Below are 72,089 nucleotides of genomic sequence, written 5' to 3' on the forward strand. Positions count from 1 at the left end.
ATGTTTGTATTGAAACTAAAAATAAGAACAAACCTACCTAATGGGTCCCTATGTACACACACCATGAAGATGTTAGGTGTACGAGTGATTTTACAAAAGAGGGTTGCACCACTCAAAACATTCATCATACCACCTATTTTAGGGACTTGGTGCCTAATAATACCTATTTTGGGCACCAACAAAGCACAAGGATTTAAGCTCTTGCAAACCAAACCCTCATCCAACAACTTCTTTACATGAGGAATAAACTCAAGCCCAAGAGGTGTGGCAATGCTAGCAAGTGCCTTTTTACAAAAGAGAAAATGTGGAGGTTGTCTAAGAGGGAAAGTTTCTTTAATGTTTATCTTTATTGTAAAATGAGTTTCCTTCTTAGCTAACCTCTTGGAGGAGACACTTACCTCCTTACACTTCTCTTTAACCACTAATGGTTGTCCATCTTCTTGGGGGTAGATTTCTTCACTAGATTCTTCCCTTTTTGCTTCTTCACTTTCACTAGAGGAAGGTGAAGTAGTAGCCTCATCTTGGCTACTATAAATGTCTTGGCCCCTCATAATCATGGTTTTTGTTGTGGGGCATTGAGAAGTAATGTGTCCTCTTCCAAGACATTTAAAGCACTTTATAGAGCTAGTTTTCTCTTGCATACTAGCCTTAGGGGCTTGCTTTTCTATTGCCTTCCCCTTATCATCTTTGGGCTTAGAAGATGTCACCCCTAAGATGCCTTGACCTTGGTCTTTCTTTGGATAAGAGTGAGAGCCATAAGGTTTTGAAGTAGACTTCTTTTTAAGTTGTTGCTCTACCCTTATTTCCCAATCTAAGTTAGCCTCTACATTGTCCTTCCCATGGAAGTATGGGAGGTTAATGTTAGCCTCTTGAGGCTTTCTTTCCTTTTCTCTTCTATAGGAGTGAGGTCTAAGATGTGACCTATGCCTTCCTTGTGAATGTATGTATACATGATTTTGATGATGTCAAAAGAAGAATCAAACAAGGCTCATTTTGCTTCAAGAATAATACAAGATTGTTTCAACAAACAAAGCCTTGATTCAAGATTTCTTCAAGATCAAGCCTTGCCGCAAAATGAAAAGATTTCAAGCCATCCAAGGCACATGTAATCGATTAACAAGGCACATGAAAGTGTGTTATCGATTACACATCGTATGTAATCGATTACTAGAGACTCTGAATGTTGGGAATTCAAATTTTAAATGAAGAGTCACAACTGTTCAAGAAAAATAACTGTGTAATCGATTACACTAATTATGTAATCGAATACCAGAGAGGATTTTCAAGGAATATCGCCAACAGTCACATCTTATCATTTGGATTTTGAATGGCCATCAAAGGCCTATATATATGTGTGACTTGGGACGAAATTACTGAGAGAGTTTTGCTTGACAAAAATGTCTTATCCTCTCAAAAGACAATGAGAGAGATTCCAAAAGAACTTCGTTGTCAAATGCTCTCTCAAAAGAAATCCTTGACCAAACACTTGCAAAATCTATAAGGATTCTTACATGATCTTCAATGTAATATTCTTCTCTTGAAGAGAGAATTCTTCTTCCATTCTTCTTACTCAATGAAATTGATTAAGGGACCGAGGGTCTCTTGAGTTGTAAGGATTCCTGAACACAAGGGATGGGTTGTCTCTGTGTGGTTCAGAAGTTGTAAATGGATTTTTACAAAGATAGTGGAAATCTCTAGTGGGTTGCTTGAGTACTGGACATAGGCATGGGTTGTGGCCGAACCAGTATAAAACTTTGTTTGCTTTCTCTCTTCATTTATCTCATTTATGTTATTGCAATCAATTTTGCCTTGCATGTTTAAAGAACATTATTAAATTGATTGTTGTTTCTTCTTCTGCATTCTAAGTGTATCCCTCTTAAGTTATTGAGGCCACAAGGTCTAACAAGTGGTATCAGAGCAGGATTCTTGTATAAAGTTTAAAAACTTCAAGAATAGATATGGCCTCATCCAAATTTCCATTTCCTGAGGGAAATTCTATCAATAGGCTCTTATGTTCAATGGTGAGGGTTATCATTATTAGAAAACCTGAATGCAGATCTTTATAGAAGCCATAGATCTTAAGATATGAGAAGCCATTGAATTTCATTCCTTTATTCCGACAATGGTAGAGAGAAATGCAACTATATAAAAAAAAACTAGAGAAGAAAGAAGATGATGATGAAAGAAGAAAGAAGAAGATTCCTCTTTAGCCCCAAAATGCTAAGTGCGATCAACTTGGGCACATGAGATTCAATTGTCCTGTGTTTAAAAGAAGAATGGAAAAATCTGACAAGATGAATTTCAAAGAGAAGAAAGAAAAGAAAGGATATATCACTTGGGAAGATAATGTTATAAATTATTCAAGTGATTCAGAGAAGAAAATCATAAGTCTGGGTATCATGATGAAAGCCTATGAAAATGGAGAAGAGCAAAGTTGATACATTGATAGCAATTTTTCCAAACACATGGCATGCATCAAAGTTTATTCACATTTCTCCCCAAGAAAAGTGAATATGCGATATATGGAGACAACAAACAAAGGCCACTTGATCAACAACCCTAACAAGTAATATCAAATGATAACAACAGGTCACTTGTCTTTGATTGATTACTTTTGATGCTTGTTTTCTACTTGAGTTTAGACTGTTCTTGATGATTGTGATTGAATTTGATTGACTATGTTTGATGATTGATTGATTGTATTTTTGATTGTGTGTTTGATTGTATTGTCTTTGATGTTTGTTCCTGATTGAGTTTTTGACTGTTTTTAAAGAATCTATTAAACTTTTCAAATTAGTTTCATGTTTTAAGAAAACTATTTCAAATTTAGAAAAGGAAATTTTGAAATTGAAATTTGAAATTTGAAATTAAAAATTGAAATTTAAAAAGTTAAATTTGAAAATTGAAAATTAAAATTTGAAATTCGAAATTAAAATTTGGAAGTTGGAAGTTGGAAGTAGAAGTTATTGGAAGTTGAAAGTTAAAAATGGAAGTTGGAAGTTGGAAGTGGAAGTTGGAAGTTGGAAATGAAAGTTATTGGAAGTTGAAAGTTGAAAATGCAGGTTGGAAGTTGGAAGGGGAAGTTACTAAAAGTTGAAGTTGGAAGTTGGAATTTAAAATTTAAAATTTGAAATTTGAAATTTGAATTTTTTAATAGAAATTATTGTGTATAGTTAGTTGATTGTTAATTTAATTAATTTGATTTGAAATATTTGATGATTGATTGTATTTGATTGTGTTTGATTGATGTGTTAGTGTACTTGTTTTTGCTTGATTAATATTGAATGATTGTTTTAATGCCTTTTGGTATCACTTGATTCTCATACATTGCGAAAAGTGGTAACATCTTTCTCCTCTCTATTCATGATTTGTTTTTTATGTTGACAAAGGGGGAGAGAAAGATAAAAGATAAAATAGTAAGAAAAATTATCTATTGTTTATGAGACAATTTGTTTACATATGAAAAATATGAAATCTTCAATTGTCTCATATAAGCAAACATTGAAAAACCAAGGGGGAGTAAACTATATGCAAATAGATATTTTTTCTTTGTTGTTGCTCCTAACCTACAGGTGGTTGTCATCATCAAAAAGGGGGAGAATGTGAATGTATGTATACATGATTTTGATGATGTCAAAAGAAGAATCAAACAAGGCTCATTTTGCTTCAAGATTAACACAAGATTGTTTCAACAAACAAAGCCTTGATTCAAGATTTCTTCAAGATCAAGCCTTGCCTCAAAATGAAAAGATTTCAAGTCATCCAAGGCACATGTAATCGATTACCAATACATGTAATCGATTACCAAGGCATATGAACGTGTGTAATCGATTACACATCATATGTAATCGATTACCAGAGACTCTGAATGTTGGGAATTCAAATTTTAAATGAAGAGTCACAACTGTTCAAGAAAAATAACCGTGTAATCGATTACACTAATTATGTAATCGATTACTAGAGAGGATTTTCAAGGAATATCGCCAACAGTCGCATCTTATCATTTGGATTTTGAATGGCCATCAAAGGCCTATATATATGTGTGACTTAGGACGAAATTACTGAGAGAGTTTTGCTTGACAAAAATGTCTTATCCTCTCAAAAGACAATGAGAGAGATTCCAAAGGAACTTCGTTGTCAAATGCTCTCTCAAAAGAAATCCTTGACCAAACACTTGCAAAATCTATAAGGATTCTTACATGATCTTCATTGTAATATTCTTCTCTTGAAGAGAGAATTCTTCTTCCATTCTTCTTACTCAATGAAATTGATTAAGGGACCGAGGGTCTCTTGAGTTGTAAGGATTCCTGAACACAAGGGATGGGTTGTCCCTGTGTGGTTCAGAAGTTGTAAATGGATTTTTACAAAGATAGTGGAAATCTCAAGTGGGTTGCTTGAGTACTGGACATAGGCATGGGTTGTGGCCGAACCAGTATAAAATTGTGTTTGCATTCTCTCTTCCCTTATCTCATTTATGTTATTGCAATCAATTTTGCCTTGCATGTTTAAAGAACATTATTAAATTGATTGTTGTTGCTTCTTCTGCATTCTAAGCCTATCCCTCTTAAGTTATTGAGGCCACAAGGTCTAACATTCCTTCGTAATAGTCACGAAGTTCTTCACTTAGGCTCTTGCAAGAGTTATGACTACTATAGGAGGCATGTTTTTCTCTTTTCATTTCTTTCATTATTTTTCTTCTTTCTTCCTCTCTTATTTTCTTTCTTTCATCTTGACTTATTTCTTCCACTCTTTTTTTTCCTTTTTCTTTTCTCTCTTGTTTTTCTTTCCATAACTTGAGGGAACTCAACTCATCTAAGATTCTAGATAAAGGGTCTTTATGACTAGTACCCTCACCATTAACACTAGATGAATGATGACTCATGTTGGTTCCTAAGTTGTGGTTCTTTCTTGTTGGAGGTTTGAAAACAAAAGGTGAAAGAAACTATGGTTGAAACTAGCCAAAATAAACACTAAAAGAGGTGTGAAAGATAAGGTAAAAAACTAATTGGTAAAAGGAAAGCTATCTAGGCGGTTTGACAATGGAAGGTAAAGGAAATAAGTTATGAAAGTAAGCAAGAAATGTAAACTAGGCGAATCCTAAGAGTGTTTGAATGACCACATTCAAGGTTCCCAACAAAACACTCACTATCCTAAGGAAAAATTGCCTAAAATTATTACACATAAATGGAAGTTTGGTAACCTATTGGAGGCTCCCAACACACTTCCAATGAAAGGCCTTTTCGTTACAAAACTTGAAAGCAATGAAGGTAAGTAAATTGAAAATTACAAAATTACAAAACGGTCCTCAATTTTGGTGGTTGTTCTCTCTTTGGTGATTCACTCAATTTGGAGTTCTTCTTAGTCCAATAGCTCTTATGGTGGTTGGCCCCTTTCTTCTTGACTCAAATTCTTCAAGGGATGGCACCAATCATCCTTCCAATTCCCTATATGGCAACCCACAAACAAGGAAACAAAGAGACAAGCAATAACCAAAGACCAAAAAAATGAAATGAAAGCTAAACCAATGGATTTTTAACAAGACAATTTTTCAAGGATTATTAAACAATTAAAGCAATGAAAAGGACATAGAAGCAAGCTAGGACTCAAAGAGAAACTTAGAATGGCTCTAGAGTAGAGTAAAAAAAACTATAAAAAAAAGAGACTCAACAAACCTCTAGCTTTGGCATTTGTTTTCACAGTAATTTTAAATTGAAATTTAGGAACTAAGATTGGTATAAGATAGGAACCAATTATAGAATAAATTTTGAGCCAAAACAACAAGCACACTTCCCTTTCACTTTTTTTTTCTGGATACTGATTTTTCTGCCAACTTGTGTGATTTTTCTTATTTTTTCCTTTTATCCAAACCACCTGGTTCTTTTTTTATAACTTTTTTTCAGATGTCTAGAAAATTCAGTAAAACTTTCAGCTCAAAATTCAAAGTAACCAATTCTCAGTAATTTTTACAAGTTTGTATGTCCAAGCTGCCAGCACCAGCGATTTTTTTTTTAAGCATGGTATATTGATTGCCTTGGGCTTACTTTCAACCTTCCTATGTATGTTGAACTCACTAGGATTGTTTACCACAGTTTTAGGAGTTCAATATTCACTTAGGATAAACATTTCAGCCAGCAATTCAATCACCAAAACTCAAATTCACAATAGACACAATCAAAAGGAAACCTAAAAGTTCAAGAAAAGGTTCACAATCAAAGACTCTCTAAGAATTTTGCATGAACATGTTAAGGACTAATTAACATGAAAGATTTGACTCAAATCAAATAATTGGCTACGAGAATTTCATACACTCATGAACAAATGAGTTAGACAAAGAAACAAGAAAAATAAAATTCAGCACAACATAAGAAATCTTATGTGACAAGTTTCATGACTAGACATGACTTCTATGACAAAACTACAACAGGTGAACAAGTCACTCTAGATTTTTGAGGTTTTCTTCTACTTTAATATTTTTGTAAGAATTTTATGTTTTAGGTTTCAGCCACAAAAAAATAGCAAGACAAAACTCAAAGGAACCTAAACTCAACACAACTCATGGTTCAAGAACATGAACAAGAAATTTGAACCATAGAAAATTAAATCTAGCTTCTATAGCTATTTTAATTGGTGGAAATTCTAAAGAATCATGTTAACAACATTTAGCACTAGACATGTGAGGAGATACATGGAGAAAAATGAAGAAACAACAATGGAAGAGAAGGTAAAGCAAAAAAATTAATGGAGGTTTAAGGAGCACCTACTTGAAGCTCTTGTGCTCTGATTACCACTTGATGGAAGCTTGCTTGTGGGGCTTCTATGGAGGCTGGATCTTTGAGCTTCAATGGGGTCCTTTAATGGTGATTTTCCACCATGGAGATGCAGCGGAAGACAAAGGAAAAGAGGTGAGAGGAGGCGCCATCCATTAAGGAATAAGTCATGGAAGAAGGAGCTTGGAGAGGATGCTTCAATGGAGGAAAAGAAAGAGGGAGAGAAAGAGAGAGGGGGGGCACGGAATTGAAGGAAGAAAAAGGGAGAGAAGTTGAACTTTGAGTTGTGTCTCACAAGACTCTCATTCATCAAAGTTACAACAAGTGTTACACATGTTTCTATTTATAGACTAGGTAGCTTCCTTGACAAGCTTTCTTGAGAAAACTTCGTTGAGAAGCTTCTTTGAGAAAACTTCCTTGAGAAGCTAGAGCTTAGCTACACACACCCCTCTCATAACTAAGCTCACCTCCTTGAGAAGCTTCCTTAAGAAGAGTCCTAAAGAAGTTAGAGCTTAGCTACACATACCTCTCTAATAGCTAAGCTCACCTGCTTGAGATGAGAAGCTAGAGCTTAGCTACACACCCCCTACAATAGCTAAGCTCACCCCCATGACAAAAAACATGAAAATACAAAAAAAAAGTCCTTACTACAAAGACTACTCAAAATGCCCCGAAATACAAGGCTAAAACCCTATACTACTAGAATGGCCAAAATACAAGGCCCAGAGGAAGGAAAAGCCTATTCTAATATTTACAAAGATAAGCGGGCTCATACTTAGGCCATGGGCTCGAAATCTACCCTAAGGCTCATGAGAACCCTAGGGCCTTCCCTTGGATCTCTAGCCCAATCAACTTGGAGTCTTCTACCCAATGCCCTTGCGGGGTAGGATTGCATCACTAATATGAAGTATGAACTATGAGCTTATTGTCATTTGTTTGCAAATTGGTGCATTTTGAGTATATTTACTTATTATCCATATTTTTTTTACGAAGTAGACTCTTACGAGTCTACAAGTTGACTCTACGAGTTGACTCGTAGAAACTCTCACGAGTCTGCGTAGACTCTTGATATTGATAACCTTGCTCCTTATTCTCTTAACAGCTTAGTAAAAGCCTTAGAAGAGTAATTTTTAATTAGTAAAGGTTTAGGAATAATTAATTCAACCCCCCTTCTTAATTATTCTCAGCCCACTTGATCCAACAAGTGTTATCAGAGCAGGTTTCTTGTAGAAAGTCTAACAACTTCAAGATTCATGGCCTCTTTAAACTCCTTGTTTTTCAAAAGTATTTTCAGGAACAGGTTATTCCAAGATCATGATGAAGACCAAGCCAACTTCTGTCTCATGACAAAATCTCATGAAAACAACAAAGAAGAATTTGTAAGGAATAAGTGGTACATCGACAGTGGATGTTTCAAGCATATGACAGGAGATGTATCCAAATTTACAACCATTTCCCCCAAGAAAAATGGACATGTTACATACGATGACAACAATATTAGTAAAATCTCCAAAGAGGTAACATCTAAGCCATCTCTATGAATTAAGGTATGATTAGTATTTTCAGTTAAGTTATTTTTGTGGATAATAGAAAATAATTGTTGAAATTGTTTGATTATGTTAAAATTTATCATGATTAATTAACTATATTTAGTTTAAAAGAATCTCAATATACATGATTTTTTTTGTCTTTGGTAATTGTGTCAAACTTTTTAGAAGTTTGAAAATTAAAATTTGGGAGTTATTGGAAGTTTAAAAATGGAAGTTGAAAATGGAAGTTACTAGAAATTGAAAGTTGAAAGTTGGAAGTGGAAGTTATTGGAAGTTGGAAGTTGAAATTTGAAATCTAAAATTTAATATTTGAAATTTGAAATTTGAAATTTAAATTTAAATTTAAAATTTTTTGAAATTTGAATTTTTTTTAAAAGTATTGTGCATAGTTAGTTGATTATTAATTAAATTTAATTAATTTGAAATGTTTGATGATTGATTGTGCTTAAAAGTTATGTTGATTATTTTGATAATATATATTTTTAAAAATGATTATGCATGATTTTTTATGTGATATGTGATTAGTCATTTATGAATGGTTATGTATGGTTTTATATCTCTTGTATGATTCTTGCATAATTTTTAATATGACATGTGAATTACTTGCTTAAGGTTCATTCATAAAGTTTTTTTTTTCAAAATCCATTATGTTATATTTATTTTTTTTAAGAATTTTCATATATAAAGTATTTTTTTTTGAAAAATGTGTTGTCAAGCATGATGATAAAAGATATTGAGCATGTAGGTTTCAGAGAAAATAATGATTACATGATTCATTGAGTTTTTTGAACTTTCTAGGTTTTTAAATTATCTTTAACAAATCTGAATGTTTGATAATGTCTGTGATCTATATCCTTCAATCCTTGTATAATTCTTGTTTGATATGTTTGAATTACTTGATTGATTGATCAAAAAAATTTTATGCTTTTCAAAATTATTATATTGTATTCCTAATAAAATTATTTTTATATGATAGAACCTTCTATGTTAACAAAACCTCATCTTGGTAAGTGTTGGTAGTCAATTAGCACTTAGTCTTAGGAAAAAGGTGACTGTATTTTTAAAACTTGTAGATACTAAAAACCAACTTGCAGACATCTTCACAAAACCACTAACCAAAGATTCTTTCTACACCATTAGAAGAAAATTAGGACTTCTAGATGCAAGTGACTTAGACAAATGATTTATGTTTTGATGACTCATGATTTATTTATTATATAATGTGAGGATAATTTATCATCTTGTTTGATTTCAATAAGCTTCTGTCTTTTCTTGTTTAATTATTATATTTTTTTTAAGCCTTGTATTTTGCTATGTTTTTATGACATTTGAACACTTAGTATTTCTTTTATTATTTGATTAGTATGATTGAACATGATGATTATATTTACTTGCTCTTGGTTGTTTATGATTATGTGTTTTAAACTTAATTACTTTAATGATATATGACTAGTGGTATGTACTTACATTTGGTATTGTGTTTTATGTATATTTTTTTTTAATTATTCATATATGTTTATTTGAATATTGTGGATGATTTTCTAGTTTGTTTGATGTTATGAATGAAGTATTGTCTATCTAAGTTTCATGAATGGTTAAGTTATCTTGTTTGATTGTTTTCTATTCTTTTGTATGTAGTTTTTATATATTTGATCTATTCATGTTTCTTGCTTCATGATTGGTTTATATTCTCCAATGTATGCCTTGTGAATGATTATATGTTTGTCTTATACTTGTTACACACTTTGGCTTTTTGTTGATGCCAAAGGAGGAGAGAAATAGGGATTAAATCAAGAACTCACATGAGTAATCAACTTAATTTTAAGAGAAGCATAAATTCAAAAACAAAGAGGGAGAATTTATGTGAGTGATCGATTAGGAAAAAGTGTGTGTGTGTGTGTGTTTCTTGATTTCATACGTTGTCATCATCAAAAAGGGGGAGATTGTAGAAGCAAAGCTTCATGGTGAATCAAGAGTGATTCAAAGATGTTTTAATGATAACAAAGATGATAACAAAAGATGATGACAAAGGTGATGAAAAAAAGCTCAAAGGTCAATCAAAGAATGAGTTCAAGATATTCAAGATAGAATCAAGAACACTTCAAGATTCAAGAGGAAAGCTGATTTCAAGAATCAAGAATCAAGATTCAAGAGATCAAGATTTCAAGAATCAAGATTCAAGAGATCAAGATTCAAGACTCAAGATTCAAGAATCAAGAGAAGGCTTAATCAAGATAAGTATGAAAAGGTTTTCTCAAAAATTGAGTAGCACATGGATTTTTCTCAAAACATGTTTACCAAAGAGTTTTTACTCTCTGGTAATCGATTACCAGATTATTGTAATCGATTACCAGTAGCAAAATGGATTTGAAAAAGTTTTCAAACTGAATTTACAACGTTCCAATTAATTTCAAAAAGTTGTAATCGATTACAATGTTTTGGTAATCGATTACCAGTGCCTTTGAACATTGAAATTCAAATTCAAATGTGAAGAGTCACATCCTTTCACATAAAAGCCTTGTGTAATAAATTACACTGATTTGGTAATCGATTACCAATGATTGTTTCTGAATAAATCAAAAGATGTAACTCTTCAAAAGGTTTTTGACTTTTCAAATTGTTTTTAAGTTTTTCTAAAAGTTATAACTCTTCTAAATGGTCCTCTTGGCCAGACATGAAGAGTCTATAAAAGCAAAGCTTTGATTTGCTTTTCAATACACTTTTCCAATCAATCTTATACAATCCTTTACAAGCCTTGAATGTCTTTGAACTTCTTCTTCTTCTTTGTGCCCAAAGCTTTCCAAAGTTTTATGGTTTTCTAAACCTTGAAAACTTGTGCTATTTATTCTTTTCATATCTTCTCCCTTTGCCAAAAAGAATTCGCCAAGGACTAACCGCCTGAATTCTTTTTGTGTCTCTCTTCTCCCTTTTCCAAAAGAACAAAGAACTAACCGCCTAAATTATTTTGTGTCTCCCTTCTCCCTTGTCAAAGAATTCAGAACGACACAGTCTGAGAATTCTTTTGATTCTTCCCTTTCCCTTATAAAAAAGTATTCAAAGGACTAACTGCCTGAGAATTCTTTTGTATCCCCATTCACAAAGTATCAAAGGTTTAACAGTCTGAGATCTTTGTCTTAACACATTGGAGGGTACATCCTTTGCGGTACAAGTAAAGGGTACATCTACTTGGGTTTGACTGAGAACAGGAGAGGGTACATCTCTTGTGGATCAGTTCTAGTGGAGGGTACATCCACTAGGTTCAAAGAGAACAAGGGAGGGTACATCCCTTGTGGATCTTTCCTTGTAAAAGGATTTTTACAAGGTTGAAAGAAATCTCAAGGACCGCAGGTCGCTTGGGGACTGGATGTAGGCACGGGTTGTTGCCGAACCAGTATAAAAACTCTTGTGTGTCTGTCTACTTCTTCCCTACTCTTTTAATTTCCGTTGTGCATTTAATTTTCGCTTTTACTTTCTGTTAAGTTTCTCTTCTACTCCTTATTCTCTTAAAAACTTAGTAAAAGCCTTAGAAGAGTAATTTATTAATTAGTAAAGGTTTAGGAATAATTAATTCAACCCCCCCTTCTTAATTATTCTGAGGCCACTTGATCCAACAGCATCAGGGCCAGCTCCTGATCATGTAGGGTTTGCATGATGTGGTTCACCGATAGCGAGTTATGAGCATTGAAGAATTGCTTCAGAAGGTGGCCTGGCTAGGAGTCCAGCCTTCTCCTTTGGGAGGGGGTGAGGCCTCCGTAGCCCAGGAGCCTTAGCCTGCACAGAAGGATGCTTCTGGTGACATCTCAGAGCCCTCTCCACCTGAGCCCTTCATTTTTCAGACTGATCCAATTATTGTACAGGAGGATGTTGCAGTACCAGAGCCATCTCGTCAGCCTGATCCTGAGCCATCTGCACAAGTGTTGGACTTGCCTATTTCTCAGGATCCACCATCTGAACCAGCATTGGACCTGAATGACGTTGCACAAGATGATTGACAAGTTCAGGATCTTTATTTTCTTGCACTTTGAATAGTTTATATTATTTTGTCTTTAGTACATTTTATGTTTATGTTTCAGTTTTTAAATTTTGGTTCAGTTTTTAAATTTCAGTTCATACTTATATTTTGTTTGGTAGCTTGTATAAAAGCTTGATTAAACAATGCACTTATATTATTCAGTGGTTGATGTTTGATTTTGGAAATCAGTGTTTGTTGATTGATTTGAATGGATCGATTATATGATGTGACTGAATTGGAATGCGTAAATCATATGCTTTGAATGAGCATGCAATCATTAGAAGAGAAAGAACATGGAATTAGGATCATGATTGAAAATGTTAGTTGGTTTGTTAGGTTGATTATGAAGGAACATGTTAACCACAACCCGGTGAGAGTGTGATCTTTAATTGTTAGAGAATGACTAGCAGTAAGTAATGGTTTTTGCATGAATCTATGAATATGGAATGAATGCATGAGTTTGAAGATGATGAAGGCCATGTTGTAATTGAAAGTAGCCACTTAGCCAAAATGTTTACATTGTGTATGAATGATTTATCCCTTGCACCCAGTTTGAGCTAAAAGTATGATTGTTTGATTGAACCTTGAGCATGTACAGTTTATCTCCTTCTACCTTGTCTTAGGTTGTAGGAGAGCATCATTCATGAAAGGAAAATTTTGGTTCAAAGCAATTTGCCCCAAATTTGGGGGAGTTTATTGGGTGAAAGCTTCAAACGGTAAGAAATAATAACACACACAGGAGTTAATAAGCACAACAATGTGTTAAAAAAGCTGTAAGTAGTAAATAAAAATAAAAATTTATGTTGTTATTCAAGAAAAAGAAAAGCTAAGTGCGGAAAGGCAAGTAATAGAGCTGGAAAAAAAAAAGAGGTTAATCTATGGATGAATGCTCTCCTAGAACTTAAGTTTTGCATCCTAGAAAAATCATGGTTTGTTTGCAGCCCAACCTCATTACAAGCTAGTACAAGTCCTTCGAATTCAAGTTTGTGTGTTCTTGACTCTATGGTATGAGATGAAGTGCAAAGATTGAGACTTATGTTGGTTGTTGACTGATGGATAGCCTAAACACTTGTGCTTAAGTGAAACCGTAGCTGTAAGGATTTGGTTAATGAACCTTCCTTGATATCTGTAATTCTTACTAGCTTAGTTCAGTTGTGTTCCTTAATAATCATGTTCACATCTTTGAAAAACTGCATGTCTTGGGAGAAGTTGTTGATGGAAACATTGAATGCCATTCATGTCATGTGATTGAATTCTTTGGAATAAACACATTTGTGAAGAACCATTGTGAATTTTTGTCACTTGAGGACAAGTGAACTGTTCTTTCTTTGCATGAGGACAAGCAACACTATAAATTTGGGGGAGCTTGTTAGTCGTTGTTTACGACTAACTTTTGTATAGAAAAGTTTTCCAAAATGTATATAAATCTCCCAATTTATGGTTCTTTTTGGTAGGATTGTAAATAAAATTGCTTTGTTTTGATCTCTGCTCAGTAGAAGCCTCTTTACATGGAATTAATGTTAAATTTTCTTTAATTTTAGGCAAAAATGAGTTATTTTGAAGAAGTGCCAAAGGAGTCATCACGCTAAGCGAGCTCAATGCGCTTAGCATGCATCAATGGCTAAGCTCAGCACCAGCACGCTTAGCGAGTAAATGGGAATCTAGAAAGGCATCTGCTACGCAAGCACGCGCTTAGCGCGTTATCAGCTAGCTAAGCGAGTCATCAGTCACTTTCCAGGCTTAGCGCGAGATTGGCGCTAAGCTCAAATTCACATACTCACTCTTAGCGCGACGTCGAGATCAGGAAGCCCTTTTTAAGCTTGATTTGCACAGAATTAAAGAAAGAGCCAAAAAGAGAACTTTTCACTACTGAGAGGCCTGAAGAGTGTAAATTTCAGAGAGCATAGAGCAAAGCAAGGGGCCAAGTTTTCATCTTTTCAGGAGATTAGTGAGTTTTTGAGAGATTGTGAGATTCCTAGAGGTGGAGGAGACATCCCCACTCCTTTGTAAGCAAGCAATTTCTCTTGATTCCTCTTCTTTGGTGTAAAAGGAGCTTCCTTGCCATGAAAGGCTAAAACCCTTAGTTGGCTAAAACCCATTTGTGTGTGCTATTAGGGACTTTAGCATTGGTAAATGCATTGTTTCCTTAGAACTTAATAGAGCAGGGACTGAATAACTGCATTGCTAGGGATAGTGTACAGGGTTTTAGTTTTGTTTATAATGTTGTGAGTATAATGTTGTTTAAATTAGGCTAAGTTCAACAAGAGGGATCTGTGAACGAAGTTTGATTTAAATTAGTCCAAACTCTAGAAGAATCGGTGTTTGGTATTTTTGTCCTCAGCATAGAACACAGGAACATCTTTAATTAGAAAAACATCTTTAATTGCATCAACTTACTCAGTAGGAGGACCCAACGCCTTTAGATATCTGTTTTCACACTTACTTGTTCTCGTTTATTGCTTTTACTTAAGATAGAACATACTTTTGCTTTAATTCACAATCATTAATTTTTGTTTGCAAATGCCTGCTTACTTAAGAAAACTTTGCTAAATGAACAAGTTCCCTGTGTTTGATACTTGGTTCATTCCATTTTAATTATTTTACTTGGTGACCTGGTGCACTTGCCGGTAAGACCACTCCCATATAAAAATGAGAAAGATGAACTAATCTCCACAAGGACTGTCACCGGGTGGAGGATGTGCATAGATTACAGGAAATTGAATGATGCCACTCGGAAGGACCATTATCCACTTCCCTTCATGGACCAGATGCTTGAAAGACTTGTAGGGAAATCATATTACTATTTTCTGGATGGATACTCTGGCTATAATCAGATCGCAATGGATCCCAAAGATCAGGAGAAGACAGCTTTCACTTGCCCATTTGGTGTGTTCACTTATAGGCGTATGCCTTTTGGTCTTTGTAATCCTCCGGCTACGTTTCAGAGGTGCATGATGGCAATTTTTTCTGATATGGTGGAGAAATGTATTGAAGTTTTCGTGGATGATTTCTCTATTTTTGGCTCATCTTTTGATTGTTGTCTATCAAATTTAGAAAGAGTATTATAGAGATGTGAAGAGTCTAATCTGGTGCTTAATTGGGAAAAATGTCACTTTATGGTCCAAGAAGGCATAGTGTTGGGACATAAAATTCCAGTGAGGGGGATTGAGGTGGACAAGGCTAAGATTGATGTTATTGAGAAACTTCCTCCTCCAATAAATGTCAAGGGAGTGAGAAGCTTTTTAGGACACGCTGGGTTCTATAGATGATTCATCAAAGATTTTTCAAAATTTGCCAAACCACTCAGCAATTTGTTGAACAAGGACGTTGCATTTGTGTTTAATGAAGAATGTGTGGAAGCACTTAATGATCTCAAGATCAGACTAGTATATGCTCCAGTGCTTATAGCACCAAATTGGGGGCAAGAGTTTGAATTAATGTGTGATGCGAGTGACTATGCCTTAGGTGCTGTGCTTGGTCAGAGAAAAGGAAAAATCTTTCATGTTATCTATTATGCTAGCAAAGTTTTGAATGATGCATAGGTTAACTATGCTACCACTATAAAAGAAATGCTGACAATTGTCTATGCACTTGAAAAGTTTAGATCTTACTTGGTGGGATCAAAAGTCATCATCTACACTGACCATGCAGCAATTAAATATTTGCTCAACAAGGCTTATTCTAAACCTCGATTGATAAGATGGGTTTTGCTGCTTCAAGAATTTGATTTGGTAATTTGGGATAAGAAGGGATCTGAAAATGTTGTAGCAGACCATTTGTCAAGATTGGTTAATAAGGAAGTCACTTTAAAAGAAGTAGAGATTAGAGATGAGTTTCCTGATGAATCCTTGTTCATGGTTAATGAAAGACCTTGGTTTGCTGATATGGCCAACTTCAAAGCAGCAAGAATTGTCCCTAAGGACTTAACTTGGCAGCAAAGGAAGAAATTCCTACATGATGCTTGATTTTACATTTGGGATGACACTCACTTGTTCAAGATAGGAGCTGATAACCTTCTTCGAAGATGTGTGACAAAAGAGGAGGCCAAGAACATATTATAGCATTGTCATAACTCACCCTGTGGTGGCCATTATGGTGGAGATAAGACAGCAGCTAAAGTTTTGCAATCTGGGTTCTTTTGGCCTACATTATTCAAAGATGCACATCATCATGTGTTGTATTGTGATCAATGTCAGAGGATGGGGAACATCTCAAAAAGGAATGAATACCTCTATAGAATATTATGGAGGTTGAAGTCTTTGACTACTAGGGGATTGATTTTGTAGGCCATTTCCCTTCATCCTTTGGAAATGAATATATTCTAGTAGCTGCAGACTATGTGTCTAAATGGGTTGAAGCAGTGGCTACCCCACATAATGATGCCAAGACTATAGTGAAGTTTCTAAAGAAAAACATCTTTTCACGATTTGGGGTACCCAGAATTTTAATAAGTGATGGAGGCACACATTTCTGCAATAATCAGTTACAGAAGGTGTTGAAGCAATATAATGTAACACACAAGGTAGCATCACCCTATCACCCTTAGACCAATGGCTAAGCGGAAGTGTCAAATAGGGAATTGAAGAAGATTTTAGAAAAGACTATGGCCTCTACTAGGAAGGATTGGTCACTCAAACTGGATGATGCTTTATGGGCATATAGAACTGCATTTAAGACTCCGATAGGCTTATCGCCATTTCAAATGGTTTATGGCAAGTCTTGTCACTTACCTGTGGAGATGGAACATAAAGCTTATTGGGCCTTAAAATTTCTGAACTTTGATGAAGCCGCATCTAAAGAACAATGAGATTGACTGCATATGAATCTTCAAGGCTGTATAAAAAGAAGGTTAAAACTTACCATGATAAAAAGCTGCTAAAGAAGAATTTTCAACCAGGACAACAGGTGTTACTATTCAATTCAAGGTTGAAATTGTTACTTGGGACGCTCAAATCTAAATGGGTAGTGAATGGACAAAGGTTAAAGCTGTACCATGGTGGAACTATTAAAAGATTAACCACTATTCTATCCTTCCAAGAATAACAAAGAACTATGCATCAAGCTAATGACGTTAAACGAGCGCTTACTGGGAGGCAACCCGACACTTTTTAATTTTGTTTTTCTTGCATTCTAGTTCAGTTGGATTGCTTGTGATTGTGTGTTTTCAGCATGTTTAGTATTGAAAAAGGGGGTTTATAATTTTTGTGAAGAGATGGACAGAAAAATAACTCAGAAAATTTTCTATTGTCCACGCGCTAAGCGCAATTTCCTTCACGCACTAAGCGAGTTGTTGTTCGTGCTAAGCGCCTTGACCCCTGATCATTGGCTGGATGGTCCAGCTAAGCGAGTGCTTAGTGCTAAGCCCAAAGACCTCTCTGCATTTTAATTCTTTGGAATTGGGCTTAGCGCGAATGCTCGTTGTCGCAACCTACCCTTCGGCGGGAGGGCGACGCGTGACTCGCGGGATGCGTGTTCCACGAAAGGAATACGCGCGGAGTCGCCACCAACGTTTATTTGAGGAAAACGTCGGAAAAACCGGAAAAGACGCGATCTACGAACTTTTTAGTGAAAAGGTTCGGGAGTTGTATTTACGCACGGGGAAGGTATTAGCACCCCACACGTCCGTCCCAAGGGACGGCAGCCTTTAATCGAATGTGCAAACATGACTTTGATTTTTTATGTTCCTTTTTACATTTCTATGTCCTTTATACCCTTTTTATATTTTTCTCTTTTTGTGGTCGACAAGGGTGTTTCCCTTTGCTCCTACGTATTCCTCAATTTGCGATGAGGAAATCAGACCTACGTAGTTCTTTCGGAACAAAGTGTTTGGTTAAGTTGTTTTTATCTTTTTGCAAGATATATTTTGATTGAACAAAAGGTCATTTAAGGTGTTGGACCATTAAACGGTCTTTTGATTTTGAAAGGAGAGAAACGTTAAGGCGTTGGACCATTAACGATCTCTTGTTTTTGAAAGGAGAGAAACGTTAAGGCATTTGGACCATTAACGATCTCTTGGGGTGGTCGACAAAAGCGGGGCTTTTGCTCCTACGTATCCTCAATTGCGATGAGGAAATCAGACCTACGTAGTTCTTGCAAAAGCGGTAAAGTCACATGTTGATTTTATGCTTTTGAACGGTCCATGTTAACCGATAAAAGCAAAGAGGACCGTTTAAGGCGTTGGACCTTAAAACGGTTTTTAGTGATTTTTCGGAAAAAACTTGATTTGTGAGTTGATTTTAGTCTTAGTTTCACTTTGGTTATTAATCAATTCATTCAAGGAAACTTCCAAAGAAAAACGTCCGATTGATTTTTTTTATTATTTTATTCAAAGATATTTTGATTATTTTATTATTATTTTACTTTTTTTGGTTTAACCGAGGTTATAGCGTGAACGATCAGTTAGATTTCGTTTTAACAGTGATTAAACGAGATTACAACACAAATGATCGGTTGAAATTCATTTTATCATTTATTAGACGAGAAAACGGCTTAAATAAATGGTTAAAGCACGTTAAAAACGGAAGAAAAGAAAACTGAAAGTAAACGAAATTAAAGTGAAAGTACACAAAACAAGAAATGAATTGAAAGTCTCGAATTCGAAAACTTACCCGTTGAAGAACGAAGAACGAACGAAGAACGGATGAAGAACGGTGAAGAACGACGAAGAACGATGAAGAATTTCCACAGAATCGCTTACGGAAGCGTTACGGAAGTACTTCGACTTGATTTTTCTTCACGAAAACGTGTTTTTTGCCCAAAATAGCCGAAATGCATAGCCAAAGGGGTCTTGAACATTTTGAAACAGCTCCCCCCTCCCCTATTTATAGAAAAAAAAGGAGGTGCTTGCCGCCCAAAGACTTAATGAAGAAGATTTCTAAGCGCACCCGAATTACTAAGTTCACCCCCCTTTTCGTATTTTACGGAAAAATTACGGAAGCCTTACGGAACTGTTTTCGAATTTGATTTTCATCTTTTTTCTTTTCCCTTTTACCAATGTTAAGTGGAATATGCTTACCCAAGGTCTTCGGAAATTTTACGGAAGTATTACGGAAGCCGCGGAAGCCCCGAAAACCATTTTTCAAAAACGTGGAGGAGCTTGCCGCCCAGTTGCTTCCTCCTTAAGCAACCCAACTTCCAAAATGTTCTAGAAGGGCCTAGATTTGAATTGCTATTTACACCCCTATCTTGATAAGTTCACCCCCTTACCTTTTTTTGGTGATTCTTTTTTCGTAAAGTTACGGAAACTTACGAATCTCGTAACGATACTTGTTTTCTTTCCGTAATGTTACGGAACCTTGCGGATTACATAATCATCCCCCTTTTGACTTACGGAATGTTACGGAACCTCACTTAATTATGCAACGATGCTTCCATTTGATTTCCGGTGTGGCACGGAAACTTACGGATTGTGCATCAATATATTTTTGGTTTTTCGGCATGTCCTGGAATTTCATAAATTGCCTAATGATGGGTGCCAAGCACCTCACGAGGACCAAAGAATGGTCGCATGTCATCAAGCAAAGGTCCCCGGACGAAATTAGGGTATGACAGTTGCCCCTCTTTACTTGTCTTTTATTGGAGATAAAAGGAAAGTAAAGATAAGACACTAATTTCGTTCCTCTCGATTTGACGAGAGTCGCAGGTGACCATAAAATCTCCACATGCAAATGACTTGTTGTTCCCAAAATTTCACAAATTGCCTAATGATGGATGCCAAGCACCTCACAAGGACCAAAGAATGGTCGCATGTCATCAAGCAAAGGTCCCCGGACAAAAATCAGTGTATGACACTAATTTCGCTCCTCTCGGTTGACGAGAGTCGCGGGTGACCATGAAATTTCCGCATGTAAATGACTTGTTGTTCCCGGAGGAACAAAAGGTGCAGAAGACTGTGTCAGCCTCTGCATGCTATCAAGCGTTCTGTCTTACAGATAGCAAAAGAATGTTTATACGGATAACCACTCGGGTATTTCCGCGTATCATCGGGCTCGCCGCCTCTGGATGATACAAGGGTGCAGAATGACCAAACTTGGTCTCTGCTTGTCATCGGGCCCGCCGCCTCTGGATGACAAAAGGGTGCGAATAACCGTAAGGTATCTCCGCGTATCATCGGGCCCGCCGCCTCTGGATGATACAAGGGTGCAGAATGACCAAACTTGGTCTCTGCTTGTCATCGAGCCCGCCGCCTCTGGATGACAAAAGGGTGCGAATAACCGTAAGGTATCTCCGCGTATCATCGGGCCCGCCGCCTCTGGATGATACAAGGGTGCAGAATGACCAAACTTGGTCTCTGCTTGTCATCGGGCCCGCCGCCTCTGGATGACAAAAGGGTGCGAATAACCGTAAGGTATCTCCGCGTATCATCGGGCCCGCCGCCTCTGGATGATACAAGGGTGCAGAATGACCAAACTTGGTCTCTGCTTGTCATCGGGCCCGCCGCCTCTGGATGACAAAAGGGTGCGAATAACCGTAAGGTATCTCCGCGTATCATCGGGCCCGCCGCCTCTGGATGATACAAGGGTGCAGAATGACCAAACTTGGTCTCTGCTTGTCATCGGGCCCGCCGCCTCTGGATGACAAAAGGGTGCGAATAACCGTAAGGTATCTCCGCGTATCATCGGGCCCGCCGCCTCTGGATGATACAAGGGTGCAGAATGACCAAATTTGGTCTCTGCTTGTCATCGGGCCCGCCGCCTCTGGATGACAAAAGGGTGCGGATAACCATAAGGTATCTCCGCGTATCATCGGGCCCGCCGCCTCTGGATGATACAAGGGTGCAGAATGACCAAACTTGGTCTCTGCTTGTCATCGGGCCCGCCGCCTCTGGATGACAAAAGGGTGCGGATAACCGTAAGGTATCTCCGCGTATCATCCGGCCCGCCGCCTCTGGATGATACAAGGGTGCAGAATGACCAAATTTGGTCTCTGCTTGTCATCGGGCCCGCCGCCTCTGGATGACAAAAGGGTGCGGATAACCATAAGGTATCTCCGCGTATCAGCGGGCCCGCCGCCTCTGGATGATACAAGGGTGCAGAATGACCAAACTTGGTCTCTGCTTGTCATCGGGCCCGCCGCCTCTGGATGACAAAAGGGTGCGGATAACCGTAAGGTATCTCCGCGTATCATCGGGCCCGCCGCCTCTGGATGATACAAGGGTGCAGAATGACCAAACTTGGTCTCTGCTTGTCATCGGGCCCGCCGCCTCTGGATGACAAAAGGGTGCGGATAACCGTAAGGTATCTCCGCGTATCATCGGGCCCGCCGCCTCTGGATGATACAAGGGTGCATGTCACGTGACCTCAGGGTCAGTATGACAAAGATTATGGGGCGGCCGACAAAAGCAAGGCTCTTGCTCCTACGTATCCTCCAATGAGGAACTCAGACCTACGTAGTTCTAGATAACTTGTGAGACTTGAAAAGTCTCCATCGGAAAATGCTGACATCTCCGGAAAGGGCGCAGATGACCATATTGGTCTCTGCTCGTGAATCACACTTGGGGTCACTGAATGACGAGGTGCGGATAACCGTAAGGTGTCTCCGCGGGCTACCAGCTCTTGAGTCATGGCAACAAAAGGCGGTGTGGTCGACAAAAGCGAGGCTCTTGCTCCTACGTATCCTCCAATGAGGAACTCAGACCTACGTAGTTTTGGATAACTTGTGAGATTTGAAAAAGTCTCGGTGTTTTCTCCACTAAAATGCAAACATGCTTTAGCAAGGAGACAAATATTTCAACTGATTTAGAGCAGCATATGCTTTTTTGAGTGAAAAACAATGCGTCTACCGGGGAAGGAGAGTCTGCTGATGAAATCTCCCATAACCATAAATGAGATTTTGGATGTTAGCATTTCGTTTCTAAATGATCATTTAGAGGAAACACTGGGTTCGACAAAAATAGAAGAAATCCACTCAAAGTGTATCAATCTCGCACAGGTAAGTGTTTCATCCTAATTCCGAACCATAGATATGTCATGACTTGACTTTGCAAATTATTTCCTATCAAATCAAAAATTACACGCGTGATCATGGATCAATAGGGCTTCCCTTGGGAATGGGTTCTTTTGGTGGTTTCTTCTTTCGGCTTTTGTGTGTTTTTGGCTTTTGATTTTTCTGGCTTTTTTCTTTTTCTGTTTTTGTTTAGTGCGGGGCGAGAAAAAAAAAGTCGCTAGCGCACGGGATTTTGGTTGGTAATCAAAGGGAGAAGACTATTTTAGGTCGTGGTTCCCTTTCCTTCTTTTTTCGTTCATTTGGTGACAATTCTGTATTGTTCAGATATTGTCCGGTCCAAAGACCTCTCTGCATATTCCTTCTGTTTTTCCTTAGATCCCCGATCAGGGGCTTTCTTTCCTCCTTCTTCTTCTTTTTTTTTTTTTTTATTTGTTTATTTCTTTTTCTTGTTTGTTTTTTTTTCTTCTCTTTTTTTTTCATGAGGTATTTTGCTATATACATGCATATCCAAGGTATCTTGCTACCTAAACATACATATATATGTTTTGTAAGGTATTTTTGCTATATACATGCATATCCAAGGTATCTTTCTACCTAAACATACATATATATGTTTTGTAAGGTATTTTTGCTATATACATGCATATCCAAGGTATCTTTCTACCTAAACATACATATATATTTTGTGAAGTATTTTTTGTTTACATACATGCATATCTAAGGTATCTTTCTACCTAAACATACATATATATATTTTGTGAAGTGTTTTTTGTTTACATACATGCATATCTAAGGTATGACTACCTTCTGAGCTTGCGCTTGTTTTATTTAAATTCCCAGGATCATGAGCAACTAGGTGCGTCCTACTATAAAAAGTGATCAAATAACAAACATAGATTCAAAAGGTACTAGGTTGCCTCCTAGTAGCGCTTCTTTAACGTCTTTAGCTGGACGCCTTATGACTTGTCGGTCACTGACCTAGTACTTTGCTTACCTTTGGCTTTGGACTTGGTCGCCTATTGGTCGGCCATGTGGTGTAGGCAATACTCAAACCTTTTTGTGGATGAGCAGAGGTGAACTCTAGAGGTGATGGCGGTGCGTCTGTTGCCCGCTGCCGGCCATCCCCAGGCTGCTGTGGTGTTTCGCCCTGCGCCTGCCTGGAGACGCAGAACTTCTTGATGAAAGCTCGATTGGTAGGGGGGACCTGATGACCTTGCTGGGGGCGACAGGCACTCCCTAGAACTGACAGAGACCCGTATTTAGAGCTGGCAACTCCAAGACCCTGTTGGCCTTCTTCGGGTCCACTAGGTGTCTTGCGGGCACAATCCCTGCAAACAATAGATGACATCAGAAATCAGTTGGGGGAGGTGCATACTTACCTATGCCACGACGACATGAACTTGCTGGGGGGAACGGGCGCCCTGTAGGGCCGACAGAGGCCCGTAACCAGAGCTGGAAACCCCAGGGCCCTGTTGGACTTCTTCAGGTCCACTGGGTGTCTTTGTGGGTGCGATCCCTACAAACAATAGATGGTATCAGAAATCAGTTGAACCATATGCATACTTACCCATGTCGGGACGACACAGACCAACTGATACTTTTGCAGGGGGAGATTGGCATTGCGGTCGCTGGGCAGAATGTTGCTAAGTAGCAATGTCATCTATATCTGTGTAAGAGTGGTCATGTTGGTGCGCATGATCCGCACTCGTCTCTTTGTAGCGGCACGGGTGAAATCTTGCCCCTATATGCAAAGTAGCTGTGTGATAGCCTCCCTCTCTGGTTGTGCTCGCACAGTTGGCCCTCCTCCAATATCAGGGGGTGGCCCAGGAACCGTTAAAAGGAAACTACTGGTCCCTTAACCGGGAGTGCAAGTCTTGGTTAAGCATTTAAGGATAGAGGACCTTAAATTCTCTTAAGGTGCGGATGTGGAGAACACTGAAAATGAGGACACATAGCCCTCTAAAGGTGAGGGCGTGCAACCCTCTCAAGGCGAGGATGTATAGTCCTCTAGAGGTGAGGGCGTGTAGTCCTCTCAAGGTGAGGGCGTGCAGCCCTCTGTTGGCGAGGACGTGTAGTCCTCTAAAGGTGAGGGCGTGTAGCCCTCTGTTGGCGAGGACGTGTAGTCCTCTAAAGGTGAGGGCGTGTAGCCCTACGAAGGTGAGGACATGCAGTCCTCTGATGGTGAGGGCGTGTAGCCCTCTGAAGGTGAGGACGTGTGGTCCTCTAAAGGTGAGGGCGTGTAGCCCTACGAAGGTGAGGACATGTAGTCCTCTGAAGGTGAGGGTAACTAGTACCCAAGGCGAGGGCGAGTAGCCCTCTCAAGGCGAGGACGTGTAGTCCTCTGGAGGTGAGGGCGTGCAGCCCTCTGATGGTGAGGACATGTAGTCCTCTCAAGGCGAGGACGTGTAGTCCTCTCAACGGTGAGGGTAACTAGTACCCAAGGTGAGGGCGTGTAGCCCTCTCAAGGCGAGGACGTGTAGTCCTCTGATGGTGAGGGCGTGCAGCCCTCTGATGGTGAGGACGTGTAGTCCTCTCAAAGCGAGGACGTGTAGTCCTCTCAACGGTGAGGGTAACTAGTACCCAAGGTGAGGGCGTGTAGCCCTCTCAAGGCGAGGACATGTAGTCCTCTGGAGGTGAGGGCGTGCAGCCCTCTCAAGGCGAGGACATGAGGTCCTCTGATGGCGAGGACATGTAGTCCTCTCAAGGCGAGGACGTGTAGTCCCATCAACGGTGAGGGTAACTAGTACCCAAGATGAGGGCGTGTAGCCCTCTCAAGGCGAGGACGTGTAGTCCTCTGATGGTGAGGGCGTGCAGCCCTCTGATGGTGAGGACGTGTAGTCCTCTCAAGGCGAGGACGTGTAGTCCTCTCAACGGTGAGGGTAACTAGTACCCAAGGTGAGGGCGTGTAGCCCTCTCAAGGCAAGGACATGTAGTCCTCTGGAGGTGAGGGCGTGCAGCCCTCTCAAGGCGAGGAGATGAGGTCCTCTGATGGCGAGGACATGTAGTCCTCTCAAGGCGAGGACGTGTAGTCCTCTCAATGGTGAGGGTAACTAGTACCCAAGATGAGGGCGTGTAGCCCTCTCAAGGCGAGGACGTGTAGTCCTCTGATGGCGAGGGCGCGTAGCCCTCTGAAGTTGAGGACATGCAGTCCTCTGATGGCGAGGACATGTAGTCCTCTCAAGGTGATAGGTACAAGTACCCAAGGGTCCACCCTTATGAGAAAGCAAGAGATCGACTCATCGAGAGGGCCGGTCATCCCAAATCCACAAGATTTGGACATTAGATGTAGGAAATCTATGCAGTTAACATGATTTTTAGGGATGCAGATGCATGCAACCTTTGTCGTGAAATTTGGTAAATGCGGACTTCATATGAAACAATGCAATGTAATGGAAAGTTGTACAATGTTCATGACATTCTTTCCCTATTTTGTGATTTTGATTTTGATTTAATTTTTTTGGAAAACACAGATTGACTGCCCTTTTGAAAAAGGTGATAATTCATGCAACCTCATCCTATCTTTTTGCAAATCTCTCCGGGTACTCCCTCAGAGTGTATGTTCTTTTTTATTTAGTCACTTGACCATTTTGGAGTGACGGCAATGGAGTCGTTTGATGTTTAATCAATCCATTGAAATCCTAGGGTTTGTCCCCTTTTTTTTTGTTAAAAACATCGATGGGTGAGAACTTTTGATCGGCCCCTATGTTCACTTGAGGCTCATGCACGGTGCCCCTCATTGCCCCAGTGTAAGGCTTTGAGGTACCAATCGTTGTCTTTCGTCATGACCTTGTAGCTGGGAACCTATTGAGTGAGAACTTCTAATCTGCCCCTAGGTTCGTTTGAGGTTTATGCATGGGGCCTTTCATTGCCCCAGTGTAGGGCTTAGAGGTACCAATTGTTGTCTTGTTTTCACAACCTCGTAGTGAGGAAGAATGAAAGACGCAATTGATTCTTGCAAAAAGAATTTTCCAAGGACGAGAAATAGTTGAAGGATTTTTCAGCTGATGGATTAAGTCAAATGACTCCTATGTAGAAGCAAGATGTTTTGATGTCTTGATGATGCTAAAGGATCAAGTGCTTCTAAGTTTTATTCAAGACAAGAATCCAAGAAAGTCAAGATATATGATCAAGTTGATTTCTAGAATCTTTTGGAAGAAGTTTCCAAATTGAAAAAACAAAAGGTTTGACCAAAGAATTCTATCATTTCAAATTGAGATTTGCTTTCCGGTAATCGATTACCAGCAGCTGAAAATGTTTATAATAGTCACTAGAAATTTGAATTCAAAATTTATAATGTGTAATCGATTACACGTGGATGGTAATTGATTACCAGCAATTTATTCAAATTTTAAAGCCTATGATCTATTACACAAGTCTTGTAATCGATTACCAGAGGAGATTTTCAGAAAATAATTTCCAAGAGTCACATCTATTCAAATGGTTTATGAATGGCCATCAAAGGTGACTTGGAAACACGAATTTAAAGAGAGTTTTCATTGCCCACAAAGTTTATCCTCTCAAAAGATTAAGAGTTTTTCTGAACTGAACTGTCTTATCCTCTCAAAAAGATTCCTTGGTCAACCACTTGCATATTCAATAAGGAATTTTGATTGGTCTTCATTGTACAATCTATCCCTTTTAAGAGAGATTTCTTCTTCTCTTCTTCTTACTTCTGAAAAGGGATTAAGAGACTGAGAGTCTCTTATTGTAGAGGATTCTTGAACACAAGGGAAGGGTTGTCCCTGTGTGGTTCAGACTTTGTAAAAGGAGTTTTACAAAGAGAGTGGAAAATCTCAAGCGGGTTGTTTGAGGACTGGACGTAGACACGGGAAGTGGCCGAACCAATATAAATCCGGTTTGCATTCCCCTCTTCTCTTAAACTTCTTTTATTTATTGTTATTTATCTTTTGCTTTAAAGAAGTTTATTTTGAATTGTCTTTTGAGTAATTCATGTTAAGGGTGCATTGTTAATCCGAAGAGAGTGAAAGTTTAATTGGGGAATAGTCTTTGCATCTTAATTCAACCCCCCCTTTCTTAAGATAACTGAGGCCATTTGTCCAACATCCTATTCTTGACAACTCGCTTCTCTAAGAAGACAAACTTTCCGGAATGATAAAATGAAGTCACATGAACGTCTATATTTTTACTTGAAAACACAGTCAATCAAATGCCTTTTTATTTTTTTTTATTTTGAAACTTATTTTTTATTTTGAAACTTATTTGTTTTGAACTTTACTCATTGTTTTACGGCAACCCCACCAACGTGCAAGACGAGTAATCTCTGATTGAACGGTCTTGGAAGTCCAAACTCAGGAGCACAGGTCGCTTGAGCAAACTGACCAATGGCTTGCACTTGAAAATCCTGATGAGTCATTAGAGACATCTAACAACAGTTTTCAAAATTGCCCCATGTGTGGCATCTCTTGTCAATGTCAGGATTTACACGCGATTCTCCTCAAATTTCAGCCAGCCCGCATCAATTAGACCTTGCACCTTACGCCTGAGGGTCATACAGTGCTCAATGGAATGCCCCAGGGCTCCCCCACGATATGCACATGTTGCGTTCGAGTCATATCCTCAGAAAAATGGGGGTTTGAGGGAACCTAGCAGGGGTTATGGCTACCATTGCGTTATCAAGTAGATATGGGAGCAAGTTAGCATATGACACCGGAATTTGGGGTGAATCCTACAGGCTTTTCGCTGCAAAATTCATTTCTTGGTTGGTGTTTTTTTTGGTTTGTGCTAAAGGTGGTCTTCGTCATTGGAAGTGCGGTAGACAGGCTGTGTGGTTGATTTAGGGATGGCCTTTGTGGATAACTGGGTGGTGGGTAAGGAGGTGGTTTGTTATTGACTGAGTAATGACATTGTTGGGTTTGGTGGGAAACTTGGCCGTATAGGAATGGCAGTCACAACATGGGTTTCTCCCTCATCCTCACCCTCTTTATTTGCCCCAGTTTTCTCATTCGTCTAAGCAGGATGATTAAATTTGCCTCTTTTCAGATCCACTTCGATCCTTTCACTGGCGAAGACCAAATCCGCAAAGCTTTGAGGGTGCGTAGCCCACCACCTTTTCATAGTAGAGTATCGATAATGTGTCTACCATCACGATTATCGTCTCCCTTTCCATCATTGGGGGTACCACTTGGGCCGCCAGATCCCTCCACCTTTTGGGCGTGTTCTTTGAAAGATCCGTCCCCCTTTTTGCAAATGTTCTGTAGTTGCATCCTATCCAGAACCATATCAAAATTGTACTAATACTGCCTAACAAAGGCAACCATTAGGTCCTTCCAAGAATGGACTCGGGAAGGTTCCAAGTTAGTGTACCAGGTAACAGCTACCCCAGTAAGACTTTCATGGAAGGAATGTATCAACAATTCCTCATCTTTTGCGTATTCCCCCATCTTCTGACAATACATCTTTAGATGGTTCTTGGGACAAGTAGTCCCCTTGTACTTGTCAAAGTCCAGCACCTTGAACTTGGGAGGGGTGATGATATTGGGTACTAGGAACAACTCTTTTAGGTTAGCAAAGGCATAATCTTCACCTCCTTCAATGGCCCTGAGCCTTTCCTCTAGATGATCCAACTTTCCCATTCCTGCCATAGTCATGAGGGTTTTTAACCGTTGTGGAACGTGAGGGTTGTGGTTGTGGATGATATTGAGGGCCCTCCAAAGTGTTTTGCAGGGGTATACCACCAACTGCTTGCCCTTCAGCAGCATATCCGAGGCAAGGCTCGAAGTTGGCTAGATCGTGGTGGGGAATTTCATGTGTCTCCTCCATGGGTCGAGAGACATGTGCATGATCAGATTGAGGTTGTTGGCTCTTAATGAGCATGGGAGTGGAGTTATTGACATCCTCATTGGGAATGTACACCACATTGGGTGGTGTATAGTTTGGGAGGCAAACCATATGGCGGGAAGGCGTGCTTGTTTTGAATTTGCACATCATGGGGTCATCCGTACTTCCCAAATCTTTGCCTACCATATTTGAGGTTGGATGATTCATTTGCTTGAGGCCAGATGGGAGCATCGGGTTCACCTTAGCGACAGCGCTAGTAGCGGCAACTATAACCGCATTGGCTTCCATTATCTTCTTCATGCTCATCATGGCCTCCATCATTGTGGCCATTTGCTCTTTCATGGCCTCCATGTCGGCCTTCATCTTCTCTTGCACCTCCTCTGCTTCACCCATTACTCTAGCTCTAGCACGAGTTCGGTAAGGGTGCCGTAAAGCGTGTCCTTTTCTTTTTGATAACAATGATTAAGTTCATTTTATTTTATTTTATTTTATTTTTCAACGAAAGAATGCAATGAGCAATGCAACCAATGAAAAGCATGGATGTATGCGAATGATGTACAGTTGAAGCATTGCGAATTTTTACGCAGGATATGGGGTTGAATCAATTTAGATTTTCAACATGGTCCATGACATCTTTGTCAAGGTGAAACTGGAAGTAACAAGGACATAAACAATCCTAAATATGTTTGGCAGTAGACGAAGCAGTGATGTGACTCGATTCATCTTTTGCCCCAATTTTGCAAGACGGTTACTTCCATATTTCAACTTGACTTGATGAACCTTTTTGTAAAGGCATGAGCTTGGTTCAACCCCGTAATCCAAGGAATGGCAATTCTGATCGCCAATACTTCAACAACATCTCATAGGGATGAATGACTCGGGCATACTTTAAGCTATGCATGGAAAATGTAATTATGAAATTGAGATGCCCGAAGAAACATCCTTTCTTAGTTAAACATGCATTAGGTACCATGTTCAATCATTTTGTTTTTAAGTGAAATGGGTTTATGATCCCAACATGGTTGGCTCATGGTACCGAATATATGCAACTAAGAATGCAGCGTGAATTTTCGTACTTCCCTTTTTTTTTGTTTTTGTTTTGTAGAGGAAAACACAAGGATGAGCAAACATGAAAACAAATGGTATGCAATTTTGCAGATCAAAAAGTTTGTTGAACGCATATGCATGATGATGCCATGACTCATGCAAAATGTGAGGCTGGAATATGATAACGGACAAATGCAGGAACGATATGTTCATTATGATGTTATGAAGAGATGCTTATGCGATGCATGATATGAATGCATTTTACGGACACGAGAGCCCGGAAAATTATCTCTTCTTACTTGCGCATTTGGGGGCGTAGTGCCCCATGTGTACAATTAAGAAGGTGATATGGACCTTCCGGCTTCCCGTGACAAAGGACGAGACCAACATACAATGCATGCTAGAGATAAAATGTGGGAGTGACTTGATTCGCACTGATTTTTGGAGTAAAACCGTGGGATAAACTCATTTTTTTCAAAAAGTTATAACTAGTCAAGATCTGAGCGACAATACAAACTTCCTAGCGGTTTCTAATCATATGGTCCATTAAGTCTATCATATGCTGACAATAGCTGAGAAGTCCGTGGATCTCCTCGGGGGCGGAGTAGGTGTCCGCCACTGCTTTGGCCTTGGCTAGCAATCGGGGAAGTTCTTGACTCCTGTTCAAAGTAAGAGCAAATCAGTCCGTCCACATTGTTGCCTCTTGGTGCAATGAATCAATTACCCTTTCCCTTTTCGACGCACGAGCGGTGACCTTGTAGCGGATAGACGGGCCTACCTTCTTGGAGAAAAAAGGTGTGAAACCAGCCACACATAGAGAGCCAGTGCACAACAAACAATTCTTGCGCTGCTCTTTTCACATCCCCGGTCGAACGTGTCATACATGGCCAAAATGGCGACGACCGGGCTTTCCTTGCCATGATGAAAGGCGAGGAAAGCGTCAATCGCTGCTAGGTCCACTAACCCTTCCATATTCGGAAAGAGGACAACTCCAAAGATAAAAAACGCCAAGATGTCAATAAAAGAAAGCCCATTCGCCTTGATTTTCCAAGGCCTTTGCCCTTTCCTCCAAACACTTCCTTGGTACTCCGACTACTCCATTTCTATTTTGCTTTAGACGTTCCAACTCTTGTGCTGAGATTTTCACTACCTTGGCAACTCTTGTCGTGGAGGGATAGAACCCAAAGAAAAGATATGGCTTCCTTCCTCCCAGTTGGCATCCCAGGATTTCTTCCAACTCTTTCACAGTCGGCACTAGCTGGAAGTCCTCAAATGTGAAGCACCTTAGGGGCTGGTCATAATACTGGGAAAGGGATGCAATCGGTTCCATGGAGACTTCTACCCTAGCTAGGTCCCAAATCTTACCATAGGCTTTGCGGAAGGCTTACCGTTGAAGTTGACCCATTAATTGCCCCAACTCTCCTAAACTAGTGACCTCTAAGCTCTTGATTTTGACTTGATAGAACCTCTTTTTAAGCGAAGACTTTTGACTTGATCCCATGTTTTACTAAAGTGAAATAAAATCTAGTGCGAATCAAAACTCTGACATCTATCATGGGTGGAATGGATGAATGCATGAAGAAATGCATATGACACAGATGCAATTTACGAATACGGGAGCCCGAGAAACTGTCTCCTTCTTAGATACAACGTCTAGGGGTAGCAAAGTGCCCCAACGTATGTATTTAAAACGGTGACACGGACCCTTCGTTGGTTTGTTTACAGAGGGGATCAAGACAGAACCCATGTGCGATGCATATGCGAAAGGCGCAACACGGGAATGTACATAGTATGACAATACTCACTGAATATAAGTAAAAGGGTATATGACACTTATGCATGGCAGTGTGAAAAATGGCACGCAGCGTGTTTGCTCCGTGCCCCTATTTAAGGGACCTATAAGGGAGAGAGCTAACTAGGCTTTTAGTAATAACCCCCAAGGTAGTCATATCTCTTTTGATAGTTTCTAGAGGTATCATTCTCTTCGAAAAACATATTGCAGCAGTAGGGACTACTAGCAACAATAAGTTTTCAAAGAAAAAAGCTCTAGATGAGGGTTCACTGTAATCAAGCAAGTCGGAGACCTAGCATGACCACAGATTCACCTCCGCTCCTTATGTTCCCATGAACCCGGGTATAGGGCCCTTTTTCACTCACAGTGTGTGCAAATAGTGTTGGTGTTTGTGTGCATCAAATGAATAAATATTTACCCCATGCATACATTTTAAAACGCACTAAAAGCAACAAAGAGTTTATATACATAAGAACATAATGAAGGAAAACCAACAAAGGGATAAGTCACGGTAAAACAATGCACAAGATTAAATGGCCTAACTCTCTAAAAACAATCCCCAGTGGAGTCGCCAACTGTCGCAACCTACCCTTCGGCGGGAGGGCGACGCGTGACTCGCGGGATGCGTGTTCCACGAAAGGAATACGCGCGGAGTCGCCACCAACGTTTATTTGAGGAAAACGTCGGAAAAACCGGAAAAGACGCGATCTACGAACTTTTTAGTGAAAAGGTTCGGGAGTTGTATTTACGCACGGGGAAGGTATTAGCACCCCACACGTCCGTCCCAAGGGACGGCAGCCTTTAATCGAATGTGCAAACATGACTTTGATTTTTTATGTTCCTTTTTACATTTCTATGTCCTTTATACCCTTTTTATATTTTTCTCTTTTTGTGGTCGACAAGGGTGTTTCCCTTTGCTCCTACGTATTCCTCAATTTGCGATGAGGAAATCAGACCTACGTAGTTCTTTCGGAACAAAGTGTTTGGTTAAGTTGTTTTTATCTTTTTGCAAGATATATTTTGATTGAACAAAAGGTCATTTAAGGTGTTGGACCATTAAACGGTCTTTTGATTTTGAAAGGAGAGAAACGTTAAGGCGTTGGACCATTAACGATCTCTTGTTTTTGAAAGGAGAGAAACGTTAAGGCATTTGGACCATTAACGATCTCTTGGGGTGGTCGACAAAAGCGGGGCTTTTGCTCCTACGTATCCTCAATTGCGATGAGGAAATCAGACCTACGTAGTTCTTGCAAAAGCGGTAAAGTCACATGTTGATTTTATGCTTTTGAACGGTCCATGTTAACCGATAAAAGCAAAGAGGACCGTTTAAGGCGTTGGACCTTAAAACGGTTTTTAGTGATTTTTCGGAAAAAACTTGATTTGTGAGTTGATTTTAGTCTTAGTTTCACTTTGGTTATTAATCAATTCATTCAAGGAAACTTCCAAAGAAAAACGTCCGATTGATTTTTTTTATTATTTTATTCAAAGATATTTTGATTATTTTATTATTATTTTACTTTTTTTGGTTTAACCGAGGTTATAGCGTGAACGATCAGTTAGATTTCGTTTTAACAGTGATTAAACGAGATTACAACACAAATGATCGGTTGAAATTCATTTTATCATTTATTAGACGAGAAAACGGCTTAAATAAATGGTTAAAGCACGTTAAAAACGGAAGAAAAGAAAACTGAAAGTAAACGAAATTAAAGTGAAAGTACACAAAACAAGAAATGAATTGAAAGTCTCGAATTCGAAAACTTACCCGTTGAAGAACGAAGAACGAACGAAGAACGGATGAAGAACGGTGAAGAACGACGAAGAACGATGAAGAATTTCCACAGAATCGCTTACGGAAGCGTTACGGAAGTACTTCGACTTGATTTTTCTTCACGAAAACGTGTTTTTTGCCCAAAATAGCCGAAATGCATAGCCAAAGGGGTCTTGAACATTTTGAAACAGCTCCCCCCTCCCCTATTTATAGAAAAAAAAGGAGGTGCTTGCCGCCCAAAGACTTAATGAAGAAGATTTCTAAGCGCACCCGAATTACTAAGTTCACCCCCCTTTTCGTATTTTACGGAAAAATTACGGAAGCCTTACGGAACTGTTTTCGAATTTGATTTTCATCTTTTTTCTTTTCCCTTTTACCAATGTTAAGTGGAATATGCTTACCCAAGGTCTTCGGAAATTTTACGGAAGTATTACGGAAGCCGCGGAAGCCCCGAAAACCATTTTTCAAAAACGTGGAGGAGCTTGCCGCCCAGTTGCTTCCTCCTTAAGCAACCCAACTTCCAAAATGTTCTAGAAGGGCCTAGATTTGAATTGCTATTTACACCCCTATCTTGATAAGTTCACCCCCTTACCTTTTTTTGGTGATTCTTTTTTCGTAAAGTTACGGAAACTTACGAATCTCGTAACGATACTTGTTTTCTTTCCGTAATGTTACGGAACCTTGCGGATTACATAATCATCCCCCTTTTGACTTACGGAATGTTACGGAACCTCACTTAATTATGCAACGATGCTTCCATTTGATTTCCGGTGTGGCACGGAAACTTACGGATTGTGCATCAATATATTTTTGGTTTTTCGGCATGTCCTGGAATTTCATAAATTGCCTAATGATGGGTGCCAAGCACCTCACGAGGACCAAAGAATGGTCGCATGTCATCAAGCAAAGGTCCCCGGACGAAATTAGGGTATGACACTCGTTAAGCGTAATTCCTTCTCTGGAATTGCAATTATTAGAATTGTGCTAAGCGCGAGCAACACGCTAAGCGCAGGCCACTACTGCATTTAAAGAGCATTTATTCGCTAAGTGCAGCCTTTGGCAACTAAGCGCAAGTTGCAGGACGAATCAAAGCTGTAGTACCCGCTAAGCGCGACCTTGCGCGTTAAGCCCAAAAGCTTCTCTAGAATTTTAACATTTTGAATTGGGCTTAGTGAGTAGATGCACTAAGTGTAGGGATTTTAAAACTCAAACGTCATATGGACACGCTAAGCGCCGCATACGAAACTTCCAAAAATTATAAGTGCCTTAGGTAGTTACCATTTCACTCTTGTTGTGCATTAAGGTCTCACTGCATCTGCCCTCACCTTGCTTCATCTCCTTGCATTCCTGCACCTTTGCTCTTCTTTGCATTCATCTACACAATCCAAGTAAGTTTCATTACTTTACTTCGTTTTCGTTCTAAGTTTTCAACCTTAGGATAGATAACTTAGTGATTATTAGGTAGAGTTTCTGTTTATGCTTAGTGTTAGGTTAGTTGTTAGTTAGAATAGCTTTAGGGTTGTACTGTAGTCACAATGTGCTTGTTTTGATTAGGATTTGATGGCCCAATAGGGGCCTATGAGAAGAGGTGAGAAGCCCCTAGATTTCTAGAAATCACGATGAACGCGCTAAGCGCCTTGCTGCACTAAGCGAGTTCATCGCTTCTGTTGAAGATTTTGGATTTGCAGATGAATGTGCTAAGCGCAGTTGTCGCGCTAAGCGTGTTCATCTTCTCTTTTGAGTTATCTGTTGAACTCGCTAAGCGCGACTGTGCACTAAGCGAGTACTATGTATCAAACACTTAGGATTTTTGTGTTTTTGTTGGGCGCTAAGCGTGCTTCTCATGCTAAGCGCTATTATGTCTCTGTTTTTAAATTTCTTAGAATTACGCTTAGCGAGCCTGCTCGCTAAGCCTATGTTGTCTAGTTTAGTAGTTGCGCTAAGCGCTAATCTTTATCTGTTTTAAAAATTTATGGAATTGCGCTTAGCGAGCCTACTCGCTAAGCCCATTCTACAGAAAAAAAAAATATTTTCTGTGTTCACATGCCAAGCGCGTGTCTATCGTGCTTAGCTCATGAGTAAAATTTTATAAGGCGCGCTAAGCGCCCAGCCTTAATTTCAATTGTATTTCCTGCTTTTCACTTTGAATAAATCTTTTCTAATCTTGTCTTATGATTCTTTTGTTTTTTAGATGGCTTCCCGTAAGAGAAAAACACCAGCTTCAGTGTCCCAAGCATGATATGACATATCAAAATTCACATCACAAGATGCCTGGGACAGATACGCAAACAATGTCTTTAGCCGGAAGATCCTTCCGGAAAGGAATGTGAAGTTGTATATCACAGAATTTGATGAATTCAGGAGAGAAATTGAGAGGAGGAATTGACATAAAGAGCTCATTAACTTCTCAGAGGGAACCATTGATGTTGCTATTGTTAAAGAATTTTATGCTAACCTCTATGACCCTGAAGAAAAATCGCCTAAGCAGGTGAGGGTGCGAGGGCACCTAATTAAATTTGTTGCTGACGCCCTCAACATCTTCTTGAAGACACCAGAGGTCATAGAGGAAGGGGAGAGCTTTCCTGCCTACTCCAGGTTTGCTAATCTGAGGCCTGTTCCTCAAGAGCTTGCAGCCCGTCTATGTATCCCTAGGAGGGGACTTGAGCTGAATGCAGCCAAGCTGCGTTTGAAGATTTTGAGGAAGAATCTGACTACTCTGGCCCAGACCTGGAGTGTTCTATCCTTTTCAAACTTAGCCCCAACATCCCACACTTCTGACATTACTCTGGATAGGGCTAAGTTGATATACTTGCTCGTCATGAAGATGGATATGAACTTGGGGTCCTTCATCTCAGGTCAAATCTCTCTTATAGCACAACACGACTCCTTGAGGCTAGGTTTCCCAGTCTTGATTATTGCCTTATGCAAGGCGCGAGGAGTCACATCTGATTCTTTGACCTTTGAATCTCTGAGCCCAACCATTAATTTGGCTTATATTAAAAAGAATTGCTAGAACCTGGATGACCATTCAGTCACTTTTTGGGGAACCCAGTGTTAGACAAGTGGCCTCAGATATCTTAAGAAGGGGGGGGGGTTAAATTAAGATATTACAAACTATTTCCCCAATTAAAATTCTATTTCACTTTCTATTCAAGTTACAAATTCCCTTAATAATGAACTTCTTAAATATTGATTCAAATAGAACAATTTGAATATAAATATATAACAATAATAAATAAAGGAGTTTAAGGGAAGAGAAAGTGCAAACTCAGATTTATACTGGTTCAGTCACACCCTTGTGCCTACGTCCAGTCCCCAAGCAACCCGCTTGAGAGTTCCACTATCTTGTAAAATCCTTTTACAAGTTCTAAACACACAAGGACAATCCTTCCTTTGTGTTTAGAATTCTTTTACAACAAGAGACCCTCGGTCTCTTAATCCCTTAGAGAATTAGAAAGAGAAGAAGAATGAATCTCTCTTGAAAGAGATAGATTTTACAATCTGAGCACTCAAATGATTCCTTAATGAATTGCAATTGAATTGGCCAAGGAATTCTTAAGAGGATAAAACGATTTTGCTTTTTGAGAGAATAAACACTTGTTGTTCTGAAAAAATCTGAGCAAATTCGTGTTCTAAGTCACATATATATAGACCATTGGTGGTCATGTAAAAGCCTTTTGAGAGGTTGTGACTCTTAGAAATATTTTTCTGAAAATCTTGTCTGGTAATCGATTACATGATTTATGTAATCGATTACAGCTTTCAAAATTTGAATTAAAACGTTCATTAACTGCTGGTAATTGATTACCAAGATTGTGTAATCGATTACACAGTCTAAAATTTGAATTCAAATATTTAGTAGCTGTTGTAAGGCATTTTTGGTCACTGGTAATCGATTACATCCTCTGGTAATCAATTACCAGAGAGTAAATCTCTTGAAAAACACTTTTTAACTTAAATTACTTGGCCAAACCTTTTGCTATATCAAATAGGAATTCCATTCCTAACATACTAGTGATCATCTTTGTAGATGCAATTGGCTTTGATGTTTTGATGATGATCATGATGATGTGTTGCAATTGATGCAAATGGGCTTTTCAAGATTAAAATTCAAGACAATACTTCAAGATTACAAGTCACAACATCAAGATGATCACTAGAATATTAGGAAGGGAATTCCTAATTGAATTAGCAAAGGTTTGGCCAAGTGATTTAAATTAAAAAGTGTTTCTCAAAGGTTTTACTCTCTGGTAATCGATTACCAGAGGATGTAATCGATTACCAGTGGCCAAATACGTTTTATAACAGCTACAAAAATTTGAATTCGAAATTTTAGACTGTGTAATCGATTACACAATTTTGGTAATCGATTACCAGCAGTTAGTAAACGTTTTAATTCAAATTTTAAAAGCTGTAATCGATTACACAATTACTGTAATCGATTACCAGACAGGATTTTCAGAAAAATAATTTCAAGAGTCACAACTTTTCAAAGGCTTTATTCATGACCACCAATGGTCTATATATATGTGACTTAAACACGAAATTGCTTAGAGTTTTTCAGAACAACAAAGTGTTTATCCTCTCAAAGAGCAAATTCATTTTATCCTCTTAAGAATTCCTTGGCCAATTCAATTTCAATTCATTAAGGAATTATTTGAGTGGTCAATCTGTAAAATCCATCTCTTTCTAGAGAGATTTGTTCTTCTTCTTCTTCTCATTCTCTAAGGGATTAAGAGACTGTGAGTCTCTTGTTGTAAAGGATCTCTAAATACAAAGGAAGGATTGTCCTTGTGTGTTTAGAACTTGTAAAAGGAATTTACAAGATAGTGGAACTCTCAAGCGGGTTGCTTGGGGACTGGACATAGGCACAAGGGTGTGGCCGAACCAGTATAAAACTGAGTTTGCATTTTCTCTTCCCTTAATCTCCTTTATTTATTATTGCTTTATATTCATATTCAAATTGTTTCATTTGAATTAATATTTAAGAAGATTGTCATTAAGGAAATTCATAACTTGAGTAAAAAGTGAAATAGATTTTTAATTAGGGGAAACAGTTTGGAATATCTTAATTCAACCCCCCCTTCTTAAGATATCTGAGGCCACTTGTCTAACAATCTTGATGTTGTGGCTTGTATTCTTGAATCATTTTCTTGAATTTAAACTTGAAAAGCCCATTTGCATCAAATCATCATGATCATCATCAAAACACCAAAGTCACTTACTTCTACAATCTCCCCCTTTTTGATGATGACAATATAAGTCCTGAAATCAAGATACAAGCAAACAGTGTAAATGTATAAAATTGGCGTTCACTCCCCCTATGTTTTGGAATTGATGATCACTTTATTTCTAAGCTTTTTCTAAGCTTTTCTACACCCCATTTTTCTCCCCCTTTGGCAACATAAAAAAGCCAAAGTACTTGGGAAACAAAACAGATATTATAATGAAGTGGACAAAGATCAATGACAAAGTATAAGTCATAACCACCCAAAATCATAAATAAGACATAACCAAACCAGAATCCAATCAGTTCATAATTCAAAAACACATAGAGTTAAAGCATAAAAGTCTAAAACCCAAATACTAAAAGATAAATAAAGTACTAAAAACAATAATTTAAATATCATAGCCAAAATACACAGCTTATAAGAAACATAGAATTATAAACTAAATTCTAAGAAGGTGGAGGTGGTGGTGGAAGATCGAAACTCTGACGAATGTAACTCACATCTTCTTCAAGTTGTGTGAGGCGAATATCCATTCCGGCAAAACGAGTATCCAGTGAGTCGAAACGTTCACCAACATAAGAACGAAGACCCCGTAACTCGGAAAGAACTTTAGTCATGAGTGCTGAATCATCTCATTGAGGAGGAGGTGATGGAGTACGCTCATCTTGAGGAGGGAGTGCGTCTTTCTTCAGCCATTGACCATTCTGATCCTTACGGTATCCAAAGGAAGTCACTGCACCAGCACCAATTGCAAAGGAACGCTTGACTTGAAAAAATGGTTCATCATCAAGCGGAATTTGAAAATGACGCAGAAACAAAGTTATCATTTGTGGGTAAGGGAGAGGTGCATTGGCCCGTAATACCTTAAGCATTCGGTACCGAACCAAGTGGGCCCAGTTGATCTGACGACCGGTAAGGAAAGCCCACATCAGAATCAAATCCTCCTCAGAGGCTTGTGCTAAATTTGAAGACCGGGGAAGCAAAATTCTAACAATTATATAGTGCATGATGCGATTAACAAATGTCAATGACCTGGCCAGCAATCTACCGGTCATTTCAGCCTGGTCATTGCAGACCATACGGCGAGCATCATGACTAGAATAATCAAATTTCCAGTCATCAACAATGGTGCCCTCAAAAGGTGCACCTTGACTGGGTAAATGAGTTAAAGAAAAGAATAATGATTGATCAATGATCATAGGAATACCATGCACCTCAGAAGAAATAATGCCATCTTGAATTTTTAAATTGTAGTAGAAGACCTTTACAAGTTCAGGATAATGTGGCAATTTTAAGGACATGAAATCAATCAAGCCATAATTTTGAAACACTTGATAGCAATCAAATGTTTCATCATTAAAGAAATCTACGTCTAGGTATTTAGGGTCTAAGATGATCCTAGAAGAAAATTGAGAAAGGTACTGTAGACGCTGATCATCGGATGAAAACAAAGTGGATGATCTTGGAGATGACAAAGAGGGATGAATAGGTGTTGTGGGTGCTTCGGATGGTTCGTGGCGGCGATGGGCAGCAACAGCGGCGGTGGAGGATGATCCCTTTCTCTTCTTCGATGGTTCTTCCATTTGATGAAGTTTTAGTGAATTTCAATCGGTGGAAGTGAAAGAGGAGTGAAAAAGAGGAAGATTGGGCTTTACGGGATGTGTTTTGGTGAAGATTTGAGTAGGATACGAAGGTTTGAAGATTTAGGGATGGAGGAGGCACGAGGAGAAGCCTTGGCTGCGCAGCAAGACTGGTTTCGCAGGTATTTATAGACGAGGACGAGTTGTAATCGATTACAAGGTGTGGTAATCGATTACAGGAGTGATAAGCCTTATGGTAATCGATTACAGGATGTTGTAATCGATTACAGGCTACCTGTTCTTGTGTAATCGATTACTCTGAGTGGTAATCGATTACCAGAGCATAAACTAGGCTAGTTCCTCTAAAATAACCTATGTTTATGGTAAATACATCTAACACTATCAATCATCATCACTAATATGTATTTAATTCATTCAAACAAGTATTAATCAAACAATTAACACACACCAATCAAATATAATCAAATACTTACAATTAAACATAATCAAACAAAAACATCAAAAACAAATCATGAATAGAGAGGAGAAAAATGTGTTTGATTGTGTTTTTGTGAGTTTCAAGATTGCTTCAACAAACAAAGCCTTGTTTCAAGATTCACTAAAGACCAAGCCTTGCCTTAAAACAAAGTGCTTTCAAGACATGCAAGGCTCTGGTAATCGATTACCAGGAAGTGTAATCGATTACTAGAAGACAGGGTTGAGAAATAGCTGTTGAAAAAGGTTCTGAATTTGAATTTTCAACATGTAATCGATTACCATATGTTTGTAATCAATTACCAGCAATGGAACTTTGGAAATTCAAATTCAAAAGTCATAACCCTTCAAATTATAACTGTGTAATCGACTACACAAACATTGTAATCGATTACCAGTGGAAAGTTTTCAGAAAATCTGCCAACAGTCACATCTTTTCTTTAGATTTGTGAATGGCCATCAATGGCCTATAAATAGGTGACTTGGGCACGAATTATAGAGAGAGTTTTGCTGGTCCAAAATGTCTTAACCTCTCAAAAAAAATGAGAGAGATTCCAAGAGAACTTCATTGTCAAATGCTCTCTCAAGAACTCTTGGGCAAACACTTGCAAATCCATTAAGAGTTCATCCATGGATCTTCATTGTAATATTCTTCTCTTGAAAAGAGAATTCTTCTTCCATTCTTCTTATTCAATGAGATTGGCTAAGAGACTGTGAGTCTCTTGTTGTAAAGCATCTGAACACAAGGGATGGGTTGTCCCTGTGTGGTTCAGATTTTGTAAAGGATTTTACAAAGATAGTGGAAATCTCAAGTGGGTTGCTTGAGTACTGGACGTAGGCACGGGAAGTGGCCAAACTAATATAAAATTGTGTTTGCATTCTCTCTTCCCTTATCTCATTTATGTTATTGCAATCAATTTTGCCTTGCATGTTTAAAGAACATTATTAAATTGATTGTTGCTGCTTCTTCTGCATTCTAAGCCTATCCCTCTTAAGATTATTATTGAGGCCACAAGGTCCAACACCCAGAAATCCAGGGCTAGAAGATCTGAGGCCCCACCATCTTCTACTCCTGCCCCTACTCATGCTTCTACCTCACCTCCCTCTGCATCTGCCCCATCTACTTCTACAACTCCAGTTCCTTCAGTTCTTATAGGTTTTCCCGCTCAGAGCTCAGAACATTCCTTGTCTATGCTGCAGAGCCTGCATCAGGGCCAGCTCCTGATCATGTAGAGTTTGTAGGATGTGGTCCACCAGCGGTCGATTATGAGTGTTGAAGAATTTCTTCAAAAGGTGGCCTAGCCAGGAGTCCATCCTTCTCCTTTGGGAGGGGGTGAGACCTCCGCAGCCTAGGAGCCTCAGCCTGCAGAGGAGGATGTTTTTGCTGACATGTCAAAGCCCTCTACATCAAAGCCTTTTATTGTTGAGGCTGGTCCAGCTACTCCACTGGAGGACACTGTAGCAGTTACCCCACAGGTGACTCCACAACCTCCACCAGAGCATATAATTTCAGAGCTGGACCTGTCATTCTCTCAGCCAGAAGCAATCTGCACCAGTGCCGAACTTGCCTGATGTAGCTCCATGTGGAGCTTGTAGGCCTTGGATCTTCTTCATCAATGGATTCCTTTGCTTCTTGAGGTCTAATTGCAGCGGAATGGAGAAGGAGAAAGATGAATGGAGATGCCACTTCAAGTAGAAGATGAGTCTATAAGAAGCTCACCACCATAAGAAGCCATGGATAAGTGCTTGAAGGTAGAAGAAGATGAATGAAGGGAGAAGAAGAGAAGAGCACGAAATTTAGTGCCTCTAAAGAAGTCTGAACTTTGAATTTTAATTCTCAAATGATCAAAGTTAAAAAAAATGCACACACATGACCTCTATTTATAGCCTAAGTGTCACACAAAATTGGAGGAAAATTTGAATTTCTATTCAAATTTCACTTGAATTTGAAATTGAATTTTTGGAGCCAAAATTTGGAGCCAAATTTTCACTAATTATGATTAGTGAATTTTAGCTATGGTTCAGCCCACTAATCCAAGATCAAGTCCAAGATTCTCCACTAAGTGTGCTTAGGTGGCCAAGAATGAGAGGAATGTCAGCATCCTCTTCTATATATATGACAACGAAATCAGCTCGAAATAAAAGGTGTTTAACGTTCACCAAAACATCTTTAATGACTCCATATGGCCTTGTGATGGAGCGGTTAGCTAACTGGAGGGTCATGCGTGTGGGCATTATCTCTATCTCTCCAAGTCGTCGGCACATGGAGAGAGGCATTAAATTGATACTAGCTCCCAAGTCTATGAGAGCTTTGCCTACAACAACCTCGCCGATAGAACACAGTATCATGACAACTCTAGGATCTTTGTGCTTGGGTGGAAGAATGCGTTGAATAACAGCACTATAGTTACCTTCCACCACAATTCTATCACTATGGATGTTCCAGCTCTTCTTCGTTAGTATATCCTTAAAAAAATTGGAATAGAGGGGCATTTGTTGAAGTGCTTCTCCAAAAGGCAAAGTAATTTCCAGTTTCTTGAAGATATCAAGAAATCTGGCCAAATGTCGCTCTTTATCTTTCCAGGAGGGTACCAACGGATAAGGTACCTCCTTGCATTCAATCGGAGTAGCCTCTTTCTTCTTTTCTATGTTGGCCTCACTTTTGCCTTTCTTCTTCTCAATCTCAATAACATTCTCTTTTTGTTTTTCCTTTTCTAACTTCTTTTCTTTTTCTTCTTCTGCTTTTATTTCTTCTTCTTCTTCTTTTTCTTTTTCTTCCTTCTTCTTTATTCTCTATTGACAATCTCTTATTGGTGTCTCTCCTTCTTCATCACCTTCTGCTTCCTCAACACTTTCTTCAAGTTCAACTAAATCATCAACTGATTCCAGTGCCGGTTCATCAGCCAGCTTTTGCTTAAATCTCTCCACCTTCTTATCATCTCTACTTTCCTCAGCTTGAATTGCCATTCTGCTTCTAGTCATCACAACTTTGCACTCTTCCTTAGGATTTTTCTCTGTGTTTGCTGTAAAGCTGTTGGATGGTCTTTCAGCTAACTGCTTTGCAAGCTGGCCCACTTGAACTTCCAGATTCTTAATTGTAGACTCCGTGCTCTTTTAGTTAGACATTGACACTTGCATAAATTGAGCTAGAGTCTCTTCCAGCTTTGTGGTTCGGTCATAGAGACTTGGCATTTGCTATTGTGGCCTTATAGATGAACCACCTTGGTCTCTGTTGAATTGGTTACCAAGGTGATTTTGCCACTGTCTCTGCGGTTGATACTGCTGGTTGTTTTGAAATCCTGGAAATCTACTTGTATTGAAATTGCCTCTGGGCTGATTCCCCATATAATTAACTTCATGTGCAATTTGGTCTTCATTAGGGATACAACATCCAGATTCATGAGTTCCACCACAAATTGTACATCCTGCAACCTGCAAAATAGAAGAATGTGAAGTTTGTGCAAAATGAAGCTGAGTTGGCAACTTACTGAGTGTTTCTGTTAATGTCTCTAATTGCTTGGATAGCAACTTGTTTTTTTCCAATAGAGCATCCTGTGAGGTTAGCTTCAATAAGCTCTTCTTAGTAGGAATGTGGGCTCGGTCTCTCAAAATAGCAATGCCACTAGCAGCCATGCTTTCAATTAAGTCCATTACTTTCTCGGGGGTCTTCATTTTGATCTTACCCCCTACTAAAGCATCCAAGAGCTGCTTAGATTGTGGTCTCAACCCATCTATAAATATTTTGAGTTGTATTGGTTCAAAAAAGTCATGAGTGGGAGGCTTCCGCAATAAACCTCTGAATCTTTCAAGTGCCTCACTCAACGATTCATCTAGAAACTGGTGGAAGGAAGAGATGGCAGCTTTGCCTTCTGTAGTCTTCAATTCAGGGAAGTACTTCTTCAAGAACTTTTCTACTACTTCATCCCATGACTTCAGACTGTTTCCTTTAAATGAATGAAGCCATCTCTTAGCTTCTCCATCTAAAGAAAATGAGAACATACTCAACCTGATTGCGTCCGCAGGAACACCCACCGGCCTAATAGTATTGCATATCTTTATATATGTTGTTGCTGCTTCTAAATCCTGCAAAAAAAATTCTGATTCTCTCTAAATTACGCCTTCTACAAGTGGCGTTAATCTCCAAATCAATAGGGATCAAATCACCTGCAGTAGATCTTCTTTGCATACAACAAAACAGAACAACAATTATTGAGTTAAAAAGAACAATGAATATACAATAACTAAAATATGAACAGAAAGAATCAAAGAGAAAAATATAAAGCAATGTTGTAAAACTGAACTAAAATCTTCTTGAATCTAGTTCCCCAGCAACGGCACCACGAATACTTTGTTGGATTTCCCCTGCAGTTACTTTTTGGTCCAATTTTTCATTATACAAATATGTTCAAGGGAAATCCGATTCGTCGGAAAGCGCACCGGGTCATCAAGTATTTAAATTTAAAACAGAAGAATCCAAGTATCGAACTCAGGGAACTAGTATTAGACAGGGTTAAATTCAGAAATAAGGCATTGTTGAAAGAAACATTGGCGATTGATGGTTTAGAACAGAATTAAACTAAGTCTAGGCTAAAAACAGTAAAAATGCAGGTAAGTAAGATTGACAGCAGTAGGTAGAAGTGTTGGGTCTTTCTAACAAACAAGCTGATGTATATAAAGATATTTCTCTAATCAATCATGCTTTTGTGTTCTATGTTGTAGCCTAAATTACTAAACCTCGATCCCTAGTTAGGCTGAATCAATCCAAGCTTCATCCTCAGATCCCTCTTGTTGGACTAGGCTTAATTTAGACAGCCCTCATAGGTTTAGACTAACTTAAACTAAGCTTCATCCTCAAATCCCTCTTGTTGGACTAGGCTCAGCTTAAATAGCTTACGAAAGTTTATACTAATTTAATCTAAGCTTATCCTTGGCTAAGCGTGACTTATTGTCGCCAAGCCTTTTGCTAAGCGCGAGCCTCGCACTAAGCGTATCTTTGATCATGCGCTAAGCCGCGAGTCTCAAGCACTTAGCGCCCAACCCTTGCATCTGAGGCTGATTTGGTCTGCTAAGCTGGCCAAGGATGAGCTAAGCCAACTTCAATTCGGCTAAGCTTCAGCCTGATCACTAAGCGGCAGCTTATCCTTGGCTAAGTGTGACTTATTGTCGCCAAGCTAAATTCCTTACGGCCATAACTGAGGTCCATGAAGCTAAGCGCCAATCATGGCAACTAAGCTCAATTCCTTGCGGCAATGTGAGCGCTAAGCGAGTCCTTATCAGCTAAGCACATGCTCCTCTGTACTTAAGATGCATCATTTTAGCTAAGCCAGCCAGAGCCTGGCTTAGCGAGAGTTGCAGCTTTTCGGATCTGCAAACCTCGCTAAGTGGTCTTATCCTCGCGCTAAGCCAAGCCTGTGTGAAAAAAAAAAGATTTTGAATTTGAAACGTCGGCTAAGAAAATGAACTGCATTCTGTGCGTTTTCTGGAAAATGCGATGAACTTGCTAAGCGAGCATGTTGCGCTAAGCGAGTTCATCAGTACTCATTGTGTATATAGGCGTTCTCTAAAGAACTAGCTAAGCACGCCTACTGCGCTAAGCGAGTTCAACTTTTGTGGATGAAAATTTATCCTCATGTTGAGATGTGTGTGGCTAAGCGAGGCTGAATCGCTAAGCCTAGGTAACTTAGACAATGTTTTGTTGATAGCTGCGTGCTAAGCCGAGCTTTCCTAGGCCAAGCGTGATTTGTTGCGGCATCCGCTGAGCTAAGCGAGCTTCGCTCGCTAAGCTCCCGATACTTAGTGGAATTTTTGAAGAGTTGATGCCGCTAAGCGCAGCCTTTAAGGAGCTTAGCACATATCCTTGTGGCAGATGTTCAGCTTAGCGGGCGCTATCCAACTAAGCCAATTCTACAAAAGCTAAATTTCTGCAACTTCCGCTAAGCGGCTCCACATGTCGCTAAGCGGTAGTGTTTTTTTTTTTGCAAGGGCCAGCTAAGCAAACCATGTCTCACTAAGCGGCCAGTGTCTTTTTCAATTGTATTTTTTCAGTTTTTGAAATTTGAATAACTTGAGTCCTGATCAACTGTTTGATTCCTTTGTCTGTAGATGGCTTCCAGAAAGAGAAGGAGTATTGGTACAAGGCCCACAGCTCAGTATGATACAAGGAGGTTCCACTCCTTTGAGACCTGGACCCGATACACAGATAATGTTCTATGAAGACATATACTGCCTGAAAGGAAGGTAGAAATATACCATACTGAGCTGGACGAGTTTAAGGCTGAATTGGAGAGGCGCAACTTCCATAAACGCCTCACCAATTTAGTTAACAGCAACATAGATCTAGCTTTGGTGAAGGAGTTTTATGCCAACCTTTACAGCTCTGAAGGACCTTCACCAAAGCAAGTTAGGGTCAGAGGCCACATGGTAAAGATTGATGCAGACAACCTCAACACCTTTCTAGAGACACCAGTGGTACTAGCTAAGGGTGAAACCTTACCTGCATATCCCAGATATTGCAGGTTGCCCACTGATATTAGAGAAATTGAGGCTGCCTTATGTATCCCAGGTTGGGGGTTTGTTTTGAATGCTGAAGGCCACCCTAGGAAGATTCTTAGGAAAGATTTAACAACTCTTGCTCAGGTGTGGAGTGTTCTCTCGTACTCCAACCTGGCCCCTACATCCCACACCTCGGACCTGACAGTAGATCGAGCTAGGCTAATCTTTGGCCTAGTCTCTCGGATGGACATGAATGTGGGAGCCCTCATCTCTGGTCAGATTACATCTATTGCCCAGTCTAACTCTTCTAGACTTGGGTTCCATGCTCTTATCACCACTTTATGTAAGTCCAGAGGGGTTGCTTCTGACAGTCTGGTCTTCGAACGCCTAAGCCCGGTCATTAACTTGGCCTATATCAGGAAAAACTGTTGGAACCCTGATGATCTAACAGTTACTATCAGAGGGGCCAGGAGAACAAGGACAAGGTCAGCTGAAGCCCCTTCCACATCTAAAGCTCCTCCTCCAGCACGTACCCTAGCAGCTCCTTCGGCCCCAGCACCTGCAGATTTTCAGCATCTTGAAGCCATGCTTCAAAGCATCCATTAGGGGCAGATTATTTTATTACAAAGTTTACAGATGGTGGCGCCTCCAGACTCTATTCCTTTAGTAGAGCAGTTTAATGAGATGGTAGCCTGGCCCGGGACCCAACCTTCTCTTCACAGGGAAGATGAAGGTCCCACAGCCCAGGTACCTCAGCATATGGAGGATGAGTCATCCGAGACTACCACTCCAGAGCCCTTGGTCAGAAGGAAGAAAGCAGATCAAACACAAGAAGCTGCAGCCACTTCTGAGAAATCTCTTGAGGCCACTTCTGAGCCTTCAGAACTAGTGGCAGATACAACTTCACTTTAGCAGGCAGCAGACCCTTCCACTCCTGAGGATCAGAATATGCCAGTCCTGTCTCTGAACACCTCTCCTACAGCTACCCCTGTGCTTCACTTAATAGACGAGGAGGATGTTCAGACACAGGATACCAGGATCGATCATGGGATTTTTAAATTCCTGATGATAATTTTTAGTGCCATTTAGATTATTATTATGATAATTATGGTTTTAGAACAGTATTTCTTTTATGATTACATACGCTACTAGTTTTATTTATAAATAGTTGATTTGCTTATTCTGATGCATTTTGAACAGTTGACTTGATTTGTATGACATGGCAGTGAAACACTTTTGTCTTTTTGTGAAAAATGGGTGTATGCCTTTATTTTGAATTGAATGCATGATTGTGATGGAGTTTGTGTTCCTTTTCATATGTTGAGCAAGTGTGTATGTTAGACAAAGAAAGAACAAGAATGTGAACTTGCAATTAGAATTGTTAATCAGGAGATAGATTGATCGAGAAAGAAAAGCTTGAACCAAAACCGGTGAGAGTGTGAACTTAAACTGTGAGTGAACGACTAGCTGTGAGTAATAATATTTGCATCAATCTCTGAATTTTAGAATGAAATGCATAAACGAGAACATCATGAAGGCAATGATTGTACATACACAAGCCTTTTGACCAAAAAGCTTAGCTTGAATGATAATTATATCCTTTGCACCCTTTTTGAGCTGAGTGATTTTGTCATTAATTGAACCCTGAACTTAAATAATTATCTCCTGATACCTTGCTTAGATTCTAGGAGAGCATATGGTTCAAGAAAAAATTTACCCCAAATTTGGGGGAGTAAAGTCAGTTACAATGCAAAGAAAAAGGTAAAGCATCAGCACACACAAAAAATAAGTTGTATGTTAAAAAAGAAAAGAAGAAAGAAGAAAAGTTTGTTGATGTAACAAGGTCAAAAGCAAATGTAACAAGGTCAAAAGCAAATGAAAGTGAAAAACTAGTGAGCAAGCCAATTGTATTAAAAAGACCATTGGGATAAGTCTAGGATTTGTGCTCTCTTAGAATCTAAACCTTTGAATTCAAGAAAAACCAATGAATTTTTGTAGCCAAGCCTCACTACAACCCTGAGAAAGTCCTTCTGATTCTGTTTATACATTTCTAACTTTATGGCATGAGATGAAATTCAAAGATTGGACCTCTTGCTAGTTGTTATTAATGAATAGCTTAAACACTTGTGCTTGAGTGAAACAGTAGCCGTGAGATTGTGGTATAAGCTACTTTCCTTAATATATGTCTTATGATTAGCTCCATCTAATTGTTCAGGTTACATTTTATTCTTCTCTTTGGATAACCGCATACCTTGTGAAAGACAAGTGATGAGGGCATTTTACTCCATTCTCTTATCATGCAATCAGTAACTTTTGTTGCATACACCTTTGTACATAGCCACTGCATGTCATTGTCACTTGAGGACAAGTGAGTTGTTCTCTTTTTGGTTGAGGACAAGCAAAACTATAAATTTGGGGGAGTTGTTAGTCGGTGAATACGACTAACTTTTGTGTAAATTGTATCAAACTTTTCCAATTTATGGTTATTTTGTAGTGTTATAAGTATTTTTTTAAGTATAGGTAATAAATACTTAGTACTTCCATTTTGTGTGTTTAATAATAATTTTCTCTCAATTTCAGGTTAATTAGGCAAGCTTTGAAAAGTGTTGTTTTTCACCTTCTCGCTAAGCCAATCTGTTGGCTTAGCGAGCGTTTGCTAAGCGTAACACTCATGGGCTAAGCGCGAGGAAGACTCTGGAAGAAGATGAGCTATACAGGTTCGCTAAGCGCACCGCTTCATCTCACTAAGCGCACCGCTTCAGTTCATCCGCTAAGCGAGAAAGGCAAGGTTAAGCCGAAACTCACTAATGTGCGCTAAGCGCACGAGCACGAACAAGGCCACCTATTTAAGACTGAAATCAGATTTTAGAGGGGGAGTTTGGACTGGAATTCAGAGTTTTGCATGTCTAGAGTTTCTAGAGAGAGAAAGGTCCAAGTTCCAGAGAGTTTTGAGAGATTTTGTTGTGTGAAGATCTGCAGAGACCAGAGCTTGAAGCAGGAGCCGGTTTGAGAGCTTGAGATGAGTTTGAGTGATTGTGAGATCCTAGAGGTGAAGGAGACATCCTTACCACTTGTGTTTTTGCAATCTTTAATCTTGTTCTTCTCTATGTTGTAAAGAAGGCTTCCTGGTATGGAAAGCTAAATCCTTTGTTGGATCTTCCCTGTAGGTACCTGATATAAATATATTTCTATCTATTTAATGATGTTTTGTGTGTTCTCTGTGCTATCTGCTTTTCACTCCAGTATGCCTTTACCTTGATCATGTAGATGCATGCTTTGTTAGGGTCATTCAACAGTGGAAACTGGTCTGACTCTAAGGTCCTTGATAGTATAGGGCTAAGTTGTCGTACTATCACGAGGAATCGGGGTGTGATAAGTTAGTTGTGTATGTGTGTCTTAATGCGGTCTTGGTTGAGTTTAGTCTTACAAGAGGAATCTGCGGATGATGCTTAATCAGGATTAGGCTAAACTATCATGAGGAATCAGGGTTTAGTATCTCAGGAGACACCATAAGAACACATGAGCATTGTTAGATATAGAATATCTTTTCAGCATCAGGCACCTATTAGGAAGACCAACGTGTTTCTACTTGTTTTTACACATCATTTCTCTCGCGTGATTTTCTTTCTTTTTGCACAGACAATTTATACACCTGTTCATATTCACACTTATCTTTACACACCAGACATCTATTTGCTGAAATAGCTTACCAAATAACACAAGTTCCCCAAGAGTTCGATACTCAGTTCTTACCGTTTTATACTACTTGTGTGATCTGGTGCACTTGCCGGAATCCAAACAATGGGTCAAGAACTCTAGAAAGGGTATCGACACATACATATAAAAGGAACCATAAATAGTGAAATCATCCATAAACACCTTTATGCAACTCTCCAATTGTCGCAACATGCCCTTTTGCGGGCGAGCGAGGCGAGGGTCACGGGTGTGCTTTCCAAAGGAGGAAAGATTCACGGAGTCGCCACCAACGTTTATTTGTGGAAAAATTCGGAAAAACCGAAGGAAACCGGTCAAAATGAAAATTCTAAGTTCGGGAGTTGTATTTACGTTTGAGGAAGGTATTTAGCACCTCTCACGTTTGTCTCAAAGGACAAGAGCCTCATTTTTTAGATTTGTGGAAATTGTGTTACCTTTACTTTTATTTCTTTTTATTTTTTTGAAGTCGACAAAAGCGGGGCTCTTGCTCCTACGTACCCTCCATCGAAGAGGAAATCAGACCTACATAGTTCTTTCTTAAGAGTGAATCAAGTGATTCTTTTTACTTGAAAGGTGATCATTTTAAGGCGTTGGACCTTTAAAAATGATCCATTTACTTGATGAGGAAAAACTGAAATGATAAACTTTCAAACCCCATTTAGTGACCTTTTTTGTGGACGAGCTTGACTAGGCGAGTTGATTTTTGCCTTAGTTTCACTTTAGTTATTAGTCAATTCGATTAAGAATGAGAAATCCCAAAGAGAAAATGTCCGATTGATTTTTCGATTTATTTTACTAAAAGGTATTTTTTTATTATTATATTATTATTTTACCTCTTTTTTTATTTCCAACGTGGTTACGACACGACCGAACGGTCAGAATTCATTTTAACAGAAATTAACGGATATTACAAATCAAATGATCGGTGGAAATTTATTTTATTTTTTTGATTAGGCGATAAATGACTTAAATAAATGACTGAAGCACGTCAAAAGGGGGTACGGAAAGTAAATGAAAACAAGAATAAAAATACATGAAACAAAATGTGGACCACCACGGGTACATAGAATGAATTGAAAAGCTCGGTTTGAGGTACTTACCAGTTGAAGACTGAAGAAAACGAAGAACGAACGATGAATGTCGAAGAACGGTTGAAAATCTTCGCGTAATTACTCACGGAAACGTTACGGAAACATTACGGAAGCGCCTCGGCTTGGATTTTCTTCACGGAAACAATTTTCCTCAGCAATTTCGAGAGAATAAGAAGTGCCAAGAAGGCTGAACCCCTTCCCTCTTCACTCCTCCCCCTATTTATAGCAAAATAGGGGAAGAGCTTGCCACCCAGCTCGCCCAGGCGAGCAAGGTTGCTTCCTCCAAAAGCAACAGCCTTCTGGAGGAAGAATCTGGAAGGCCCAAGTGGGCCTGATTGCTATTTGTAACCCCCTTTTTACTAAATGCACCCCCTTCTATTTTTTTGGTGATTCTTTTTCCGTAACGTTACGAAACTTTACGAATTCCATAACGATACTTATTTTCTTTCTGTAAGGTTACAAATACTTACGAATCATGTATTTACTCTTTTTTAGCTTTCGAAGAAGTTACAGAAACTCACGGATTGCGCAACAACACCTCCTTTTGGTTTCCGCCACATTACGGAATTTCACGGATCACATAACCCTGCTTCCTTTTGACTTCTGGCGTGTCTCGAGACTTACATATTGTGCAACAAAGGGTGCCAAGTATCTTGAAACGGCCAATCAAAGGTTGCATGTCGTCAAGTAATAATCCCCGGACGAAATTAGGGTATGACAGTTGCCCCTCTTTCCTTACCTTTTATCGGAGATAAGAGGAAAGCAAAGATAAGACACTGATTTCGTCCGTCTCGCCCTTTCCGTGATTAGTCCATGACGACTCTCGTCTCTACTCCTTCTTTTTTTTTCTGCACAACACAATTCATGGGGCTCCGAAAAAGGGTTGAGAATGGAGAATTGCACTAAGCAATCACTACGCATGGCTCCAAACTCGTGGGTGGAGGATGCATGAACGAAAACGCAATTCTTGGGGCTCCGAAAAAGGGTTGAGAATGGAGAATTGCACTAAGCAATCACTACGCATGACTCCAAACTCGTGGGTGGAGGACACATGAACGAAAACGCAATTCATGGGGCTCCAAAAAAGGGTTGAGAATGGAGAATTGCACTAAGCAATCCTTACGCATGACTCCAAACTCGTGGGTGGAGGATGCATGAACGAAAACGCAATTCATGGTGCTCCGAAAAAGGGTTGAGAATGGAGAATTGCACTAAGCAATCACTACGCATGACTCCAAACTCGTGGGTGGAGGACGCATGAACGAAAACGCAATTCATGGGGCTCCGAAAAAGGGTTGCAGGACCGAATGGTCCACCGGGTTTTTTCCACCTAAATAGGGCAAACATACTTTTTGCAAAGAAAAATAAATCATTCGCGAGAGCACCATGTCTTAGAACAACAATATACTTATGCCAAGGGTAATCTTCCTTATACCCGAAAATGAAAGGCAGGATGTCAACTTTTAGCTTTTGAATGAACATTCAGGGGAAACATCAGGTTAAGCTGAAACTGGGAATAAATCACTCATAGTGTATAAAAAACTCACGCAGGCAAGTGTTTTACCCTAATCCCAAACCATAACTGCACCACGACTTTATTTTGCACACGATTTCCCATCGAATCAAAGATCACACGTACGATCACGGATCAATAGGATTTTCTCGAGGGTAGTGTTTTTTGAGAGGAAACTGGGTGTTCCGATCTTTTCCTCTTTGTTTATGTGGGGCGGGATATCGCCAATCGAGAATGATTTTGAGTGGCAATCTGAAAGGAAGAACCACCAAAAATGGGTTTTTCTTTGCCGGCAGTCACTTACCTTGCCGAAAATTTATCTGGCTTGAAGAATTTCTGTTCTCTTTCTTTCATTGATTGGGAATTACTATGTTTTCCTCCGATCTTTTCCTTTTTCACTTCCTTTCGATCTTCGATCGGGAATCCTTTTTTTCTTTCTTTTTTATTGTTCTTTTCTTTGTTTTCATCTTTTTCTTTTTTCTTTCTTTCCATTTCTTCCTTTTCTTTCTTTTCACTTCTCTTTCTCCATTCCTTTCTTTGGGAAATCGGGTTTTAGCATTCTATTCGCTCTCCCTCGAGGAGATGAGATTTCGCTGTCCTTTGCTTTGGGGGAAAGGATGAGGATTCTTTTGATAGGCCAAGGTTCAAAAAATTCTAAGGTTGTGTCTCAATGGGGGCTTTTATCGTGGGAGCCCGATCTTGATATCTGGGGTAAAACAAATTTGGGTGTCAAGGTGTCGGTCTCGGGCCGAACTTCCATATTATTCCACAAGGCGCGCGCGACAATGATGATTTGGAAACAACGTGCAAAATTAGTCATGGCCATAGCCAGGAGGGCACTCAAGCATCCCATTTACGGCATTGTGATACTACGGTCAGGAATTTACACAAACAGACCCATCGTTTCCCAATTATGTTCTTTCATCAGTTCAATGAATTCATCCATTCTTATCTCGGTTATTCAGGAAAATAAACTCTTAGCGTCAGTCCCTTGTTTCCAAAAGATACGTTTGCTCTCTACGAATGATTTATTCTTCCTAACTATAACATGTCGACCTTCGAGGTCTTCCTTTCTTTTTCCTTTTTTTTTGTTTCATTTTTATATTCACAAAACTATACACCCATGGCCCTCTATGAGGAAAACTTTTCTTTGTACATCTACATTCTTATACATGACAAACTTTTTCTGTACACGCATTGGAACTCTTTCTCTTTACGTCACACGGTCTACATAAAAACTCTATTCTTGTTCAAAGATACACTCATGGTTTATACAAAAATTTCTTTATATACATTCGTCGCTCACACACACAAGAATTTCTCTCCACGCATCACTTACACACACAAAAACCTTCTATACACATTTTCCTTTTACATACATATATATATAAAAACATTTTTCTTTTTCTTCATATACGTAGACATTTTATTCACAACACTTATTTCTTTTTTTATCATGATTTTGGTTCATTTTATTTTTAGGACGACATTCCTAAATGGAAAACTCCACACGACTCTGGAATTTCGAAAAACACTATTGACAACAATGAAACAAGTACTAATGTAACAACTCAAACGATATGTATGTACAAAACAAAAGTCAATCAAAACGAAACAAATGTTAGTCCCTCAGTTAAACAAAAGATAGCATACAAATGATAAATGATGGAACATACGAATTTGGGGATCCCACGGTCATGTGGCTCCGCATGCCACCGGACTCTTGGGACACGGTAACAAAAGGTGGGGTGGTCGACAAAAGCAGGGCTTTTGCTCCTACGTATCTCCGCGCGGTTAGTGCTTGACAGAGGTAGTCTGCACGGAGAAACTGCTTGTGTATCTCCGCGCGTCACCTGACTTCAGGGTCAGTGTGGCAGAAATTGTGGGGCGGCCGACAAAAGCGAGGCTCTTGCTCCTACGTATCCTCAATTTGTGATGAGGAACTCATACCTACGTAGTTCTTGATAACTGTGAGACTAAAAATAGTCTCGGTGTTTTCTTCACTAAAATGCGAACATGCTTTAGTAAAGAGACAAAACTTCCAACTGATCAGAGCAACATATGCTTTTTGGATGAAAAACAATGTGTCTATCGGGGAAGGAGAGTATGCTGATGAAATTTTCTCATAACCGTAAATGAGATTTTGGATGTTAGCATTTCGTTTCTAAATGACCATTTAGAGGAAGCACTGGGTTCAACAAAAATAGATGAAAATCACTCAAAGTGTATCAATCTCACACATGTAAGTGTTTTATCCTAATTCCGAACCATAGATATGTCATGACTTGATTTTGCAAATCATTTCCTATCAAATCAAAGATTACATGCATGATCATGGATCAATAGGACTTTTTTCGGGAATGCTTTTTAGGTGGGGAACTTGGCTTTGAGTGTTTTTGCCTTTTCCTTTTCTGTTTTTGTTTAGTGCGGGGAGAGAAAGTCGCGAGCGCACAAGATTTTGGTTGGCAATCAAAGGGAGAGGACCACTTTAGGTCGTGGTTTCCTTTTTTCTTGTTTACTTGGAGACAATTCTGTATTGTTCAGATATTGTCTGGTCTAAAGACCTTTCTGCATATTTCTTCTGTTTTCTTCCGATCCTTGATCGGGAATTTTCTTCCCTCTTTTTTTTTGCTTTCTCCCACTCTTTGATTGGGAATTTCTTTTCTTCTTCTTTTTTCTTGTTTTTGTTGTTGTTTTCCGAGGGCAAGGTTTGACATTCTCACCCTGGGTCAAGGTTTATGATAAGTTGGGATTTTGGCTCAAGGCTTGTAGAACGGCTGGTCATGATATATGTCAGGGTTTGGCCAGCGGTTCGGGGATAAAGGGGATGTCCTACATTATTTCCATGATACACATGTAACAATGATGATTAGGAAATTTTATGCAAAATTGGTCATGCATGCACCCATGTGGACACTCAAGCATCAAGTTTTTATGGTCATGTGACGCTAGGGCTCAGGATTCATTTTCCCTATTTTAAGTCAACCCAGTATTTCCAAAATATGTTCTTCTATCAATTTGTGCATTCATCCGAGTCTATCTTGGGTGTTCGAAAAACTTTTCACAGCATTTACCCTTCGAATGTGTACACACACACACACACACACACACACACACACACACACACACACACACACACACACATATATATATATATATATATATATATATATATATATATATATATTTGTGAGGGATGACTACCTTCCGAGCTTGTGCTTGTTTTATTCAAATACCTAGGATCATGAGCAACTAGGTGTGTCCTGCTATGACTTGAGAAACAAAAGTGATCAAATAACAAGCAGAAATTTAAAAGGTACTAGGTTGCCTCCTAGTAGCGCTTCTTTAATGTCTTGAGCTGGACGCTTGATGGCTTGTCGGTCACGGACCTAGTACTTTGCTTACCTTTGGCTCTGGACTTGGTCGCCTATTGGTCGGCCATGGGTCGTAAGCAACGCTCTAACCTTTTTATGGATGAGCTGAGGTGAAATCTAGAGGTGATGGCGGTGCGTCTGTTGCCCACTGCTGGCCATCCCCAAGCTGCTGTGGTGTTTCGCCCTGCGCCTGCCTGGGAACACAGTACTTCTTGATGAAAGCTCGATTAGTAGGGGGCCTGATGCCCTTGCTGGAGGTGACAGGCACTCCGTAGAACTGACAGAGACCCGTAATTAGAGCTTGACAACTCCAAGACCCTGTTGGACTTCTTCGGGTCCACTGGGTGTCTTGCGGGCGTGACCCCTACAAACAATAGATGACATCAGAAATCAGTTGAGAGATGTGCATACTTACCTATGTCATGATGGCACAGACCAACCGATACATCTGCAGGGGGAGATTGGCATTATGGTCGCCGGGCAAAATGTTACTAAATAGAAACATCATCCATATCCATGTTGGTGCGCATGATCCACACTCGTCTTTTTGCAGCGGCACGGTTGAAATCTTGCCCCGGTATGCATAGTAGATGCGTGATAGCCTCCCTCTCTGGATGTGCTCGCACAGTTGGTCGCCCTCTAATATCAGGGGGTGGCCCAGGAACTGATAAAAGGAAACTACTGGCCCCTTAACCGGGAGCGCAAGTCTCGGTGAAGCATCTAAGGGCAAAGGACCTTATATTCTCTTAAGGTGTGGATATGGAGCACACTGAAAACGAGGACGCGTAGTCCTCTAAAGGCGAGGGCGTGCAGCCCTCTGTAGGCGAGGATGTGTAGTCCTCTAAAGGTGATAGGTACTAGTACCCAAGGGTCCACCTTTATGAGAAAGCAAGAGATCGACTCATCGAGAGGGTCGGTCATCCAAAAAGATTGGACACGAGATGTAGGAAATCTATGCAATTAACATGATTTTTAGGGATGCAGACGCATGCAACCTTTGTTGTGAAACTTGGTAACGCTGACCTCGTATGAAACAATGCAATGCAATGGAAAGTTGTACAATGTTCATGACATTCTTTCCCTATTTTGTGATTTTGATTTTGATTTAATCTTTTTGGAAAACACAGATTGACTGTCCTTTTGAAAAAGGTGATAATTCATGCAACCTTATCCTATCTTTTGCAAATCTCTCCGGGAACTCCCTCAGAGTGTATATTCTATTTGATTTAGTCACTTGACCATTTTGGAGTGACGGCAATGGAGCCGTTTGACGTTTAATCAATCTATTGAAATTTCAGGGTTTGTCACCCCCCCCTTTTTCCTTGTTTAAAAACATCGACGGGTGAGAACTTTTGATCTGCCCCTATGTTCACTTGAGGCTCATGCACGATGCCCCTCATTGCCCCAGTGTAAGGCTTTGAGGTACCAATTGTTATCTTTCGTCATGACCTTGTAGCTGGGAACCTATTCGGTGAGATCTTCTAATCTGCCCCTAGGTTCGCTTGAGGTTTTTACATGGTGCCTTTCATTGCCCCAGTGTAAGGCTTTGAGGTACAATCGTTGTCCTTCGTCATGACCTTGTAGCAAGGAACCTATTGGGTGAGAACTTCTAATCTGCCCCTAGGTTCGTTTGAGGTTTATGCATGGGGCCTTGCATTGCCCCAGTGTAGGGCTTAGAGGTACCAATTGTTGTCTTGTTTTCACAACCTCGTAGTGAGGAAGAATGAAAGAAGCAGTTGATTCTTGCAAAAATAATTTTCCAAGGACGAGAAATAGTTGAAGGATTTTTCAGTTGATGGATTAAGTCAAATGACTCCTATGTAGAAGCAAGATGTTTTGATGTCTTGATGATGCTAAAGGATCAAGTGCTTCTAAGTTTTATTCAAGACAAGAATCCAAGAAAATCAAGATATATGATCAAGTTGATCTCTAGAATCTTTAGGAAGAAGTTTCCAAATTGAAAAAACAAAAGGTTTGACCAAAGAATTCTATCATTTCAAATTGAGAATTTCTCTCTGGTAATCGATTACCAGCAGTTGAAGATGTTTATAACAGTCACTAGAAATTTGAATTCTAAATTTATAACGTGTAATTGATTACACATGGATGGTAATTGATTACCAGCAGTTTATTGAACGTTTTAATTCAAATTTTTAAAACCTGTAATCGATTACACAAGTCTTGTAATTGATTACCAGAGGGGATTTTCAGAAAATAATTTCCAAGAGTCACATCTATTCAAATGGTTTATGAACGGCCATCAAAGGTCTATTTATATGTGACTTGGAAACACGAATTTAAAAAGAGTTTTCATTGCCCAAAAAGTTTTATCCTCTCAAAAAATTAAGAGTTTTTCTTAACTGAAATGTCTTATCCTCTCAAAAAGATTCCTTGGTCAACCACTTGTATATTCAATAAGGAATTTTGATTGATCTTCATTTTACAATCTATCTCTTTTAAGAGAGACCTCTTCTTCTCTTCTTCTTATTTCTGAAAAGGGATTAAGAGACCGTGGGTCTCTTGTTGTAGAGGATTCCTGAATACAAGGGAAGGGTTGTCCCTGTGTGGTTCAGACTTTGTAAAAGGAGTTTTACAAAGAGAGTGGAAAATCTCAAGTGGGTTGCTTGAGGACTGGACGTAGGCACGGGAAGTGGCCGAACCAGTATAAATCAAGTTTGCATTCCTCTCTTCCCTTAAACTTCTTTTACTTATTGCTATTTATCTTTTGCTTTAAAGAAGTTTATTTTGAATTGTCTTTTGAGTAATTCATGTTTAAGGGTGCATTGTTAATCCGAAAAGAGAGAGTGAAAGTTTAATTGGGGAATAATCTTCATATCTTAATTCAACCCCCTTTTTTCTTAAGGTAACTGAGGCCATTTGTCCAACATCCTATTCTTGATAACTAACTTCTCTCTAAAAAGACAAACTTTCCGGAATGATAAAATGAGGTCACATGAACGTCTTGAAAACACAGTCAATCAAATGTTTCTTTTTTTTCTTTTTGAACTCTTTTTTTTATTATTTTTATTTTGAAACTTATTTGTTTTGAACTTTACTTGTTGTTTTACGGCACCCCCACCAACGTGCAAGACGAGTAATCTCTTATTGAACGGTCTTTGGAAGTCCAAACTCAGGAGCACAGGTCGTTTAAGCAAACAGACCAATGGCTTGCACCCACATTCCGGTGAAAGTTGAATAAGCAAAGATGCGTTTGTGAGAGGATGAGGGACAAAGATATCAAATTTATCCATTTTATTTAGCATTGTAACTATGGTTTACAATAATGGCATAAACTTGAAGATCCTGATGAGTCATTAGAGACATCTAACAACAGCTTTCAAAATTGCCCCATGTGTGGCATCTCTTGTCAATGTCAGGATTTACACGCGATTCTCCTCAAATTTCAGCCAGCCCGCATCAATTAGACCTTGCACCTTACGCTTCAGAGCCCTACAATGCTCAATGGAACGCCCCGGGGCTTCTCCGTGACAAGCACACGTTGCGTTCGAGTCGTATTTTCGGAGAAATGGAGGTTTATGAACCTTGGCTGGGGTTATGGCTACCATTGAACTATCAAATAGATATGGGAGCAAGTCAGCATAGGACACTGGAATTGGGGTGAATTCTACAGGCTTTCTCGCTGCAAAATTCATTTCTTGGTTGGTGTTCTTGGTTTGTGCTAAAGGTGGTGTTCGTCATTGGAAGTGCGGTAGACAAACTTTGTGGTTGATTTAGGGATTGCCTTTGTGGATAACTGGGCGGTGGGTAAGGAGAAGGTTTGTTATTGGCTGAGTAATGACATTGTTGGGTTGGTGGGAAACTTGGCTGTATAGGAATGGCAGTCACAGCATGGGCTTCTCCCTCATTCTCACCCTCTTCATTTGCCCTAGTTTTTTTTGCATTTATCAAAGCATGATGATCATATTTGCCTCTTTTCATACTTGCTTTGATCCTTTCGTCGGTGAAAACTAAATCAGCGAAGCTTGAAGGTGTGTAACCCACCATCTTTTCATAGTAGAATACTGGTAATGTGTCTACTATCATTGTCATCATTTTTTTCTCCGTCATTGAGGTGCCACTTGAGCTGCCAGGTCTCTCCACCCTTGGGCATATTCTTTTGAAAGATTCGTGCCCCCTTTTTGCACATGTTTTGTAGTTGCATCCTATCCGAAGACATTATACTGACACTACCTAACGAAGGCAACCATTAGGTCCTTCCAAGAGTGGACTCGAGAAGGTTCCAAGTTAGCGTACAAGGTAACAGCTACCCCAGTAAGATTTTCTTGGAAGGAATGTATCAGCAATTCCTCATCTTTTGCGTATGCCCCCATCTTCCAATAATACATCTTTAGATGGTTCTTGGGGCAAGTAGTCTCCTTGTACTTGTCAAAGTCCAGCACCATGAACTTGGGAGGGGTGATGATATTGGGTTCTAGGAACAACTCTTTTAGGTTAGCAAAGGCATAATCTTCACCTCCTTCAATGGCCCTGAGCTTTTCCTCTAAATGATCCAACTTTCCCATTTCTGCCATAGCATGAGTGTTTTTACTTGTTGTGGAATGCAAGAGGTGTAGCTGGGGGTGATACTGAGGACCCTCCAAAGTGTTTTGTAGGGGTATACCACCAACTGCTTGCCCTTCAGTGGCATATCCGAGGCAAGGCTCGAAGTCGGCTAGATTGTGGTGAGGAATTTCATGTGTCTCCCCCACAGTTTAAGAGACATGTGCATGATAGTTCGGGGTTGTTGGCTCTCAATGGATATAGGAATGGAGTTATTGACATCCCCATTGAGAGTGTACGCCACATTGGGTGGTGTATAGTTGGGAGGAAGGCCATATGGCGAAAAGGCGTGCTTATTTTGATTTTGCACATCATGGAGGCCGTCCCTACTTCCCAAATCTTTGCCTACCATATCTAAGGTTGGATGATTCATTTGGTTGAGGCCAGATGGGGGCATCGGGTTCACCTTAGCAACAGTGCTGGTAGCGGCAATTGTAACCGCATTGACTTCCATTATCTTCTTCATGCTCATCATGGCCTCCATCATTGTGGCCATTTTCTCTTTCATGGCCTCCATGTCGGCCTTCACCTTCTCTTGCACCTCCTCTGCTTTACCTATTACTCTAGCTCTAGCACAGGTTCGGTAAGGGCGTCGTAAAGCGGGTTCTTTTCTTTTTTATAACAATGATTAAGTTCTCTTTTTTTATTTTATTTTTCAAGGAAAGAATGTAATGAGCAATGCAACCAATGAAAAACATGGATGTATGCGAATGATGCACAGTTGAAGTATTGCGAATTTTTACACTGGATATGGGGTTGAATCAATTTAGATTTTCAACATGGTCCATGACATCTCCATTAAGGTGAAACTGGAAGTAACAGGGACATCGACAGCCCTAAATGTGTTTGGCAGTAGACGAAGCAATGATGTAACACGATCCATCCTTTGCCCCAATTTTTGCAAGATGGTTACTTTCATGCTTCAACTTGACTCAATGAACCTTTTCGTAAAAGCACGAGCTTGGTTTAACCCCATAACCCAGGGAATGGAAATTTTGATCGCCAATACTTCAACAACATTTCATAGGGATGAAAGACTCGAGAATACGCATGCTACGCATGAAAAATGTAATTATGAGATTGAGATGCCCGAAGAAACATCCTTTCTTAGTTAACCATGCATTAGGTACCATGTTCAATCATTTTGTTTTCAAGTGAAATGGGTTTATGATCCCAATACGGTTGGCTCATGGTACCGAATATATGCAACTAAGAATGCAGCGTGAATTTTCGCGCTTTCTTTTTTGTTTTTGTCTTGCAGGGGAAGACGCAAGGGTCACGCATGAGCAAACATGAAAACAATTAGTATGCAATTTGTAGATCAAAAAAGTTTGTTGAACACATATGATAACGAACAAATGTAGGAACGATATGTTCATTATGATGCCATGAAGAGATGCTTATGCGATGCATGATATGAATGCATTTACGGACACGAGAGCCCGGAAAATCATCTCTCCTTACTTGCGCATTTGGGGCCGCAGTGCCCCATGTGTGCAGTTAAGAAGACGATATGGATCTTCCAACTTCCCACGACAAAAGATGAGATCCACATACAACGCATGTGTGACGGCATGATGCAGATGCGCAAAAGCGCAACAGGGGGATGCACAGAGTACGGCAATATCCATAAATAATTACAAGCAAAGGCATATATGACATTTAGGACTACATGCATGGCAGTGTTTAAAATGGCACGTAGCGTGTTTGCTCCATGCCCCTATTTTAGGGACCTACAGGATAGTATCTAGGGGTCTCTAATAACTACTCCCAATGATTCATAACTCACATGGCCGTTTTCTAGAGGTATCATCACTCAAGATAATAATATTGTGGCGGTATGGAATACCAGCGACAACATATTATAAAGAGAGAAAGCTCTAGACGATGTTTCACTATTATCAAGCAAGTCGGAGACCTAGCATGATGATAGATTCACCTCCACTCCTTAGATTCCCAAGAACCCGGGTATAGGGCCCCCTTTTTACTCAAACCCGTGGGTGCTTAGAATGCAGTGTAAAAATGTGGAAAAGACAACAGTTATTACATTTTACACAGTTCAATAAATGCACACACAAAGTTTCACAATTCCACAATTCCTTAAAATAGGCCTAACTCACAAAAAATCCCCAGTGGAGTCGCCAATTGTCACAACATGCCCTTTTGCGGGCGAGCGAGGCGAGGGTCACGGGTGCGCTTTCCAAAGGAGGAAAGATGCGCGGAGTCTCCACCAACGTTTATTTGTGGAAAATGTCGGAAAAACCGAAGGAAACCGGTCAAAATGAAAATTCTAAGTTCGGGAGTTGTATTTACGTTTGAGGAAGGTATTTAGCACCTCTCACGTTTGTCTCAAAGGACAAGAGCCTCATTTTTTAGATTTGTGGAAATTGTGTTACCTTAACTTTTATTTCTTTTTATTTTTTTGAGGTCGACAAAAGCGGGGCTCTTGCTCCTACGTACCCTCCATCGAAGAGGAAATCAGACCTACGTAGTTCTTTCTTAAGAGTGAATCAAGTGATTCTTTTTACTTGAAAGGTGATCATTTTAAGGCGTTGGACCTTTAAAAATGATCCATTTACTTGATGAGGAAAAACTGAAATGATAAACTTTCAAACCCCATTTAGTGACCATTTTTGTGGACGAGCTTGACTAGGCGAGTTGATTTTAGCCTTAGTTTCACTTTAGTTATTAGTCAATTCGATTAAGAATGAGAAATCCCAAAGAGAAAACGTCCGATTGATTTTTCCCTTTATTTTACTAAAGGGTATTTTTTTATTATTATATTATTATTTTACCTCTTTTTTGATTTCCAACGTGGTTACGGCACGATCAAACGGTCGGAATTCATTTTAACAGAAATTAACGGATATTACAAATCAAATGATCGGTGGAAATTTATTTTATTTTTTTGATTAGGCGATAAATGACTTAAATAAATGACTGAAGCACGTCAAAAGGGGGTACGGAAAGTAAATGAAAACAAGAATAAAAATTCATGAAACAAAATGTGGACCACCACGAGTACATAGAATGAATTGAAAAGCTCGGTTTGAGGTACTTACCAGTTGAAGACTGAAGAAAACGAAGAACGAACGATGAATGTCGAAGAACGGTTGAAAATCTTCGCGTAATTACTCACGGAAATGTTACGGAAACGTTACGGAAGCGCCTCGGCTTGGATTTTCTTCACGGAAACAATTTTCCTTAACAATTTCGAGAGAATAAGAAGTGCCAAGAAGGCTGAACCCCTTCCCTCTTCACTCCTCCCCCTATTTATAGCAAAATAGGGGAGGAACTTGCCACCCAGCTCGCCCAGGCGAGCAAGGTTGCTTCCTCCAGAAGCAACAGCCTTCTGGAGGAAGAATCTGGAAGGCCCAAGTGGGCCTAATTGCTATTTGTACCCCCCTTTTTACTAAATGCCTCCCCCCTTCTATTTTTTTGGTGATTCTTTTTCCGTAACGTTATGAAACTTTACGAATTCCGTAACGATACTTATTTTCTTTCCGTAAGGTTACGAATCCTTATGGATCATGTATTTACTCTATTTTAGCTTTCGAAGAAGTTACAGAAACTCACGAATTGGGCAAAACCACCTCCTTTTGGTTTCCGCCACATTACGGAATTTCATGGATCGCATAACCCTGCTTCCTTTTGACTTCTGGCGCGTCTCGAGACTTACATATTGTGCAACAAAGGGTGCCAAGTATCTTGAAACGGCCAATCAAAGGTTGCATGTCGTCAAGTAATAATCCCCGGACGAAATTAGGGTATGACACCAATAAATCAAAAAAGATACTCACCATGCACCTTTTGAAGGTGATAGGAGCATTGCATAGGCCAAAGGGCATCCTGGTGTAGGCAAATGTGCCAAATGGATAGGTGAATGTGGTCTTGTGCTGGTCCTCTAGTGCAATGTGAATTTGCATGTAACCTAAAAAACCATCAAGAAAGCAATAATGTGATTTAATTGCCAACCTCTCCAAAACCTGGTCAATGAATAGGAGAGGGAAGTGGTCTTTGCAAGTTGCCTAGTTAAGTCTCCTATAGTCAATGCAAACTTGCCAATTGTTGGCCACTCTATTTGGAATCAACTTATTATCTTGGTTCCTCACAACAGTGTAGCCAAACTTCTTAGGGACCACTTGGACAGGCGAAACCCATGTGCTATCTGAAATGGGATAAATGATCCCTATAGCTAATAGCTTCATCACCTTCTTCTTCACCACATCAAGGATGGTGGGATTCAGCCTCCTCTGTGGTTGCCTTATAGGTTTGGAATCATCCTCCAAGAGTATCTGATGCATCCATATAGAAGGGTTGATTCTAGGAAGGTTAGCAAGTGTCCACCCAACGAATTTTTTGTGGCCTCTCAACATGTGCAACAATTTCTCCTTATGCCCAATTCAAAGGCTGCTAGATATAATGAATGGGAGCTTCTGAGCATCCTCTAAATATGCATATCCAAGGTGCTCAGGTAGTGGTTTCAGCTCCAAGGAAGATGGCTGAATGGTGGAAGGCAGAGGAAGGTTGCTCGCTGGTGGGAGGGAAATAAAAGAGTCAGAGCCAGTACTTGCAACAAAATTAGAGTGAATTACAGAGGAACTATCTACACAAATGCTACATATAGCAGTAGAGTCATCACAAGCACAATTAAAAGAACCAATATCAAAATCAGAAAAGTTAGAAAAATCATAAAGTAAATTTGTAAAAGTATGTACACTATCTACTGCAATATCAATGATATCAGCCTTCCAGTCTTTTGAGGTGGTAAGCATTGCCTCCATAGATTCCTTCTCTAGGCAACCTTGCCTGTCTGATACGACAGTGATGGTGGCCCGGGTGATGTTGGGGAATGGTTACGAGCCCAAAATGGGTTTAGGCAAGGACAATGGCGGCAGAACCATCCTGAAAAGCACCAGAGGAAACCGTGGGAAGTTTGGGTTAGGCTATAAACCCACATAAGCAGACATAAGGAAAAGCGTTGCGGGAAGGAAGAGCGGAGGTCAAGGCTCGCGATTAGGACAAGAAGTCGAAGGGGGCCCGCCCTGCCACATCAGTAGGAGCTTTATAAGCGCGGGTCTAGGACACAAAGACCAAGTCATTGAAATATGCGAAGAAGATTCTCCAAGTGGGTTAGATTTGGTACGACCATGCCCTCCTAGTTTCCGACTAGGAAATTGGCAAGTGGAGGAGCGCCCGGACATTTACGCGACAAGCATAATGTAACCCTTTGTGGCTTTTAAACTCTACGGTTGGGCCTAGGCTTTAGAGTTTCCTTTTGCTAAGGCTTTATGTCTTTTGTTCCTGAATTTATAATACAAAGATCTTTCTTCATCTGTTCCTACGTCTCTACCCATTCTCATCCATTTCCATGTTTATTTATTTACGTTTAAAACGCCAGATCCGACGACGAGTCCCTCGAAGGTACTATTACCTGGGACCCGACCATCGATTTCGAGCAAGAAATGGATCAAATGGAGGATGAAGAGAACGAAGATGTGGGACTTCCCCCGGAGTTGGAGAAGATAGTCGCCCATGAGGACCAAGAAATGGGGCCTCATCAAGAAGAGACGGAACTAGTGGACTTAGGAACTGGCAGGGGGAAAAAAGAAGTAAAGGTAGGCACGGGTATGACCGCACCAATCCGTGAAGAATTGACAGCCCTGCTAAAAGACTACCAAGACATCTTTGCTTGGTCGTACCAACATATGCCTGGTTTGAGTTCTGACATTGTACAGCACAGATTACCTCTAGATCCCGAATGTTCCCCGGTAAAACAAAAACTGAGGAGGATGATGATGCAATCCTCCCTAGGAAGGGACCAGTCACTAGAGCCATGAGCAAGAGGCTCCAAGAGGATTAGGCTAGAGCTGCTAAAGAAGGTCCTAGGATTCTCATGAACCACAGGGTAGATTTCTGAGCCCATGGGCCAAGTTGGGTCCAATTCTCTTTGTACATATTAGACTAGGATGTCATTATATTTGATCCTTGTATTTAGGGCTCCATATTGTAGGTAGGGTACCCTAGAAATATAGGATTTTTCAGCCCTTGTATTTTAGGGCCCCTAGACTAGTTTTGTATTAGGGGTAGTTTTGTAATTTCACATGTACTAAGTGAATATTTGATGTGTGTGGTTGGAAATAAATTTAATTGAATTGGTAGAAGCCCAATTCAATTAAATTTTAGAGGGGGAGGTGAGCATTTGCTTACTACACCCCATTGCCACATCATATAGTCACACTTTGTGCATGTCCTTCATGCTTTACATGCCTCATGACACCTAAGGACACTTAGTGGAGAATCTTGGAATTGATCTTGGATTAGTGGGCTGAACCATAACTAAAATTCACTAATCATAATTAGTGAAATTTTGGCTCCAAAGTTTGGCTCCACAAATTCAATTTCAAATTCAAGTTAGGCTATAAATAGAGGTCATGTGTGCGCATTTTTTTCAACTTTGATCATTTGAATATTAAACTTCAGATTTCAAAGCTCATTTAGAGCACAAAATTTCGTGCTCTTCTTTCCCTCTCCCTTCATTCATCTCCTTCTTCCTCCAAGCTCTTATCCATGGCCTCCTATGGTGGTGAGCTTCTTCTAGACTCATCTTCTCCTTGAAGTGGCATCTCCTCTCTCTCTTCCTTTCTCCATTCCACTGACATTCATCTTCCAAGAAGCAAAGGAATCCATTGATGAAGAAGATCCTAGGCCTACAAGCTCCAATGGAGCTTACATCATGTGGTATCAAGAGCATCTTCATCTAGGTGATGTTCTTTAACTTCCTCTATCTTTTTGTTCGGTGAATTCTCTTTAATTCCTTGTTCTTCATCTTATTATCCTTGTATATCCTCCATTGTCTTGTGGTTTGGTACTTTTTAGAGTATATTCAAAAAAATAAACCGATTAAATCTTAGATCAACACTTGTTCTTGCATTTCTATGGTTCAAATTTTGTAGATCTACTCTTGAATCATGTTTTTTGTGTTGATTTTAGGTTCTATCATTTTTCATTCATAATATTCTTGTGCTGAACCTTTGGATCTAAATTTTCTTCCAAAATATTGATTAGAAAAAAAAAACACAAAAATCTAAGTGTAAATCACTTAATCCATGTTGTCTTAGAGTCATGTTTAGTCATAGTAATTGTCACATTATGTTCTAAGTTTGTCTTGAATTTTTATTTTGTTGATTGAATTCTAGATACATTTGTTCATGTATTCTTGTCGTTCTTAGCCTATCTTTTGAATTTTGAGTCTAATTCATGCATGTTATTTAGTTCATAACATGTTCTAAATCAATTCCTAGAAGTAGTCTTGTTCTTGAACTTTTTTTTGTTTTCTAAGTTTCCTACATGATGCCTATGATGAAGTTGAGTTGTAGTGCTGAGTTGTGGCTGGATTTGTGAATCAAAATAAGTCTTAATCTCTCTTGAATTGTGTTATTCAAGATAATTGAGCATATGCAAACACAAATTGTAACTATCCAAGCCTTAAGCAACATAAACACTACTCTTGATTTCTAGGTTGAAATCGCTGGTGCTGGCAGCTTGAACATACGAACTTGCATAAATTACTGGGAATTGGTCACTACGTTTTTTGAGCTGAAAGTTTTACTTAATTTTCTAGACATCTGGACCAAAATTATAAAAAAAGAACCAAGCGATTTGGATTAAAGGAAAAAATAATAAAAATCGCACAAGTTGGCTGAAAAATCAGTGTCCAGGAAAAAAAAAGTGAAAGGAAAGTGTGCTTGTTGTTTTGGCTCAAAATTTGTTCTATAATTGGTGCCTATTTTATACCAATCCTAGTTCTGAAATTTCAATTGAAAATTATTGTGAAAACAAGTGCCAAAACTAGAGGTTTCTTGAGTCTTTTTTTTTTTAGTTTTTCTACTCTACTCTAGAGTCATTCTAGGTTTCTCTTTGAGTCCTAGCTTGCTTTTTTGTGCTTTTCATTGCTTTAATTGTTGAATAATCCTTGGAAATTTGTCTTGTTAAAACTCTATTGGTTTAGCTTTCATTTCATTTTTTTTTATCCTTGGAAATTTGTCTTGTTAAAACTCTAATGGTTGTCTTTTTGATCCTTGTATTTAGGGCTCCATATTGTAGGTAGGGTACCCTAGAAATATAGGATTTTTCAGCCCTTGTATTTTAGGGCCCCTAGACTAGTTTTTGTATTAGGGGTAGTTTTGTAGTTTCACATGCACTAAGTGAATATTTGATGTGTGTGGTTGGAAATAAATTTAATTGAATTGGTAGAAGCCCAATCCAATTAAATTTTAGAGGGGGAGGTGAGCATTTGCTTACTACACCTCATTGCCATATCATATAGTCACACTTTGTGCATGTCCTTCATGCTTTACATGTTTCATGACACCTAAGCACACTTAGTGGAGAATCTTGGAATTGATCTTGGATTAGTGGGCTGAACCATAACTAAAATTCACTAATCATAATTAGTGAAATTTTGGCTCCAAAGTTTGACTCCACAAATTCAATTTCAAATTCAAGTGAAATTTGAATTGAAATTCAAATTTCCCTCCAATTTTGTGTGACACTTAGGCTATAAATAGAGGTCATGTGTGTGCATTTTTTTCAACTTTGATGATTTGAATATTAAACTTCGTATTTCAAAGCTCATTTAGAGCATAAAATTTCGTGCTCTTCTCTCCCTCTCCCTTCATTCATCTCCTTCTTCCTCCAAGCTCTTATCCATGACCTCCTATGGTGGTGAGCTTCTTCTAGACTCATCTTCTCCTTGAAGTGGTGTCTCCTCTCTCTCTCTTCCTTTCTCCATTTCGCTGCCATTCATCTTCCAAGAAGCAAAGGAATCCATTGATGAAGAAGATCCTTGGCCTACAAGCTCCAATGGAGCTTACATCAGATGAAGCCCGAGACATCCTTGAAAATAAAAGAAGAGGTAAAGAAACAATTTGACGCTGGTTTTTTGGCTGTCACTCGGTACCCAGAATGGGTTGCCAATATTGTACCAGTCCCTAAGAAGGACGGGAAAGTGCTCGAGTTTTATGCTAATGCTTGGCCCACAGAAGAGGGAGTGCGAGACATGCGGTCATGGGTGAGGGGTCAATGGATTCCCTTTGACGCATATGCCCTCAGCCAGTTCCTGGGTGACCCGCTAGTGTTGGAGGAAGGCTAGGAGTGCGAGTTCAGTCAGAGGAGGAACAAGGCCAATGGGTTCGACGAGGAGGCCATTGCCCAGCTGTTATGCACCCCGGGACAGTATTTCACCCGGACCGCTGCAGGGAGGTAGTTGTGGATCATGCGCACCAGCATGACCACCTTGACCCAGATGTGGATGACATTGCTGCTCAGCAATATCTTGCCTAGTGATCATAACTCCAATCTCCCTCTACCGAAGTGTCAGCTGGTGTATGCCATCCTGACACGGATGAGCGTCCATGTGGCTCAGTTGATTGTTGATGCCATCTATTTATTTGCAGGTATGCCACCCACCAGGCACCCTCTAGACCTGGATAAGTCTAATAGGGCCCTGGGGTTTCCGACATTGATCATGGTCCTCTACCAGTCATTCGGGGTTCTCGTCACCCCTAGTAAGGTGATCCAACCACCGATCACCCGGGCCTTCATTGAGAAGTATTGCATGCCTAAGCAGGCGCAGGGTGATGCACCTCAGGCCGCAGACGCACCACTACCACCTCATCAGGCTGATCCCGCTGGGTCACTAGGCATGGAGCATTATCTAGAGCACTTGGTTTGCCAGCAGGCGGCCAACCACCGGGGGCAGGTACAGATACATGAGTGTCTCTACCAGCTTAGCCTCAGTCAGCAGGGGTAGGGTTTCGCTCCTTTTGCGTGCCCTACTCCAGAGCAGTTTAGGGCTGAGGTCGCATGGCCCAGAGATTGGCCCGAGGCCCATGCAGGGGAGGCGCCTGCAGGATCTCCCGGCGATGCAGAAGAGGCCCGCATGGATGAGGAGATGACGGACTTGCTCGGTTTCTTGGGAGGAAGCGGAGCCACGTGACCGTGGTCACCGCACCTTTTTATTTGACATTACGGTTTTTTGTTAGTTTGCTATTGACATTTTCTATTATTGTCTATATTGTTGTTGACATTACTATTTTCTGTTTTTGTCTATATGGTTACTGTCGCAACCTACCCTTCGGCGGGAGGGCGACGCGTGACTCGCGGGATGCGTGTTCCACGAAAGGAATACGCGCGGAGTCGCCACCAACGTTTATTTGAGGAAAACGTCGGAAAAACCGGAAAAGACGAGATCTACGAACTTTTTAGTGAAAGGTTCGGGAGTTGTATTTACGCACGGGGAAGGTATTAGCACCCCACACGCCCGTCCCAAGGGACGGCAGCCTTTAATCGAATG

The sequence above is a fragment of the Glycine soja genome, chromosome 1 (assembly GCF_004193775.1).
Source record: "Glycine soja cultivar W05 chromosome 1, ASM419377v2, whole genome shotgun sequence".
In the NCBI taxonomy this organism is placed as follows: Eukaryota; Viridiplantae; Streptophyta; class Magnoliopsida; order Fabales; family Fabaceae; genus Glycine; species Glycine soja.